This window comes from Protopterus annectens, chromosome 6.part0, assembly GCF_019279795.1.
Source record: "Protopterus annectens isolate FY-2018-M chromosome 6.part0, PAN1.0, whole genome shotgun sequence".
NCBI lineage: Eukaryota > Metazoa > Chordata > Ceratodontiformes > Protopteridae > Protopterus > Protopterus annectens.
This window is the reverse complement of record NC_056737.1, coordinates 1,748,953,093-1,749,025,181: the sequence shown is the minus strand read 5'-3', so window position 1 is coordinate 1,749,025,181 and position 72,089 is coordinate 1,748,953,093.

Below are 72,089 nucleotides of genomic sequence, written 5' to 3'. Positions count from 1 at the left end.
ATTACATCATTAGATTGTTCATCAGCTGACAATTTGAAATTATATAAGGAAATGACATCATTGCTGCTGTTTGTCTGAAGAAGTTTGACATAGATCAAACGAAAAGCGCTTCACAGTTTATTTGATTTGAGCTTTTGTCTTCAATAAAATATCTTTTTGGCTTTTGCATCGTGGTTTGGTGGCTACTCCTGGATATAGGCATATTATTTGCAAATGATGTAATGACATACAATAGATAGAGTTGTACAGCTGTGTTAACAGTTCCACTGTGTGTCATGTGATGCATACCCAAGGTTTTATTTTGAGGTGTTGTCACAAATCTTTTTTTTTATTTTTTAAGTAAATGCAAAATCTTAAGGGGAACACACAGCTATGCATATAGATTGTTGTTTGTAGATGGCACCACCAATACTCAACTGAAGCCAATAGACAACCTGCATGCTCACAGATTTAGATCAAACTTCACCCCCCCCCGTCCCCGCTAGTTGTCACCCAAAGTATACCTGCAAACATTGTTCAGAATATTTTTTCAAGAAAGCAGCTCATCTGCACACTATCTAAGCCTACAAACATGGCATCAATGTGCCCTGACAACAAGTGCAGGCCACCTTATCAGTAAATTAACACATGACCTAGCAGACACAGTTGGATCCCATAATGTCCAGGCTGATTATTTTCTGACAGAATGATGGAGAGTCGAGGCAGGCTATTTTCTGACAGAATGATTGAGAGTAACAGTCATCTGTCTGAACAAGGGAGACCATCACCTGATACAGGGAATTATAGACCCACAGGCTTGACTAGACTTATCTGTAAGCCAACGGAAAGAATCATCATGGACCTTTTCAAGAACATAGGTAATCTCCTGACTGTGTAACCAACCCATTTTATATTTGTTAAGGCTAGATAATGTCTGTTAAATCTGGTAAACTTCTTCAAGAAAGTCAACAAGACCATGGATGAGGGAAGGAATGTGCATCCCACCGAACTTTACCTGGCTAATCAGTTATTAAATGGAAACTGTCTCAACTGGCCATAACCACTACATCACCAAGTGGGTAGCCCAATGGATCGCCAACAGGGCATATACTGTCAAAGTGTTTGAATTCATCTCTAGCAAGAGGCTACTGACCAGTGCAATGCCACAGGATTCTGTACCAGGCCCCTTCCTTTTTGCTATTTAATTCACACAAGTCAAGACAAATTCAGACAACCTTTGTCCAACCAGCTTTACAGATGACTGCAAATTGTGGACAATCCTTGAATCCAGTGACAATATTGATATGCTGCAAAAAGTATTGGCACACACAAAGAAATGGTGCCAGAGCTGTGGAGACACACTAAATGTCCATAAAGCATAATTATTTCCTTTTGTAAATCAAATACCCAAACTAATTACAATATAGACACCATACACCAATGAGTAGACCCAACTTGATCCGGGTACTTGGGTAGATAGTAATTTTAAGTTCAATCACTATGTATCCACAGTGGTGAAAAATCCCTTCTGTGTGGCACAACTCATAAGTATGGGCATGTTATCCAGCTCAAACAATATTATAATTCCATTGTACATAGCCCTCAACACAACAGTAATTGAGAACAATGTACCCTTTTGCATGTAATTCACCACACATCTGCCACAGCTGGCGCAACAACAGAGGTACTGCACAAGGATGATGGATTGTGTAAAAAGCAAGTCCTATCTAGAAAGAATGGAACTCATATCACTGTATTCTGTCCCCTACAGACTTCTAAGGGCTGATTTGTGTCTGGCCTACAGGTCAATCTACAATCTGGCCCTAATGGAAATGTTGCACATAGGTAAAGCAAACTGCATGAGTGTCACTCATTCTAAGGATGTTAACCTAGCCTTTGACATAATAAATCATGTTGGAGAGAAAGAAACATCTTTCAGAGACTAACTCTTCTCTGGAGTAAGCTTCCCATTCACATAATACAAAGGCCTTTCCTGACCCTATTTAAGTACAACCTACATCAATGGATGGTTAATGGTAATTGTACCCCTGGTGTTACACCCCTCTCCCTCATGCATAGAGGTAGTTGGTCTTAGATAACCTAACACAGGCTTATAACTTTGTGAACTTTTTTCACATAGCTATTTAAAATTGTGAAACTCGTGTTAAATATTGGTAAGCTTTTATGTCATCTTGGAACACTAGCCTAGTACTCTGCTATGAACCTATGAAACTATGAACTCTAATTGTATCATAGGTACAGCTATAGTGTGACTTTACAGCATCACCGATGTAACACTTCATCACATCAGTATTACTGTCTGCTGTATGAAATCCACTCATAACAGTGTGTTATTTGTAAGTGTTGTTAACCTCACTGCAGATACCTATGTCAGCCAGGGATGGTTCAGTCAAGTGTATTAAATATGGCACAGTGAGCTTGTTCACATCTTGTCCCCCATATGGAACTATTTTTTGGTATGTATACCTATTAGCAATTGACAGTGCAGATTTTCCTTCAAGGTATTTTGCAAGATGTATGTGCTATATGTCTTTCTGTGCTCCACCCAATAAATAGAGGTCACTGACAACATTGATGGCTTGGGTTTGATTCTTGCTCATGTAGCCTGTGGCTTATCAGTCATACAGACCTCTAAAATGGCCAGGATTGTCCCCTGAATTCAACTCCAGGTTTAACACTGTCCTGCTTAAACCCCCCCAAAGACAGATTATTTTTTGGAAAAGGGGTGGTGAATTCCCCTCATAGAATACTGGCAATCATTATAGTGGTGCAGATCTGTTCCTGCAGAACATGTATAATAACTTAAACTGAAATATTCAAGGTCACAGATTAATGTTGTTAATATTTTTTACATTGCTTCTTATTGTGCCTGCTTCCATTAGCAGTTGTCCATGAGTCTGTTGTTATGTCTCCATGACTGATTGTGAGGTATGCTGACATTTCATTCATATTCAAGCAAGCCATTTTGAAGATCTTCACAGCATGCACATACCCCTATTGTATATACCATCCTTACTAAATGTCCCTTCCAGTGAGCATGTCAGTGATGTTTATATCACAACCATTCATCTATATTGACATGTAACCTTCATGATAATCACATACATACTACAGTATCACTCAGAAGTGCGAAATTCAAAATCACGACTTCTATACAACCCACACACCACACAAATACACATACACATACACACACCTTCCTCCCCACAAACAAACACACAAACCCACCCCCACACCCTTCCCACTTAAATATACTAACTCCAAGGTCGCACTACATACACAAACACAAGAAACACCACAACACAAGCTACACCCCCACACACACACACACACACCACAGTAACAAAACGCACTAACACACACACACACTACAGCCAGTACCCAAAACCCTTAAAACATAAACACTTACCTGAATCCATGAACACAGCGCAACACCATAACCACTAATTCAACATCTCTGAAATGTGCGATTTTGAATTTCGCGCTTCTGAGTGTTTGGTGTTTTAGGTTTCCTCTTTATGGGCTCAAGATTCTGAAATTAGAGATTTCAGGACTTTGAGCATATAAAGTGAATCTATATATATATATATATATATATATATATATATATATATATATATATATATATATATACACACACACACACACACACACACACACACACACACACACACACACACACACACACGTATATATATATATATATATATATATATATATATATATATATATATATATATGTATATGTACTGGCACAGGATGTTTAAACAGCCGTACATACTGTGCTATCTACATATGTGCTTAATTGTATGCTACTTGCTACTAACTTGTCTTGTAAGAGTACATACATTGACATATCCTATACTGGCTACATCGCCATATTGTACATAGCCCCTTTCTCTATCTTCATTCCTATCATTTATGTCTGTGACCATTTTAATTAGCACACTTTCCATGCAAGGTGTATGTATATCGCATTATATTTGCCATTGCTGATCACCCCAACATGTATTATTTCAGTTTGCAAATACTTGTAGTGTACACTGCAATGAGTACACTTTTCTGTAATGTGTTAATACTGCAATTGTTGCATTTTCACCCCTGGTAATCACTGCGACTGTTTGAGCAATCTTGCAGAGCAGGTTTGCCCATAGGCAAAATTTTATGCATCTTCTTTATGTTTTCATGCTGTACTGCATGGTTTCCTGGCTGGCAACACTGTTGATGGCCAATAAATGTCGCTTGTATTCATGTGAGCAGGATGAGCAGCATAAATAATAGTCACTTTGCAGCCAAGTAAAAGATTATGTTGCACTCTTCCTATTTTTAGAAGTCTGAAAAACAGCACTTAATACATTATCTGTCAATTTAGAAACTGACTTTCGTATGAACTATGTCCTTGTTTTGCACTAAACATTGGTAGAGTATAAAAATATTGTGCTGTATTTTTTGTTTTGCAAAGTAAAGTGTATTTAATTTGAAACATATGCCTTCAGTAATAAAGGGACTTGTGAGGACATGTCACAGCATTGCATTACAACAGTCTTCTGTTGCCCTGAGCACATATGTTGTCACCACTATTCTCTGAAGTAGAGAAAAATATTTGTGTCAAAACTAGTTGAAACAGAAAAAGAATCGGCTTCTGTTTCACTTTAATTAGTATGACAAAATGTATATGTTAGGATCTAGGTAAGGGGGCACTCAACATTTCACTCACCTTAGTTTGTGTAATGCTCACAGAAAAATCAGAGTGACATTACTTAGTCGGTTAGTGTAAGTATTGCTTATTCCACACTATTGATGTAAAAACATTTGATCCCCAGATGTGCAGTGACTGTGAAAACATATGACCATCAGATGTGCAGTGACTATATGCATTCCAACTGTTTTACATATTTTGATAAAACAGAGTTAATATGTATCCCTCTTTTTTTTTTTGCAGGACAAATCTAATCTTGGAAGATGTGTCTTGAGAAAGACAACATGAAATTTAAATTGTAATGACATGCAAACTATTTTCTAACTTTAAACCTGTAAAATGGTAAAATACATAATATTGAAACACTTCTAAGAGTACTCAGATCAAAAGAAACAATATAAATTATGTATCAAATCCTTATTTTGGTAATTAACTAAAGAAATCTGTGCCTTGGCTGCTTCAGTGATAAATCAACCACTTTGGCCATCTGAAAAGCTGGCAACTCTTAACTCTATTAAGTACTACACTGGTCTTTCCTGACAGATTTATTTATTTACTTGCTTGCTGTCGTTTTTCATTTATCCATTATTTCATCATTTTGTTTGCTAAGTAAGTGTGCTGGTCTAGTGACCTTTTTTCAGCCATGACCTGGCCCATAGGCTATACATATATGTTTAACAGTACTAAGTAAATTAATTTTCTAAATTCTGCATTCAATCCTTAATTTATACATCCACATTTAGTATATACTAAGATTATTGGTTACACACAGATTTTATATTATTATGCACAGAGTATGGCTACTTACAGATCTTGATCATAGAATGCACACAAATACAGACCCCATAGAATTTTTACATTGATTTATACAGTCAAATGTATTGAACATTTTTAAGTTGTGCTTGTTTAGTAAATGCAGAATGACATGGGTGCCTGACAGATTTAAATGTGTGTGCTCTGGGATATAATTTTAAATTAAACAAATGAGACAACCTTTTGCAAAAGCATGTCTTTGCTTTTATTCAAGGTAGATGTAAATGACAATAATACTCAGGATGTTTGATGTTTGATGCTGAACAATAGTCAGAAAAAATCAACTAACATTTGTATAACATATTGAAACATTTTGCTGTGTTAATTCACATAGGTTCATAGGTAGGTACTAGGCTATTAGCCCTAGGGCCTATATAAGCCTAACCAAAAAGGTACCCTGGCTTTCGCCACCCAAGAAAATTATTTTCCTGTGCCGTTGTCGAGCAGAGCCACAGAAATGATCCCCGGGGTGAATTTCCTATCCCCCGTCCAATCATCAAGATTTTTCTTGAAGAGTGTTAATGAGGAGCTTTGTTTGGTATAGACAGGTAGTTTGTTCCAGAATATGGGAAGTCTCTGGGACAGGAATCTATCCCTCCAGCATGTTCTGTTTATTGTTGTGACAAGGTTTAGGTCCCTAAAGTGTGTAGCTTGGAGGGATTGGGATTTCTTTAAGTGGACCTTGTCCAACAGCTCTGGGTTTGACATAGCTTTGTATGTTAGGCAGAGATCATCTCTGAGTAGGCGATATGCAACGAGTAAAGCTGGAGTTTTTTGAGACGGTCTGCATAGGGCATCTGTTTGAGGCCAGTAATCCTCTTTGTGAGATATTTCTGCAGCCTTTCCAGTTGTTGTAGATGGCTTGTGAGGTACATACCAAAAGGGGCACTGTATTCTATAATGGGTCTAATGAGTGATGAGTAGAGGGAAACAATGGCCTCTTTTTTCTGGATAAGAAACTTTTTGTGATGAGGTGTGCCACATAGAAGGATTTCCTGACTACTGTAGCGATGTGATTATCAAAGGAGAGACTACTGTCCACCTGTGTCCCAAGGTCTCATATCACACTTTCAGTGTTAAGTAGACTACCGCCTATGTGGTAGTTCATGGGTACAGAGTTTTTACCAAAAGGGATGACAATGCACTTTTTGGCATTGAGCTTGAGGCCATGGCTTTGACACCAGGCATCTGTCTCAGTGAGGCCTTTTTATAGGATGTCCACATCGTTAGGAGTTTCAATTATGGCTCCTAGTTTGCAGTCATAAAGAGAATAGTTTTTTTGGTTTTGGAAAAGACTATTTCAAAAGAATTTATGCCATTTTAGTCAACTTGTCAATATATATATATAGATATATCTAGATGTCTCTCTCTCTCTCTCTCTCTCTCTCTCACAATGTATATATACAATTTCAAAATACCAAAATCTTGAGTTCAGAATTTCGAGATCTTGCCATCTCGAAATTGTGAACCCCCCCCCCGAAACATCACCCAACACATGACAAATGTGTATACAGGGGGGCAAGCCCCCCTCACCCCCCAGCATGGGGGGTCCCCAGAACTTAAATATACCAACTCTGAGATCGCACTACAGTGAGAACAAGGGAAATCTCCCAGCCCGCACTGTATGCCAATCTCCTTTCAGGATTTTGAAGTTTTAAAACTTCGAACATATGATCTTCGATCATATGAGATTCAAAGTTTTAAGCTTTGAAATTTTAAATGGGACTTATATATATATATATATATATATATATATATATATATATATATATATATATATATATATATATATATATATATATATTTTGGTCTACCTCGGTCGATCAAACTTTTATACTTTTATAAGCTTAAACCACATATGGCCGAGACTATATGTTCGAACTTGTAAAAGTTCAAAAGCCGAAGCAAAACCACAAAAAACAAAAAAACACAAAAGTAAATGTCTATAGCAGCACCCCCCACACCCCCTTTACTTAAATATACTAACTCTGAGATCGCACTACATTGCAAAAATGGGAGCTCTTCCCTTTCCGCTCTGTCCGGAGATCTCCATTCAGTCAGATCGGCCTTTTATAAGTTCAAACATATGGTCTCGGCCACTTATAAACATTCGATCGACTGAAGGGGACCTATATATATATATATATATATATATATATATATATATATATATATATATATAGATATGTGTTTTTAAGACCTGAACTGAGGCGTATTGTCCATTTTGTCCTGTTGGGAAAAGACCTGTATCTCACAAAATTATAACTATCTCTACAACCACTAAATCTCAGGGGAGACAATGTGGCAATGTCAAAAAAATATCAGTGAGTATAAACAGCCTTTACTATAAGGGATTTCCCTGTCTGTTCTTTTTCCTTATGTATGATTCCTATCAAAAAAGCATTAAAACTAAAAATCAGACCGAGTTGTTGTACATAATAAAACTCCAAATTTCAAAATTAAATGGTAACTGTTACAGTCCTAAATAAAATAGATGAGTGAGTGAGAATCAATTGTAATGACAGGCTGCCCAAGCTTCTAGAATGCTGATAAAATTATATCTCATGTTCTCATTTTCATTCGTTCCCCAACTGATGGGTCTCAGATCCAACTCAGATCTGACATGGTCACTTCTTTCAAATCCTTGGATCCAACCTCTCGAGCTCCTCCCTTTACCCATAACGCCCCACCATCCTGACGTACCTCAGATATGGTTTGTCACCATATGACTACAGATGTGGATCTTCTCAATCTTGAGCTACTGGTGTATTTTAAGTGAAAAACAGTGAGCCTTTTTCAAATTTTTACTTTGAATTATTTTCACCTTCTTCCCTTTATTCCAGCAATTTTGTTCCACTAATTGAGTCCTTCTTCTTCTGTGACTTTTACCTAGACCTTGGTATTTCCTTCCAGTACCATTTCTAGTACTTCAGCTTTGTTCTCCATGTCTCTTCCTACCCATTTTTAGGGTACTATTGATACCTTCATTGGTAGTTTTTCTTGCCTTTTCTTGTTTAAAAATATACTAATATATCATTTTTTCATAATCATAATTATTTTCAGTTTGGGCCTTTCCCTTTTTAGGATTAGCATGCAAGGATGGCTGACAAACCAACTGGTTTCAAGAAATGAATCTCCTGTGGGCACAAAAATACCTATTTAGATGGCCACAGGGAATATGTCTATTGCTTGGGTGTTGCCCAGTTAGATTCAGTATGCACTATTTGCGCTAACTTCAACACCAGGGCACTTAGTGACAGACACAGCAAACTACTTTTGAAGGGTCTTCTTCCTTCTTCTTCTTTTTCTTCTTCCTATATTCAAACTGGGGCTCAAACCGCTTCTAAGAAATCAAACAAAGGGAAGCCCAACTCAGCTGGCAAAGAAAAAGAGTCTAGGAAGAGCCCTCAAGATCTTTCAATATCTTTGGCTTCATACGCCAAACCATCTCCAAAAATGTTAAAAATATTAGATCCAACAAATACGGATCTTTCTGTTTCAAAAATGAAACAACCATGGATCTGGTCACCTCTTCATTCATAAGATCCAATACTTTCGCAACTTCCTTCCCCATTTTCAGGATTTGCTATATAAGCACTTGAGGCTACTATCCACTAGCTCTTCACTCAGGTCTTCCAGGAGTTTGTCTGAGGCTGAAGAGGATAGAATGATGAGGAAATTCCTCAGAGCTCAGATCCAGATGGGGGTAATTCTGTCTCCTTCTCCCATCGGATTCATGATCCTGACATGACTAGTCCTCCTTTAGTTTCTCCTTCTCCTTCTTTGATCCAGCCTGTGGTTTTGGAGACCTTGGATCCAAGATCTCTGGGGATTCATCATCAGATCCAAACACAACCCTTTCTTTGACTCCAGTCTCTTCCCTGTACATAAAAAATTAAATCTTCTACCATTCGATGGATGTATAAATTCAGTTAATGTAATTATGCTAGTACAACATGTACAATTATAGCAAGGATAGGTGCCTTTTTTATTATAAGATATGGAACCTATTTTACTGTAGTAGTTTGCAAAAGCACTTGTGCTATAAGGACCTTACTTTTAATATGGTAGAAGATTTAAATATTTATGTACAGCTACATGTAATACTACCAATGTGATTTATTTAGCATTATGCGAACAATGCCCGTGTTTCTATGTTGGAAAATCCACAAGAAGGCTAAGGGATAGGATTGTAGAACACAAGTCAGAGATAAGAAGGAAAGTTATTACTAACTCCCTAGCCCACAATATACAGGAAACTGATCAATCACACTATTTTTTGTTTTGTGTGATAGACATTTTATCTGTTAATATTAGACATGGAGATCTGATAAATAAGTTAGACACTAAAGAATATGAGTGGATTATCCACCTACAAGCGGATTCCTACCCTGGTTTGAATAAACAGGTCATACTAAAACCCATACTGAAAGGGAAGCAGCAGCAAATATACTAAAATCTTATATGTGTTGTAATAAGTTGTAAGGTGAAAATAGATGCCTTTAGCATATATATATATATATATATATATATATATATATATATATATATATATATATATATATATATATAAAATAAGCTTTTTTACAAACAAAGTATTAGATTTATTTAATATTGAAGTTTTCTTAAATGAATTATAGCTATGCATATTTGAAATGTGATATAAATATATGTTTTAAGAATGTGATACCTCTTTAAAGGCTCTTTGAAAAACACTGATTGATTAATTGATTGTTAATTCTTTGATAGGTAGGCTGTGTCATGTGTTTTGAATTTTTAAGTATAAAATGTTAGGTCTTATTATGAATTTTATTAACACTGAAGAAGGACATATTTGTCTGAAAGCTTTGTTTTATTAAAAGGTTTATGCAACTTTGTGGAACCTGCTTTTTTCTTGGTGCTTGGATATTTGTTTGCCAGTTGCACTTCATCATTTGATTCACCTTTTTGCCTTCTGGCATCCTGTTCCAAGGGAAGTTTGTGTTCCTGGAGGCTTTCAGGTTTGGCCTGTCTATGCCATGGGTGACCCTCCTCCCCCAGCTGATGAACTTATAGACGTCATCTCACAACAAGCATGTAAGGAATCATATATTGTGGAGGCCATCTCTAAACACCAAGACAAATTTTTAGCCCCTCCAAAGGTCAGATCACAGTGGAGTAAGGGGGTCCCAGTAGTTGCCATGGTTGTGGCAACAGCCACTAAGAAATAGCTTGTGGAGTAGAGCTCTTCTGTCCATCCCCCTAACATGGATTCTAGGGCCTTGGACAACTTCAGCAAGTCCATTTATGCTTCAGTGGCCTTTGCTCTACAGTCATTGAATTACTTGGAACATTTCACAAGATTGCAAAGAGATTTGGATAATGAGCACTGCAAATCTCGTTTTGAGTCCATGTCTGCGGAGGACCAAAGCAGAGTCTTTTTGCAACTGGCCACCCTTCTTTTTATAACTAGCACAGCCATGAGGTTGATTTCCCATTCCGCAGAAGGTACCTCATGGGAAACGGATACAGGCATAACCATTACCAGACATGCCTCTATGCACCTATGCAAATTTGTGGAGCCCTTCATGCCTTCTTTCATTGATGCGCTGATTGATGGATCTTCCTTTTTGGCCTGAAAGTAAAACAAACATTATCCAGAAGTGAGCAAGAAGGAAAGACCTTGTCTGCCATAGGGGTACATTTTTCCACTCCTCAAAGACCCTTTCTCTGGAATCAGTGAAGACGTAGATGGATGTGATTCTGAAAATTCCAGGGTCATTTCTAACACTGAAGAGTAGATGGTTTCCCAGAGGCAGAAGGGGGAACCCTAACAGAGGACACTGACCCAGCTGCAGAGGTGGCCCTCAGAACCAGGGTTTCTGGGATTCCTTCACAGATAAGCCCTACCAGTGCTTCGGAAAGGTGGCCCAGCTTTTTCCCTCTGAAGGTAGCTGGGGAGCTGGCATTTGTCTCTGCACCAAAAAGCCTAGGCATCCAACACAAAAGATTCATGGGTGAACAGAATTAGGTCCTGAAGTTATATCATACCATTTTCCCAAATTATCCCTGCAAGAATGAAAAGAATAAAAAAAAAACACAACCAACTGGCCACTGACAATAAATTATTAAAGTTGAATAACCAAAAGTAAAAAAACGTCTAGAGCCTTGGCTCAAAAAAGCCTTCAAGGAGTATATATATATATATATATATATATATATATATATATATATATATACATATATATATATATATATCACAAATATGTGTTAGGGGTATAGGTTAGGTTACTTCAGTAAGGAATGCATTAAAAAAAACTACTGTTGAGGGATGTAATATGGCCACCTTTTATTGTCTTCCTAAGATTCACAAGAATCTTTCTAATCTCACCAGATGCCCAATAGTATCTCCATCTAAATATTTTTTATACAATATTGGACTCAATTCCTGAATATTTATTTCCATTTGTAGCCAAGCTTCTTTCTAAACTTTCTGGTTTCCAGTGGACATCTGATACATATTGGTGGACTTTAGGTGTAAAGAGTATATATACTAAGATCAGGCATGTACATGGAATTCAAACTCTTCACTATTTTTGGGAAGATAGCCCTCTCACTAATTATGTTATTGAATTGTTTCAATTTTATTTAGTGAATAATTATTTTGAATTTGATAAAATTATATACCATCAAGGTATGGCAATGTGGACACCTTTTGCCTCCATATATGCCAACTTGCTAATTGGTCTGTTTGAAACTGAACATTTATACAAACGTGATTTTGTTAATAAATATGTTTTTCAGTATTATAGATATACTGATGATTTGATTTTTATTTGTTGTGATGGTTATGAACAGATTTTGAACTTTGTTGAGTATTTACAGAGGAATAGATCTGATTTACCTTTGAATGGATTGCAATAAGGGAAGAATATAGTTTATTTAGATATGGAATTTAAAAATTATGATACTGGGGAGATTAGAACTTCTGTACATAGAAAGTTTGATGATAGAGGTCAGTTTTTGCATGGTAAAATTTGTCACCTCCCCCCATTTGTTGTCTGGTTTGCCATATGGTGAACTTTTACATTTATATAGATTGTGCAGTAATGAAGATTATTTTTTTAGGGAGCCTTGAAGACATTTAATATGTTTTATCTATAGGATATGATAAATGTGATGTTGAGGAGTCTCTTTGCAAAGTTATAGGCAAAACTGGAGACGGTTGAGGATATGTTAGAAACTTAGTTAATGTTCCTACTAATACTAGGGGAGTTTCATGATTTGTCAATGAGACTGAGAAGAAAAGAATATATTTTGTTACCACCTATAGTGTGTTTAGTGATCAGATAGTGGATCTTGTTAAATGTTATTGTTTTTTTTTTACTACAATTTTGTGATTTTTCAACCTAACTTTGCAAATTTCCCCTAGTTTCCTATAACTGGAATAGGAGCATAAAAGACATGCTAGTACACAACAGTTTCCAGTCCCCTACTTTTTCAGTACATCGGGATTTTTTTGTTTGTGATACATTCACCTGTGGGAATTGCATAAGTTGTCAATACATAAAATGTTTTCCCTAGAATTAATGGTGTGTTGTTTAATCCTGTAAATAGGTACTCTTGTAGTACAGAAGGTGTTTTATGTTCTCTTAGATGTGCCTGTGATGATTTTTTATGTGGGGAAGAGTAAAAGAGCTTTTAAGATAAGATTACAGGAACACATTAAGGATATTAAAAAAATATAGATCGGAAACTTCTGTTGTGCTACATTTTCAGTCACACCATCAGAGGAATCCATTTGGATTACAGGCAACAATTCTTAAACAAGTAGTACCTAAATGTGGGGAAAATGTGTTAAAACATATACTTTTGCACAAAGAATCTATTTATATATTGAAGTATGGCACTTTAATGCATTCGGGCTTAAATGTTGAGTGTAACTAGAGATATTTAATTTGATAATTATGTAATTATTTAATTGTTTATTTAATCATGTGCTGTTAATTTGTTACATATATATATATATATATATATATATATATATATGTGTGTGTGTGTGTGTGTGTGTGTGTGTGTGTGTGTGTATAAATAAATATATAAATATATATATATATATATATATATATATATATATATATATATATGGGTCCCCTACACATGGTCGAAATGTCATAAAGTTGAAACCCATATGGCCGAAACCATATGTTCGACTTTTGGAATCCTGACCATCTTTAACGGACATCTCTGTGCAGTATGGAATGGAAATATTTCCATTTCTGCACTGTAGTGCGATCTCGGAGTTGGTATATTAAAGTTATGGGGGGGTGTAGGGGGCGTAGCCCCCCTGCTAACAATAAGAAAGTGTGTTAATGTTGTGTATTTTTTTTTTTACATGTTCAAAACTGCAGAAGTCGAACATATGGTCTCGGACATATGGGTTTGACTTCCTTCAATTTCAATCATGTATAGTAGACTCATATATATATATATATATATATATATATATATATATATATATATATATATATATATATAGATATATATATATATATATATATATATATATATATATATATATATATATATATATATATATATATATATATATATATACATGTACTGTTTTTTATGTGTTATACTCATTAAAGGCTGTTTGAGCTGAAGCACTACAGGTTTTTTTACTTTTGGTTATTAAACTTTAATAATTTATTGTTCGTGACCAGTTGGTTGTTTTTTTCTTGTTTTTTCTTCTGTGGTTGTTAAGAATGAAAAGAATCCATGATGTTCCACCCAGTCAGAGGGAGATGGCAAGATTAGAAATACAAAAGCTGAACAAAAAAATAGAGTCATCCAAGAGGTCCCCCCAAGACTAGACAGGATCCAGAACCTAATCAAGATTCTTCTTAGTGCCAAAGAAGACATGGGACTTGATGCCCATCCTGGATCTCAGCAGATTAAACCAATTAAGTGACATATTCAAGGTTTTGGATGGTCACAGTTCAGTCTATTTTGCCTCTTCTGTGAAAGGATGATTGAATATGCTTGGCAGATCTTCAGGATGCATACTATCATATCAAAATGGACAGGTGCTCCAGGAGATATCTGTGCTTGTAGCTGATATCCAGCCATTACCAATTCAGAGCACTGCCCTTTGGTCTCACCACAGCCCCCAGGATGTTCACCAAATGGATGGCAGTGGTAGCAGCTCACCTGAGACTGCTGGGATTCAGAGTGTTTCCATACCTTAAGAATTGGCTCCTAACTTCCTCATCTAAACATCTTCATCTAGGCATCACAGCAATTACAGCAAGTTTCAGCTCACAACTATGCAGAGTCTGGAGTTCATTTAGTGACAGCTGTTTTTGTCTGTGATAATAAGTGAAATAAATCTGCAAGATATTTTTATATATATTGCGTATGTATAGTACTGCCATTAGCATTTTACGATTATTATATAGTTTTTCTTTTTTAATTTATCAAAGTCAGTTGGGTTACTAATACTATAAATGGACCCAATTTCTATGTCAGGGCATGATTAAAGTTCATGAAATTAGTATTGTTTCAATCTTTGATGTTAGCCAAAAAGTGCTCTTTGCAGCACCCTTAATGTGCCCAGAAATGACTCCTTCTGTAATTCATATGGAGTTACATGTATTGGTATCATTTCACCGAAACGGGACATTTGCGAGTGGATTTACACAAAAGTGTGTTTTATCGAAAACGCACTTTCGCATAAATTAGTAGGTAAAACAAAAAATTTAATTATGTCAATAAAGAAAAAAACATGCAGTTTGCATGTTAACTTAGTTGTACATCAACGTTTAGTGTTGATGTCCAACTAAGTGGACTGTTGTTGAGATCGTAGAACAGTGGGGATGAGAGAACATTCCCTTTTCCCCACTGTAGTGCGATCTCGGAGTGAGAATATTTAAGTAGGAGGGGTGTGCATAAAAGTGTTTTCAGTGTTAGGTTTTTTTTTTGTTATGGATTTACATGATAGTGCGTTTTCGTTGAAAGGCACTTTCGTGTAAATGCATTTGCGGATTTACCTTTCAGTGAAATGCAAATTTGTTACAATGCAGTAGATCCATATATATATATATATATATATATATATATATATATATATATATATATATATATATGTATATATATATATATATATATATACACAACATATATAAATTCATTTTTTTTGAGAGTCATTGCTCCTTCTACTATTTGAACTCCCTGGAAATCCTTCCCCATTGCTCTGATTTCTGTCTGCATATCTTTCTATTTTATGACTTTGTGACTCTGAGTACATAAGACACCATAATTCCTGATTGTAGCAACTTCAATGATCAATGCTACTTTTGTTTTCTTTTTGTGGCCCACTATATCTGGTTTTCTTATATCTCTTTTCTGAACTGTGGGTAATGGATGATTTCATGAGATATAAACTCCATCTTTATCTATAATGCTTTGTAGCTCATTTTTCCAAAGCTTCTCATCTGCTTCAATATTGTAATGTTTGAACAATCCCCAATGAAACAATCTTTCCACATGATTGTTTCTTTCAGTGTACAAGCCATCTGCCATGAATGTATCTCACCTAGGAACAACATGTGTGACTGTTTTTAATTCTGTTTTACAAAACCTGCATTTGTCTATTTCTCCCTCAAGTTCACTGGACTTTGTAAACCAATGTGTATGCAGTCCACTATCCTGGGCCACCATTATTAACTTTTATCTTTTGCTATGAATTAAACATTCCTACATCAAATCCTGATCGACATGAAGTTGTTCCAGGAGATCTCTGCGCTCACCACAATATTTATACTTTTTCCACATGTATTTCCTTCTCATGGGATCTTCCTCCTTATATTCTTTCTTCTGTGGTTTGGTACATTCAGTTGCTATCTGATTTTTGTGTATTTCTGATTTGATTTCCAATCCCACTTGATACAGATATGCTTCTGCTAAACCAAGCAAGGAAGTCATCTTAGACGTCTCCTCCTCATCTTTTAAAATTTTCACTATGGTTGGATCTGGTAAGGTCAGCAGATATGTATGCAGTCTCATGACTGCAGATGTATACATGTGATCAGTTTCAAGGAGGCCCATACTTCCTTCAGAATGAGGAATGTACAAGCTTATATAACAATACAAGTCCAAGACAGAGTACCAACACTACCACAGATGAAGTAGATTTTTATTAATAACGAATGGATACGCACTTCTGGGTTGAAACCCTTCTTCAAATCAAACATCATTATCAAAACACCAAAACATTTAAATAAAATAATAACCAATCACTGTTAGCCATTTTGGCTCCAAAATCACAGGGCAATCATTTAAATTATGCTAAATAGGATTGAAAATTAACCAATAGTGAAAAATATATATTCAATAGCAAATAGAATGTATAACATCAAATCTGCAATATAGTAAGATAGTAAAAATAATGTTAAAATACTATAAAACACTGTAGTATCATTCCCAAAACATTTGAAACTATTAACATGATCATTTAAATCAATATGATACATTCCAAAGAAATTCATATGCCCTGATTCTTCATGTAAGTCTGATACTGAATGTTTATAGTGAGACATTGTAGGAATGTTTCCTTGTTTTCAGGATTCTACACTGTCATTTTTTAGTCTCGGTACCACTGAATACACCAGGATTTGATACTTTTTCATCCTGAGACTTCTGCACCCTGCTATCTTTTTTTATTTTTAACCTACCTCTGTCCATGATACGTGCTATCCACACAACTTCTTACTGTAAGAAGAACACTATGTACACTGGTATAACAGATAAGTGCTTTTGTTCCTTTTAATTGGTAAAACAGAACTTCATCAGATAAATTGACAATCTCAAGTTCAATCTTAAGAAAAGGATATACTAGCTTGTGTACTCTGTTAAGAAGAAAGATATTTCAAATGCCCTACACATGCATATAACAAAACATTGTAATTTTAAAAAGTTTGTATTTTGTTGTGTTGGAAAAAGTAGCTATGAATGATAAGGGTGGTAACTGGTCTTTTTTAGTATATAAAGACATTTTGGCAAGTGTTATTAAATGCTACTCATACCCCAGGAATTAATGATAAAATATCTTTTTTAAGAGCTTGTTAGCTTTAAAAGCAGACAAACAGTAGAATTTAATTTTTATTTTTGTTTATAAGTATGTTATAGGTTGCCAGTTCCAATTGTTATTGACAATTTAAGGTGTAGGTCTTTAGTTGAATGTTTTAACTCATATATTTATGTATTTAATTGTGCATAATTTTGACTAAGTATATCTTTAAATGGAAGTGAATGTTTTATTATTAACGTGAAGTGATTGGTTCATTTTGTATATAGAAGGATGAACTTGAGATTGTCAGTTTATCTGATAAAGTTCTGTTTTACCAATTAAAAGGAATGAAAGCACTTATCTGTTATATCAATGTCTGTAGTGTTCTTCTTACAGTATGAAGTTGTGCAGATTATATTTTAGTTTTGTGTGTTTTTGCTTTACATTATAGATGCTATATAAAACACAGTGTATATATCATTGTCATCTTGGTGAGATTTTGTGAAAACAGGGTCCATCAAGACTTGAGGATGAATTAAGTTCCAGCAGTACTACTTTCCTTTTTTTGCTGATTGCATCTCTCTATTTTGGCAGGTTTTGCCTTTTCAATAATGCATATACCTCATGGTGTGTTGCTGTCTCTCTAGCTATAGTCAGATTGTGCGAGATGCTTGAAGTCTTAACAGTTTTCACTGAGCTGCCATGTTATTTCAAATAGATTTGTTTCAAGACTCTGAAATAACCTAAGAGGCCATGATTAGGACTGTTCTTAAAAGGCTCTTTTTCTACAATGCATTATTTTGCAATTCAAAAACCCATTAGTCGCAATTAGGACATGTCTCTTTATTGGCTAATTTGCATGTTTCTGAATTACCATTAACTACTGTAAGTGAACATCAGCACTTTGTTTTTTTTAGATAACACTAGCGGCCCATGTATCTTGGTGGCACAGCTACCCCCTCCCATTCATTCAACCACATGCACACACACACACACACACACACACACACACACACACACACACACACACACACACACACACACACACACACACACACACCATACCCCTTACTTGTCCCTGAGTTGACATGTCTCCAGCATTTTTACTATCCTCATAAATCAATGGAAGACTACACTGAGTCAGTAATGCCAGACATTAGAATCACATATTTCATATCTTTCTGTAAATGTGTGGAACTGGAAAAGCTGTTATATCAAGTGTATAAAAGTAATACTTTTTTAAAACTTTATTTTATTTGTTTTTATAGACATAAAAATAAACAATTAAAATACACATTCAATAACCATTGTTTAAATACAGAAAATAGTGCTTAACATTAAAAAAAGGAAAATTTTCTGCTGCATCTGTCACCTAAAATAGCCTCATCTAAATTTACTTGGGTAATCTCCAAATATGAATAAGTTGCAGGCAAAAGATTATTCCTAGCCACATACAAGACTTGAGGCAGAGCCATTATCTGCACTGTCTTAGCTTTCTCCATCATGGCATGTAGGTAGATGGCTATTCACTTTGCCAATCAGTTGTCACCAATTTATTTCTGCAGTGTCCTGCATAAAATATCTAAGTCTCAACCCTGCATAAGTTACTTCCCTCCCATTTAAAATGACAGACTTGGTCATATTACACTGCAAACGCAAAGCCAGACTAAAGGAATTAAATGCATCCAACACACCTCCAACACCATCAGCAAGTTCATGCGTAGCAAAATACTGTCATCTGCAAACATATAAAAGATATTAACAGATTCACCCTTATGAGTTTGATCTTCCAATGCCAGTCTCACTTTGAAGGCCAACACTTCCATAAGCAGCAAAAACAAAGCTGGAGAGAGTGGACATCCTTGCCATGTGCTCTTGCTGAGAGCACCCAGGGTAGATAAACCTCCATTAATCAAAACTTTAAGTGACAGGGATGAATACAGGCTCCTGACACAAGTCATAAACTGATATCTGAATGAAGAAAAGTAATACATAAATCTGTTCCTGTTGTGTGTATTTCTCCCACCAGTAATGATGGATTTGTCCAGATGTCTTATGCTATGAGGTTGAGAAGTAAGCTTATAAGCTCCCTCTCCCTCTCACTCATAATTCATGAACTATTGCAGCCCTTGAACAATATCCTAGGTCATCACTATATGGTAAAAAATAAATAAATAAGCCTCTACAGTTAGTGCAATGACAGCGGGTTAATGCTGCTGTTTCCTGTGTCAAGCATACAGGGTTTGAAGTCTTTCCCCCACTCCTTTCTTATTTCATTTTTTCCCTAGTTGTATATTTTAAAACAAAGAGTTAGAAAGTCACACTGAAAAAACAATCAGAAAAAAAAAATAAATGAAAACTCCAGCCAAGCTAGAACTTCCAATGAGTGACCTCCCAAACATCCTGTAACAGAAGCACATGGGATATATGCAAATGATCCTTATGAATATCAGGCATTTCAGCTATATGGTGATTCTGATTGCCCATGACTTTTACATTTGAAGTCGTTTTAATGGACAATTTCAGGCCAATAAAGCCAAATCCCACTGGCTATGGATATGCATATTTCAGCCTTGTTATGATCGCTTCAGCATAGCATAAGCAGAGTGTTTGACTAAGCATAAGAAACACAGGTTTGTTATACCCAGCTGATTTCCATTTTCATTATGGTGACTGCAAAATATCTCAAATAACAAATTAAAACAAAGAGTTAGAAGGTCACACTGAAAAACCAATCAGAAAAAAACTAAAAAAACTAAATGAAAACTCCAGCCAAGCTAGAACTTCCAATGAGTGACATCCCAAACTTCCTGTACCAGAGGCACATGGAATATATGCAAATGACCCTTATGAACATCAGGTATTTCAGCTATATGGTGATTCTGATTGTTCATGACTTTTACATTTGAAGTCATTTTAATGGACAATTTCAGGCCAATAAAGCCAAATCCCACTAGCTATGGATATGAATATTTCGACCTTGTTATGACCTCTTCAGCATAGCATAAACAGAGTGTTTGACTAAGCATAAGAAACACAGGGTAGTTATACCCAGCTGATGTCCAGGATGTTACAGGATGTTTGGGTGGTCACTCACTGGAAGTTCTATCTTGGCTGGAGTTTTCATTTAGTTTTCTCCTCCTAATTGTTGTTAAGAATTCTCCCTTATGACTAGTTGCTCTCCTCAGTCCACATTGTCATTTTTTCTAATATAGGAGTCATTCCTGGTATTCAGTGGTTCCTCTTGTTCCTATGTGCTGTTAAGGCATGTAGTTAAAGAATTCTCCCTTATAACTAGTTGTTCTCCTCAGTCCACATTGTCATTTTTTTCTAAGTGCCCTTACAACATGCAGTATTGACATCCCTGGTGTCAAATGATTCCCCAACCCTTATGTGCTGATAAAATATCATGTTAAATGTATTCCATGGTAGCTAGCTGCAGGCAGCCCCCCAACCCATCCAAACACACACACACATACACACACACACACACACACACACACACACACACACACACACACACACACACACACACACACACACACACACACACACATTCAGTCCATACAAAAAATACACAATACACAAACACACACACACACACACACACACACACACCTATTCCTTCTCGACCCCAGTGCTGTCACCTCTGAGACAGACACACACACACACATAAATTCACATATACAGCCCCTCACATACACACATACACTCAAACCCCACAACATCACCTGTTTGTTAAGCTCCCTGGAACTTACCATTGCCACAGTGGATGAACATGAGCTTTTGTCTATGTTCATTATCATTTTTTCATCGTACCTTTAAGCATCTACTGCAAGACCACCAGTTATAGGAGAGCCCACATTCTGCCTCTCAGTAGTCATCTTGGGATAAGTGCTTCGGTTTACTCCTGGTGAGAGAAGGAGTTCAGTTACATTATTTCCTAGAGACTGTTGATCACCAGAAAGCTTAATAACTGCTTTTTTAGGTGACAGCTTGGAATCTGTTCTTATATTCTGATCCTGGTTAGAGTAGGAGCAGAGTGCATTGATTCCTGACTCTTTCTGGAGTCCCTGTGACTAGCACTTTCTATAAAACCTGCTAGAAAGCACTAGGAAGCCTTAAACTGATGCAAGCACTCAACTTGTTAATAAGGAGAAATTAATCATAGGCACTAAGCCTATAATTGCAAAGTACCTTGCCAAGGTAAGGGAAAACAGCACTTGTCCTTTACAAAAAAAAAAAAAAACAAAGCACCTAATCATCTGGGCATACTGTGGCAATGCAGCAATTGTCTCATGTACACAGACAACCCTCTCCTCCTACCACCCAACATTACAACCTGTGAGAGATGCGCTTACATAGCCAAACTGGAAGCAAATCTCTCTCCAGCCAAGATTGTGCTAGACAATCAAGAGGAGAAGGTTAACACCTGCACTACACCTCAAGCAACACATAGCCCTTCAAACCCCTTACTACACATAGCAACACTAAAACTGCATATGAGGAGGCCCTTAACATTAACCTGCCCAAGCAACAAGGACCTCCAAAGCTGAAACGCAAACAAACATCAATCACAACCAAAGTATCACATAGCTCACAACACCAGTGTGCTGCCCAACAACAGCCCCTAAGGCAAGACGACGTACCCAACACTTATGTCATAGGTGACTCTATAGTCAAGCACACTGATGCCCCACTCACCAGGCTGAACAAGGAGAAAATTACAGTCAGCTGCCTGTCAGGTGCCATGATCTGCCACATAACGCATGCACTCAAGTCACTCCATAAGTACAAATATGACTCTGTCGTTGTCCATGTTGGAGTGAATGACTTGAGACGTACCTCCCTAGACTACATAAAAAGAGACATGAAATAGCTCTTGGATCATGTGGCCCAGGCAGGTATGACCCTAGCCCTGAGTAGCATTCTGTCTTTACCCAGAATGATGCCACAGTATAAGGACAAAATGATTGACTTCAACAATTGGCTAAGCTTCTGGTGTCATTAAAAGGTGATCCAGTATCTGTCTGCCTGGGACGACATGATCGACAAACCAAGATGCTTTGCCAGAGATGGACTGCAGCTGTCACCCCTGGGGTTCAGGTTACTGGCTAAGGCTCTTGCCACCCCTATAGTGCCTTTTTTAGGCAACGCTCAAAGGACAGAACCATCACTGTAAAAGGTACAAGTATGCAAAATCTGAAGGTAATGCTACTCAATGCTAGAAGTCTAAACCTCAAAATTCACTCTCTTGAGGCACTCCTAAAAATGGAGAACATTGATATCTGTGCAGTAAGTGAGACCTGGTTCAAGGCTCCAGAGAGTAGCCACTGCACTACCAAGCTACAACTCTTACCGCACTTTTCGGCCACCAAACCAGGGCCGAAACCCTAAAGGTGGAGGAGTGTCCATATTCACTAAGGATATTCACATCTCCAGGCTAGTTGCCCAACACAATGCATCTGAAATTCTCCAGGTGCAGCTAACACTAGGTAAGACTGCAATCCAAATTGTAGCTTGCTACATATCCCCCACCATGCCCCAAGATTCTCACTATACCTTTCTAAACATACTGGAAAATATTAACATACAACCAAACAACCTAATGCTGGGTGATTTCAACTACCCTGCTATTAACTGGGAAAACTACTCATGTACCGACACCTTTGCCCAATGGTTCTTGGAATTCATAAATTCCAACGCCCTGGATCAACTAATCCATAGTCCCACCAGGGGCTCCAATATCCTGGACCTGGTCGTTACTAACATGGGAAATCGATGCTCCACACCAGTGGTCACCCCCTCATTAGTTAGGTCTGACCATAAACTAATCACCTTTGACATCCACATCTCACCCCCAGCCCCCAGTAAGGAAACTTCATGCTACTCAAGTCAAAAGTGACAAACTTCATGACACCCATGCAGACGGGAACTGAAAGTTTGACTGCCGAATCCTACACTAAAGCACTGTACGAGCACATCCACTCTTGCATGAATCATGCCATCACAAATAGAACCAAGATGCTCTCCTCCAAAAGAAGGATACCAATCTGGTGGTCCACTGTCATCAACAAACTATACAACAGAAGGAAGAAACTGTTGCAGAAAAGAGGAAAATCCCAGGATCCAAAAACCTCCCTTACCAGCCTCAGTAAGAAGAAGAGATCCCTCATAAAATCCTCCAAAGCTAGTTGTGAAAAGAAAATTGCCAAAGATTCCAAAGACAACCACAAGGCATTCTATAGCTATTTCAAGAATCTAAATGGCAATGCTCAAATCTGCTCTGAGCTACAACAGAATGGCATTAAATATATTGATCCCAAGGACATTGCCAATATCCTGGCAGATCGATTCAGTGCCAACTTCACCCCCTCTCGCTCCGTAAAGGGCCCATCTCAGTACCTAAAGATTGCCAAATTCCGGTAATCATGACCACATAGGTAAAAACTGCACTCTCCAAAGCTAAGAATACAGGATCCATGGGACCAGACGATATCCCATGCTGTGTACTACATGAATTCCAAAATGAACTGGCACCTCAACTAAGTGTCATGTTTAATTATAGCCTCACCTCAGGCATTGTGCCCACTGAGTGGTGCACAGCTACAGTTATCCCACTCAACAAGGGGGGGGGCACTTTGGATCCTGGGAACAGTCTGACGAGCCTGATCTGCAAGGCCATGGAATGTATTATCATGGAACTTATAAACAAAAGACATTGGGAACCTTCAAACACTGGACCCCACCCAGTTTGGGTTCGTGAAGGGCCGATCGTGTCTCCTGAATCTGATTGACTTCTTTGAATCAGTCTCCAGAGCCGTGGATGAGGGTAAGGCAGTCCACACAGCCTATTTGGACCTTGCCAAGGCCTTTGACACCATACCCCACTCTGGAATCATAGATAAACTTACTAAGCAGGGCATAAATCCCTACGTCACTCATTGGGTTGCCAACTAGCTTACTGACAGAACCCACACTGTAAAAGTAGCCAACTCTAAATCCAGCTGCAGACAAGTGACAATTGGAGTACCTCAGGGTTCAGTCCTGAGACCGCTCTTATTAGGCATCTACTTCTCTGAAGTACAGGCCAACACTAAGGGACTCTGGCTAACAAAGTTTGCAGATGACTGCAAACTGGGAGCCATTATTGAATCCCCAAATGATGAGGATATTCTACAAAAAAAAACTTACAGAAACAGATGCTTGGTGCCAGAGCCATGGGCTCAAGCTCAATACCAAGAAGTGTATAGTTATCCCCTTTGTGAAAAACCATGTACCAATGAATTACCACATAGGTGGCAGTGTACTAAATACCAAAAGTGTGATAAGAGACATAGGAACACAGGTATAATGTGGTCTCACCTTTGATAACCACAACACCACAACAGTCAGGAAATCCTTCTATGTGTCACACCTCATCACTAAGAGCTTTTCATCCAGATAAAAGGAGGTCATTGTCCAACTGTACTCATCCCTCATTAGACCTATCATAGAGTACAATGCCCCATTTGGTATGATTCTCACAAGACATTTGCAACAACTGGAAAGGCCGCAGAAACACGTCACTAAAAGAATCACAGGCCTAAAGCAGATGCCCTATGCTGACCAACTAAAAAAACTCCAGCTATACTCAGTCGCTTATCATATACTCAGGGGAGATCTCTGCTTAACATACAAGGCCATGTCAAACCCAGAGCTGTTGGACAAGCTACACTTAAAGATATCCCAATCTATCAGAGCCACATGCTCCAGGGACCTACACCTTGTCATCACAATGAACTAAACATGCTGGAGGGATAGGTTCCTAACCCAGAGACCCCCCACACTCGGGAATAGACTGACCATATATGTCAAGCAGAGTTCCTCCTTGTCCCTCTTCAGAGAAACCCTGACGACTGGATGGGAGATAGGAAATTTACCCCAAGGATCACATCAGTTGGCCTGCTAGACAGGGGTCCAGGGAAGTAAATATTGTGGGAAGAAATAGCCAGGCAATTGTTATGGCTAGGCTTGTATAGGCCCTAGGGCTGATAGCCTAGTACCAACCTATGAACCCATGAACCTATGAGTGGTCAGGACTGTCTGTGTTAACTCATGTGACTGAGCAATTTTCTGAGTTGCTGTGCTGTGTAAATGTCTTATAGCTGTCAGTTCCAAAAGGAAGCACATTGCAAATTAACATATGCCTCTCCCAGATTGCCTCATTCATATTTAGTATGGATGCAGAAACAGACCACCATGGTACAGTACTTCTTCATGCTAAAGCATTGTGAGAGTTCTGTCTATGAAACTAGAAAGTTTACCAGGAATGTACAACTCATGTATATCTCTTGGTAACCTTTCAGAATTCAGCCTTTTGTTACTATAACTTGTGGTGTATACTGTTGTTTTCAATACTAACAATGAATATCCTTGTTTGACCACTAGGTATCTATTCTCAGATTGTATCAGAACCAGATAATTTTTGATGAATTAAAGCCAATAAAATACTGCAAGGGTTACAAAACTGCACAGCATTGTCAAAAATGAATCTGCCAAGATCAGAGTTGAATATTTTATTAAAAAATGTCATTTTACCTCTCAAAGCTAAAGTTTAAACAAATTTTACCCATTCTTCTTAAAAAACAAATCTCTTTGATTATCACAAAATTTAACTCTACAGAACCAATTGACATCTCAAAACATTTTGACTAGCTTGCCTGGCGACAGAGATCCACATGATTTTGTGTGGTGACCTAATTATAAAAAGAAACAAATGAAATCAAGGTAAATGCTCTTCTCTATTCAATGGGAGTTGAAGTGGAGAAAATAGATAGCTCATTTTCAGTAACAGAGAGCCAGAGTATTGCATGCATATGAGATGGTGAATAGCAAACTCAATGATATATAATATCATACATGAAAGGTTATGCTACTACAGATATGGTCAAGAAAAGGGTGAAAGTGTTAAAACTTTTGTGAAACAATTGTATAAACTGGCAGAATGTAGTGAGTTTAATTGCACAAAATATAAAAAATATTATGACAAAACAGCACAAACAGCAGAGTGAGTGTACGCCAGTCAAATGGACAATGTGTGATTTATTACAAAAAGAACCCAGAACAACATGCAACAAGTGGCAGAAGGCATAAGACATATACAATACTGGGCCATTATGCTGCCTTTGTAAGACAAAGCAAATTAAAGTGGTTGTTGTAGAAAATAAAATGAAAAATAATGTGCAGAAAGTATTTTTTCTATGTTTACTCTTTACTCTGGTTGTTGAGAGGCAGACTGGCAAGTTAAATTTCCTATCGATAAAATGCCACTGAGTTTCAAGATTAATACAGGGGACAGTATTACGGTGATACACATACAGAACTTTCTTGAAGTGTTCACACAGTTACACGCAGTGCAGATCAAACTTTATAGATCTGCATGCAAGCTCAGGTGCATTGTTAGATTTCTTGCCAGGTGAATGAGGCACAAGATTGAGCTGAGTTTATGTGCTGGATGGTCTATAAATAAATAATTTGCTCAGCTGAGCAGTAGCATGTAATCATCATCATCATCATCATCATCATCAACCTCATTTTTCCCATTGTTTACATGAAGATGGGATATCATGTAAACTGCCGCCATCTGTCTCTCTCTCTCTCTTTTTCTCAATTCAGTGCCACTCTCCCAACTTCATCAACAGCCATGCCGTACTGTCCCAGATCTTTTCTTACACAATCCATACATCTCCTTGCTGGATGTCCTCATTTCCTCTTGCCTTCTTCCTATCTGACCCAAATCTTTTTTAACAGATTGTTTTCTGCTTTCCTACACAAATGTCCAAACAGCCATAATCAATTCTCTTTGAACTTCCCTACAATTGGAGCTGCTTGGGCTTCTGTTTTGATGTGTTCATTTCTGTATCTGCCTCATAGTGTGCGTTATACTAGCCATCTTAGGCACTTCATCTCCATGAACTCTAGCTTCCTCAACTGCTCTGCCTTCACTCTCTGGTTGCATTATTGTTTTGTACGTATGACTTTTCAGCTTCTTTTGCATTTTTCTGTCATGTACTACCCGTGACAGTGTAAGACAGCTGGCTGTAGATGTTTGATTCCAGCTTTGACATCCACATTCAGACTTCCCATCTCCTCAGTCACCTCTCCCAGATACTTAAAACTGTTAACCTGTTCCACTATTTCACTATTCTATCTCTGTTTTCATTTTCCTCTGATTCCCCTCATTTGCTGCAGGTTCAGAAGTCTTATCTGTACTCAGCTTTATGGTGTGTGTCTTTAGTTTTACATTCCATTCACCTATCATTTGCTGATGCTCATTTTCAGAGTCTTCCTGTAATGCCACATATTCTGCTTACAGCAGCTTTGTTGATCTGTGTCCTTCAAATCATTTTCTAATGTTGACCAACACCAGTATGAACAGCAGTATGGTCAGAGCTGATAATGATGCACACCCACTCCCACAGGGAATCCCCCTGTCAGTCTGAACATTGTTCATACTTGTCTCATTAGGTCTTTATACATATCTTGCACTAATTCTACCAACGTTTATAGGACACTGAACCATCCTAGAGCTGTATAATTTAGCTTTCTTGTCACCTTATAATATGCTTTCTCGAAGACTCAGAATGTCCAGTTGGAATTTTCCTCATTTCTAGGTTCTTCTCAGCTATCTGTCTCATTGCAAACATGAGGTCACTTGTGCTGCATCCTGATCTGAATCCACACTGCTCACCTGCCATCTTACTTTCTACTACTATGCATATGTGTTCAGTAATCACCCTCTCTAGAAGTTTTATACAGTGTGACAAGAGTCTGATACTTCTATACTGTCCACATTTGTTCATGTGTCCTTTGATCTTGTACACTGGCACTATCACACATAACCCTAGTCATCTGAGATACTCTTTTCTGTCCATACTGTAGTGAGTACCCTCTGGAGCCATTTCTCCCCATCTGACCCAACATCTTGATCATATCTGCCATGACTTCATCTGATGGTTTCTACTGACTTCATTTTCCATAGTGCTGTTCTTACATTTTGTTCTTACATTTTCTAGGGTTGGTTCTTGTTCTTCTTTCATCATAGCTGTGTATAGGGCAGTACAGTTTCAGAAGGCTTTTCTGCATTCAGAAGCTGCTGAAAGTACTCCTGCCATTTGCCATTGACATCCTTTGGACTGTCAAGCAGGTTCTTGCAGGCAACCCTCATGGAGAATGTTTGATGACTATCTTCTTTATATTTCTGTCTTTGCCTTAAACCTGATACAATTTCTTTGCGTCATCTGCTAAGTTACTTTCCAGAAGATGATAGAGTACTTGTGATATCTTGTTCTTTGCTATTGCAGACATACCTCTCAACTTCTTAGAGCAAGAAATCTGGACAAAACCATTAATAAAAGTAGGACAAAGGCCCAAAAATAGGGACAGTTTTTAAATATTGCTCTTACAAACTTAGAAAGTTGATAGAATAACATGTTTTGCATTAGCATGAATTTTCTGAAGGATATAAAGTCTGAAACTCAAATGCCTGTCATTATTTTCAAACTTCAGTCTTCAATGATTTGCCAATAATTTGGCAGAAAACCACAATTTTATGAAAAATGGACCAAAAATATGAGGCAAAAATCTAAACATTCTGGGAAAATCTGCAGAGCTGAGAGGTGTGCTTACAACTGCTCTTTTTGCCTCTTTGTTATGCAACCTGTATTCCTTCTTAGAATTTTCTCTTTTTTCGTTATCTCCCACTTTTTCCCACTCTCCTTCTTTTATTTGATGACTTTGTGAACTTCTACATTCCATTATTAGCTTTCATCATGTATATTGTTGCCATACCTGGCTCGGCTGCATATCTGTTCTACAGTCATCACCCATGCTGTTTTAAGATGCTATTCGTCTTCTTTAACTCCACCTATTTCCTCTTCTTCCCAAGGTGCTAGATCCCTGAGTAATTCCTTGAACTTTTGTGTTTTCTCTCACTGTTTAGTCTCTGTAGAGGGTCTATATTAAATCAGTGAATGCTTAAAATAGTGAACGCTGATTTATTGACCCTTTAAGAGCAAAAGCTGGCAACCATAAAGACACGGAACAGCAATTTTTTTCCCAGGGGAAAAAATCGCTGGGCCATTTTCGGGACTTTGCCATTTCCTCCACTATGGTGCGATTTCAGAGTTGGTATATTTAAGTAGGGGAGGTGTGGGTGCCACAGCTCCCCCCATATTGGGGGAGTGTGGGGGGTGAAGCCCCCCACTTTATATTGTGTTTTCTGAACTTTTTTTTTTTTGTGGAACAGCGACTTTTTTTCCTTGGGAAAAAAATTGCTGTTCCGTGTCTCCGAGATTGTCAGCTTTCACTGTTAAAGGGTTGGTAAATCAGCGTTCACTATTTTAAGCATTCGCTGATTTAACATAGACCCTCTGTAGACCTTAGTACTTTATCTGACCACTGCTTGCAGCTGATTGTGGCAAACAGTGGTTTATGCTGTGGGCCATCTGTTTTACTCGGCGTGACTTTGCAATCACTGATTCTACCCTATTGTCTTTTCATTACTAGACGGAAGTGTACCAGAGCTTGCATGTTGGCTTCTCTCAGAGGTAACCACAATTTCCTCACCATTTCTAGACTGTTCTTCTCCTGAATAATAGGTCTCTGGATCCCAAGGCAAATTACTTTTCTGCATTGCCCTTCCAACTTGTGTCCTAGATATAGAGGATGTCCAGCCTTCTCTTTACCATCATGTCAGCCATTTCCAAGTTGCATCCTGTCAATGAACTTATACTGAGTGTCACACATGGCACATGGTTTTGCGTCCGGCTTTCACTCAACTGAACTATCCCAGGAAATGCAGTCAGGGCAACTAGATACCAGACAACAAGAAGTTTATTGACCCATGGCTGCTGGGTTTTATGGCAGCCACCTCCTTTCCAATAGGGGTGCATAAACCCCTCCCATCATTACCGGGGTCCCTGGTATTTGTTGGGGCCTCAACATACCTATCAGTGGTAAATACCCTTGGCAGCATTATTCAACATTACCAGAATTTGTACACTACCAAGCAGCTAATCGTGACATGGCATGGAGTCTGTGATCTGTGTTCCCCATCTAGGGGATTCTGCATACCACAGTTGATGCCAAAACTTTGGTCTCTAGAAGTCTTCCACTGATAGGTACCATAGAGTGTGTGCTACTGCCCATATCTCTATTTTTGGTTGAGTCTGAAGAGAAATGACCCAGTATTTTTTGAGACAACGGGAGAGCATACAAACTCCAGACAAGCATTTGTTGGAAGTCAAGCTCAAACCTTGTATCTTGTGTATTGATGGCAAAGATATTAACCATTATGATAACTGTCATTTGTCAATTGAGTCAATTGTGGCTTGCAAGAATGACTTAATTTCCAGAATAATGAAGTCAGTGTAGATGTATTTTGTGGAACTGATCTGCTGGACCATGAAGCATACAAATCAAGTTAAAACCAGATGCTGTTCCGTATTCCTTAGCCACACCTAGGAAGATGTCATATCTTTTGTTGTCCAAAGTAAAGACAGACCTTTACGGGATGCAAAGCCTTAGGATAACAGAAAGTCCAACTGAAGGGACTGAGTGGTGCGCTTCCATAGTCTCATTGACAACAAGGAATCGCCCATTGTGAATGTGTATTGATTTTAAAAAATAGAAGAAAAGTACTAAAGTTTATTAATGCAAAAGTGTTTTCTATATTTTATTGGTTTCTAGAAAATAACTTTAGACAGAGAAAGTTAAAAGTTGGCAACCATTATTATTCCCATGAGAATGTTTTAAAAGGCTACCATTTGGCATAACAACAAAACCTGAAATCATTCCGTATTACATAACTGAGTTGCTGAAAAGGCTAGATAGTGTTGTCATTGTGGTTGGCAAACATCATAGCTTTTGGTCCAAATAAAGAAACAGAAGATTTGAGTTTACAGGCAGTGCTGCAGATTATCAAATATTCTGGTTTAAAATTAAATCAAGACAAGTGATGCTTTAATAAAACAGAACTCAAATACTTTGGGCGCTACAAAAAGTGATAGTGGAATCCAACCAGATACAGGCAAATTCAGAGCAGTATCTGGATAACAAAATCCTTCTTTCTTTTAATGTCTGAATTAAGACAAACCTTAGAAATAATCAACTATTTGGGCAAGTTTGTACCTGACCTGTTGACAGTGCTTCATCCTTTGATTGACTTGTTAACAAAAAACATACCCTGCTCATCGGGTTCTGCTCGAGCAAAACCATTAAACAAGGTAAAATAAATGCTTACTACAGCTTCCATTATAACTTACAATGATGTCTGTAAATTAAGAATAGTGATTATTGATGCTAGTTGTTATTGCCTAGATGCAGCTTTACTCCAAATTGCTACAAAAGGCTAATCAATGCTGAATGGGTACAGTGACATCTCGACAAGGATTGCTATTACTTCTGGATTCACGTTCTTAAGCAAAGAACTTGAGAGGTGTTTATACCTCTCTCTGAGGATGCAATTTTGCATCATGTATATTATACCAGCTAGGTCAGTAAGTGTAATTATTACTGGCATAATATAAATAATTTATCTCTGCAACTTCGGAAAGATGACTGAACATGAAACTAGACAACAGTCCTGCTTTCTGCTTTTCAAGAAAGCAGAAATGTCTTTTTGCAGTTCAGCTGTCTGCAGCTGTGGCCAGAGTGTATGAGGGTAATATTAACTTGCCTGAGACTTTTCATCTGCGATCTTACAATGGTATTCCATTCTAAACTGTAACACATTCACTAAAGATTCGTAGAGTCTCAAGGGGGAAGACTCATGGCCCTGGTCTGGAGTTTAAAGAGAAACTGCCATTGTTCAAGCTGTAAATAATCCGGATTTATATTTGGACATTTTTGCTTAAAGGGTGAAAAAATTGTATATGGACATTTTCAGTTGCTGAGACTTTGTTTTTTCAATGTATGCTATGCAACCTTGGATTAAACAACTTGTGAACTGAATAAAAACTATGTTTAAAGTTTTATTTGTGTTCAGTGTCATCATAATTTATCCCACCTCCTCTCTCTCTCTCTATATATATATGTATATATATATATATATATATATATATATGTGTGTGTGTGTGTGTGTGTGTGTGTGTGTGTGTGTATGTGTAGATACTGTAGATAACTATAAATATAAACACACATGCACGCACACACACACACACACACACACACACACACATATATATACATATATATATATATATATATATATATATATATATATATATATATATATATATATATATATATAAATATAACCCAGCCACTGGGGATACACAAGCCAGTGCATTTCTTTGTGCCAGTCCCCAGCCTGGATAAATGGGAAGGGTTGCGTGAAGTTATGGGAAAGAGGAGTGGAAGCTAGGTTAAGAAGGGAGGTGATGATTAGTGATCAGCAGTCATGCCAGGAAAGAGCACTACAGATGCGATGTTTGCTCTGAGAGTGTTGATGCAGAAGTACAGAGAAGGTCAGAAGGAGTTGCATTGTGTCTTTGTGGATTTAGAGAAAGCATATGACAGGGTGCCTACAGAGGAGTTGTGGTATTGTATGAGGAAGACGGGAGTGTCAGAGAAGTATGTAAGAGTGGTACAAGATATGTACGAGGGTAGTGTGACAGCGGTGAGGTCTGTGGTGGGAGTGATGGATGCGTTTAAGGTGGAGGTGGGATTACATCAAGGATCAGCTCTGAGCCCTTTCTTATTTGCAGTGGTGATGGACAGGTTGACAGACGAGATCAGACAGGAGTCCCCGTGGACTATGATGTTTGCAGATGACATTGTGATCTGTAGTGAGAGTAGGGAACAGGTGGAGGAGACCCTGGAGAGGTGGAGATATGCTCTAGAGAGAAGAGGAATGAAGGTCAGCAGGACTAAGACAGAATATATGTGTGTGAATGAGAAGAAGGATAGAGGAATGGTGAGGATGCAGGGAGTAGAGGTGGCAAAGGTGAATGAGTTTAAGTACTTGGGATCAACAGTTCAGAGTAATGGTGAGTGTGGAAGAGAGGTGAAGAAGAGAGTACAGGCAGGATGGAGTGGGTGGAGAAGAGTGTCAGGAGTAATTTGTGACAGATGAGTACCAGTAAGAGTGAAAGGGAAGGTCTACAAGAGGGTAGTGAGACCAGCTATGTTATACGGTTTGGAGACAGTGGCATTGACAAAATGGTAGGAGTCAGAGCTTGACGTGGCAGAGTTGAAGATGTTAAGATTTGCACTGGGTGTGACGAGGATGGACAGGATTAGGAATAAGTATATTAGAGGGTCAGCCCAGGTTGGAAGGTTTGGAGACAAAGCCAGAGAGGCAAGATTACATTGGTTTGGACATGTGCTGAGGAGGGATGCAGAGTATATTGGGAAAAAGATGCTAAGGATGAAGCTGCCAGGTAACAGGAAAAGAGGAAGGCCTAAGATAAGGTTTATGGATGTGGTGAGAGAGGATATGCAGGTGGTTGGTGTGACAGAGCAAGATGCAGAGGACAGGAGGAAATGGAAACAGTTGATCTGCTGTGGCGACCCCTATCGGGAGCAGCCGAAAGAAGAAGAAGAAGATATATATATATATATATATATATATATATATATATATATATATATATATATATATATATATATACATATACACATAGATATATCAGGCTTCACTACTCTTTGTCAAGTGCACAGTTTATCACTGAGAGATATAGGTGTCACTTACTGAAATCAGAAGTTGCTAGTTTCTGCTGTATTTAACTTGCCTGTCATCAGCTACAGCAATGTGTACAGCATTTCCTCTTTTGTCAAAGTTGTACAACAGTGAAGATACTGTGCATGCATACAGATATATATATCTATCTAGCTATCTAAATAGATAGATATAGATATGGATGTATATATGTGTCTGTGTGTGTGTTTGTGTGTTCATTTATATCTTCTAATTCAATACATATCAAAGTCTTGTTCTATTTGATGCTATTTATATATTATTGTTTTTACATTTTTATTCTGTAAATGTGTTAACACTCATTTTTTGTCAATTTTGTTTATAATTTCTGTTTCTTGTGATAATTTGTATGTAAGCTTAGACTGGAGCTTTTCTCCCCAAGCCTCCGCTGAAAATGGGCACTGTCCCAGTCGGACTATCCCAGTAAATAAATGTAAAATAAAATAAAAAAAATAAATAAACATAAATGAGATAAGGGGCATGAAGGTAAAACTGATAAGTCTCATGTTCCTTTAATCTGGTAGATGTGGCTGTTAACTTTCAATGCGTTGATTTTTATTGTAGGTCTGTAAGGGGTGCGCCTGTTTTTTCTACACATATTTTAGTGTTCTGTGTTTTTTTATGCTGGTATTCTTTTTTTCTGTAGACAGTTTCTTGTAATAATACCTGACTAACTGCATGTGTTTGTTATACTTTGAATTGAGATCAGTTGTTGTTTATTGCAGTTCACAGTTAATGGTTTTGCAAGCAATGATTTTCTATTAATGATGTATGTGTCAATGTTGTGTTTCTAGTAAAGATTAATATACTTTTATTTTGCCTATCTGTTTTTTCCAGCCATGTGCTTGTATCTCACACAGTAAGTCATGTGTACTTGTTATACCTTTTGCCTTTCCTTCAAGTTAGAAGAGTACATCCCATACTGCTCAGGCATCCACTAATGCCTCACCATCTACCCTCCTTTGTTCCTCATTTATGCTATGGTTACATGTATACCCTATACATCTTATACCTGCCTATCACATAGCTCTCAACTGTCCAGATTTTTGCAGAATGTTCAGATTTTATTTCATGTTTTTTGGTCTCTTCCTCATAAAATTTATTGTTTTCTGGCAAATCACTGGCCTGAGCTGAGGACTGAAGTCACTAAATAGTGACATACATTTGAGTTTCAAACTTCATATCCATCAGAAAATGCATTGTAATATAAATCCTCTTATTCTAACATATTTCTAAGTTTATTAGAACAATATTTAAGCTCTGTCCCTATTTTTAGGTCTTTGTCCCCCAATTATGTCAGGCTTTGTCCAGATTTTTTGCACTAAGAGGTTGAGAGGTATGATCACTATACCTGACTCATTTTCAACCTGCCTAGTGGTATAATAATTCACAGAGGATATATCCATTAAAAATGCAATGCCATATCAGATCAATGTAGCAGTGTGCATGACGTTCATTGATAGACTGTTATCTCCCTTCCATTACTCATTTGTTATACCCTACCTCTCACTGAAAACCTGCAATTACTTTTCATTATATCGCATTTTTTTGCCTGGCAATCTATCTGATATGCCTACAAAACAACTCAGCTGATTCAATGTGTTCTTGTCTTCTACTGTCCTAGATGACTGATATAACTCTCCACGCTATAACTATCTATGTTCCAGACGTGGTATATTTTTATAGGCCTTGTTTTATACAGATATCTGTCTCCTGCCATTGATTACCGACTGAAACATACTGACATTTATTTGTGTCAGTTTCACACACAACCCTCATATTTGCTGCATGATTCACACAATTGCAGCACAGCTGTGCCCTTTGATCTGGTCTTCAATATCCTACAACCAATACTGAAGTCTTTGTTTTAAAACGAACATCTGTTAAGTGGCATTTCCTCCACTACAGTTACTCAGGTTTCTACGGACTTGCTAATATCATCTTACTGAATTATCTCTCTATCATCAGTTCATGCAAAAACACCTCATTTGCTCACTATGCTTGAAAAAACAATGACTGGATTTAAATTTATGTAGCTCTCTATGTTACAATAATATGATGCATTTAGTATTTATGTGTATATAAGAATTTCACAAATGTAGCTGTAAAGGTAAATTTAGCTAAGCCTGATTGTTTATTTATTGAATTTCAGTTTGTTAACCTGCTAAATTTGTTCTGTATACACTTCACAGCTATAATGTGGTACTCAAGAGGACTGTCTGGGTTATTCATCCATCTCTGGGGTATTCATATGCAAAATATAAGGGCTAGAAATTACCATGGGAATGTAAGCTGTACTATTTAAGATCTTCACAGATCAGTAGCTTTGTAAGTACATATGAAACTTTATGGAGACTTTACTGTAGCCATTCAACCAGAATATTTTTAGTACATGGGAAGAAACTAGAGAAAATAAATGTAGACCCAGAGACAGTTCCAAAATATATTCCAAAATTACTAGTGTACTCTGGTGTTGACTGTGAGACTATGAACTGTTCTCAGAAAAATGCTTGGCAAAAAATGCAAATAAAAGTATCCTGTTTGGTGAAGCACCAATAGCCAGTGTTCTAACATACTACTTTGCTTTTTGTTCTCTGTATTGCAGTCTCTGTAAAGTAATGTGACCCTCTAAAATAGCCTCCTCCTCTATTAAAAATGCAAATAACTAGAATGTTTTGAATTAATACAATTTATAAGTTCATAGGTCTGTACTACGCTAATGGTTCTGGTGCCTTTACAAGCCTTGCTCATAGGATTATCCTGGCAACGTGCCACCCGACCGTAGTTCCCAGTGACTTTGTCGAGTAGAACCACTGGAGTGATCCCCAGAGTGAATTTTCTATTTTCCATCCACTCATCAAGATTTCTATTGAAGCGGCCCAGTGAGGTGCTCTGTTTGACATGTATAGGAAGTCTATTCCATAGCATGGGCAATCTCTGGGTTTTGAACCTGTCCCTCCAGCATGTTCTTTTGATTGCAGTAAGAGGTTGAGTTCTCTGGAGCATGTGATGTGGAGAGATTGGGATTTCTTTAGATGAAGCATTTTTAACAGTGCTGGCCCAAACATGGCTTTGTAAGTCAAGCAGAGATCACCTCTAAGTAGGTGATATGAGACATAGAATAGTTGGAGTTTTTTGAGTCTGTCCATATAGGACAAGTGTTTAAGGCTTAGCATCCTCTTTGTGAGGTACTTTTGCAGCCTCTCCAGTTGTTGCAGGTGTCTAGTGAGGCACATGCCAAATGGGGCATTGCACTCGATGATTAGCCTAATGAGGGAAGAGTAGAGGGAGACAATGACTTCTTTCTTCATGAACGCAAAACCCTTAGTAATGAGATGTGCCACATAGAAGGACTTTCTGACCACAGTGGCAATGTGGTGATCAAAAGAGAGGTTGCTGTCAGCCTGTGTTCCCAGATCTCTTATAATGCCTTCTGTGTTCAGTGGACTACCATCGATGTGGTAATTCATGGGAACCAGGTTTTTCCCAAAGGGGATGACGACACATTTTTTGGCATTGAGCTTAAGGGCATGGTTCTGACGTCAACATCACTTAGGGAGTTAATAATAGCTCCCAATTTGCAATTGCCTATGAAATTTGTCAGCCAGAGTCCCTTCGTGTTGGCCGGGACTTCAGAAAAGTAGATACCAAACAGGAGAGGATCCAGGACCGAACCCTGTGGGACTGCACTTGTGACAGGTTGACAGTGTGACTTGGAGTCAGCTAATTTCACACTGTGGTTTCTATCTATGAGCCAGTTTGCAACCCACCTACTGATATAGGGGTTGATGCCTAGATTAGGGAGATTTTCTATAATTCCTGAGTGGGGAATGGTATCAAAAGCCTTGGCCAGATCAAGATAGGCTGTATGAACCAGCTTGGCTTCATCCACAGCTCTGGTGACTGACTCAAAGAAGTCGACCAAGTTGAGCAGGCATGATCTACCCTTCACAAAACCAAACTGTGTGGGATTCAGAGTTTGGAGATTCCCTATATCCTTGTTTATTAGGTCCATGATGATGCATTCCATAGAGTTGCATATCAGACTCGTCAGGCTAATGGGGTGATAGTTCCCAGGGTCTGTAGTCACTCCTCCTTTGTGGAGAGGGATGACTGTAGCAGTGCACTATTTGGTAGGGACAAAGCCTGAGGTGAGGCTGTGATTGAACAAGGCACACAGGTGAGATGCCAGTTCACTGTGTAGTTCATGTAGAACACAGCCAGGGATATTGTCAGGTCCCATAGAAGCTGCATTCTTGGCCTTGGACAGTGCTGTTTTAACCTGTACAGCAGTAATATTGGGTGCCTGGCAATCTGCTGGGTATTGTGATTGGTCCTTTGTGGGGTAAAGTTGGCACTGAATCTGTCGGCCAGAATATTGGCAATATCTGTTGGCTTGGTATAGGAGATACCATTGTGCAGTAGCTCAGAACAAATCTGGGAATTGCCGTGGAGATTCTTTACATAACTATAGAAGTCCTTGTTATTGTCTTTACTATCTGCTGCAGTTCTGTTTTCATAGCTAGCTTTAGAGGATTTAATTAGGGATCTCAAGTTTTTGTTAAGGCTGATAAGGGAGTTTTTCCAGTCTTAGGAGTTCACTTTAGTCCGCATCAGTTTCCTCCTTCTGTTGTAGAGTTTGTTTATGGCATGGATCCACCAGATTGGCTTCCTTTTTTTGGAGGAGATTATCTTGGTTCTATTGGGTATGGTGAGATCCATGCATTTGTGTACGTGTTTGTACAGTGCATTGGTGTATGATTCAGCAGTCATGCAACTATTCTCTATTTGCATGGGAGATGTGAAGTTAGCCACCTCTGTTTTTAGGAGACCAAAGTTAATTTTGGAGAAGTTTTTTGTGATGGTTGCCTTTGCAGGGGGGGGGGGTGAGGGTGAGATGGATGTGAATTTCCAAGGTAATTACTTTATGGTCAGCTCTAACCAGGGAGGAGTTGATTACTGGTGTAGAGCAACAGTCACCCATGTTAGTAATGACCAAGTCAAGGATGTTGCTACCTCTAGTGGGGGTAAAAATGAGCTGGTCCAGGGCATTGGAATTAATGAATTCCAGGAAACTTTGGGCAAGTGTAGTTGTACATGAGTAGTTTTCCCAGTATGAGAGTGTTAAGTTGGACCCTAATATTGCTTAGTGCTTAGGAATGTGGAGTGTGAGTCTTGGGACATGGTTGGGGACCAATAGCAGGCTATGACCTGAATCGCTGTCTTATCCAATGTTAGCTGCGCGTGAAGTATCTCTGATGTGTTATGTTGAAGTCTGGAGGTGTGCACATCCTGTATGAATATGGAAACACTGCCACCTTTGGGGCTTTGGTCCAAGTTCTGGGGCCGAAAGGTGTGGAATGAGTTATAGCCTGGTAGTGCAGGGATGCTTTCTGCTGCCTTGAACCAGGTATCTGTTACAGCACAAATGTTGATGTTCTCCATTTTAAGGAGTGCTTTGAGTGCATTTTGAGATTTAGACTTCTACCATTGAGCAGCATGACCCTCAGATTGCATTTGTTTGTAGCTGTTACAGTGGTAATTTAGTCTTTGGATCACTGCCTAAAAATTGCACTATAGGTGTGGCAAGATCCATGGCCAGTATCTGGAAGCCCAGGGGTGACAGGTGCAGGCCATCTCTGGCAAAGCATCGAGGTCTGTCAGTCATGTCATCCCAGGCAGACAGATACTGGATCCCCTTTGAATGACACCAGAAACGTAGCCAAATGTTGAAATCAATCATTTTCTTCTTGTACTGCGGTATCATTCTGGGTGATGATAGAATGCTACTCAGGGCTAGGGACATACCTGCCTGGGGTACATATTCCAAGAGCTTCTCCATGTCTCTTTTCATGTAGTCCAGGGAGGTATGTCTCAGGTCATTCAAACCCACATGTACAATGACAGAGTCATATTTGTACCTGTTGTTGAGGGACCTGAGTGCATGCGTTGTGTGGCAGATTCTGGCACCTGACAGGCAGCTGACTGTTACTTTCTCCTTATTCAACCTAGTGAGTGGGACACCAGTGTGCCTCCCTATTCAGTCAACTATGACTAGTGTGTTGGGCATGCTGTTTTGCCTTTGGGGCTTTGGTTGAGTGGCACACTCTTTCAGAGAGTTATGTGTCTCATGATTAGTGTTCTGTTGTGCTGGTCAAGTCTGTTTCTGCCTTGGAAGTCTCTGCTGTTTAGGTAGACTTTTATTGAGATCCTCTGCGAAGGTGGGTGTGTGGTTTGTGTTTTTATGTGAAGGCAGTGCTGGTGTGTGTTCTGGAGGGCTATGTGTTCCATGTGGTGTGGTGCAAGTGGTGACCTTCTCCTCTTGACCAGCTATTCTAGTCTTGTCTGGAGAGTGCATGGTTTCCAGTTTAGATATATAAGTGCATCTCTCACAAGTCTGAGTGTTGGCAGGTAAGAGGGGAAAGTTGTTAGTGTACATGAGGCAGTTGCTACATTGCCTCAGGATGCCCAAGTTCATCAGATTAATAGGAGAAAGCACAGGGAACTGACCTTTAGACATGCATGGAGGGGAGGGGATTGATAATAAGTACTGGAGCTATTTCCTTGTAGAACATTTAGTGCTGGTAGCATTTTTGTGTGCTACAATAATTGCTACAAGAAGTCTGGTAAAGTGCTAGACAAATAAGCTAGTAAAAGTGCAGGAGAGGAGAGAACTAGCAGATCTAAGGGAAAAATTAAAGAGGAGACTTTGGCACCACTCAGAAGCTTATAATCAGTCCTGGATACAGCAAATATGTATCTGGACTAGACTAGTTACATGAAAGGCAGGAGACAAGTGCAAATGCAGGATTTTAAACCAGAAAGTTGAAAGAGATGGAAAAACTGTACAAACGGCCAATAAACTACAATTTCTGGGCCAGAAACCACTCCTCTTGTGGTAGATAGGCTACCTAGTGTTACCACTCATAATGATAAGCTAGAAAGCTTCCCTCCATAACAGAAAGTCTTAAGGGGGTTCAGAAGCTTACATACAGTCCTGGATACAGCAATTCTGTATCTGGACTAGACTAGTTACAGGAAAGGTGGAAAAAGCGCAGATGTGGGCTTTTAGACCAGAAAGTTGAAAGAGATGGAAAAACTGCCCAAACTGCCAATGAACTACAATTTCTGGGCCACAAACCACTCTTGTTGTGGTAGATAGGCTACCTAGTGCTTATCACTCCCACTGACAAGCTAGAAGGCTTCCCTCCAACACAGAAAGGCTTGGTTGGGTTCAGAAGCTTACAAACAGTCCTGGGTACAGCAAATCTGTATCTGGACTAGACTAGTTACAGGAAAAGTGGGAAACAAGTGCAAATGTCCATTTAGTTTCTGTACTAAGATATTATTGGAATACTGTAGCTCAAAAATCATTCTTCAGAGAATTGTATAACAATGAATAGTTACTTAACAGTCAGATTAATGTCATATGTACTGTCTTATACTATTATAGTCCTGTCTGTCTGTCTCTCTTTCTACCTATCCAATCAACTATTTAGTTATTGGAAGCTCACATACATTGTACATTACAGGGGAATTTTAATAAAGCCTACATGGTCTCATTTTCCATGTAGGCATTGTGCCATGCTGCTGACATGAAAGTAAGCAGGCTTTAGATTCAGTAAACACAGATGGACAGCACACATGCACGTGCCAACAAGGAAATATCTGTGGCATACAAATCACCTCATAAGGAAGTGAATCCCATACAAATCAGTCAGGTAGAGCAATCCAGCAAGCAGATAAGCAACTCTGCAAACCCTGTGTCAGTGTCCGTAGTGTACACAGAAAAAGGCCATGTACAGGAATGTATACAGACAAAAGGGGCTGTAAAAATGTAGGTAGATGGACAGAAATGGCATAGCACATACAGATATGAGAGAAACTATCCCACTGTGTGTTTGAAAAAATAAGAGAAATAAGTTAAAATAATTTTTATTTTTCAATAATCTGTGCATGTTTGTGTGGTGTGGTGCTTCACAGTGCACAAACATGCTTCATAAAAAAAAATGGAAAAACAAATGTAATACTATATGACAGAAACTTATTACAAGATCATGTGTGGAATATCTGCAATGGTTTATTAGTGCTGTTGCTATTGTAGGGCTTTGAACTGTATTGTTTCTAAGGTCTGAGCACTGATCCCTTTGCAAATGAGATGGAGTTTCTCAATAACGCAAATGGGTATCCGTGCCAGCATATCCCCCTCCATTTAGGCACAGAACTATGTTCATGTCCACGCAAGAGGTAGCTGACATCAAAGGAGGGCATGTCCAATAACTTCTAAGCTGATTTGAGTAGCTGTGCTTCTTTGCTGGGGTGCCCCCATGCTGAGCATGGTACTCTGAGGGGGGTGTATCCTAAGTGCTAAGCTTTGTTTACCTATGGGGCACTGGTTTCCACGTGTTTGTGCAGCTCACCACCATGCTGAGCCTGAAAGTAAGGGGATTTGTACACTAGGTGCTAAGCTCTGTTTACCTACGGAGCACACATTTTCATGGAACGCCACAGTGCTGAGTGTATCTAAAAGGCAATGACATATTAATCAGGTTTGAACCCTATTTAACTTAAACTAGGGGCATTAAATGATGTTAATGATATACTAGGCAGGTAGAACGCATCATAGATAGCCAATCATACAGTCAGCAACTATAGCAGGGCACTATAAAGTATGCGTACACCCTACAGTCTGATTTTCCCCCATACTCTACACCGTTGGAATACAGACTTGGAATTTTAACTGAAACAATGCTAGGAGCTGCTGCAGGTCTGCTACATGTGTATGTGCTAGATGCTGAAGTCAATGCTGCTCCTGCTGACAATAGGCCTATGCAGAGAAGGAGAAGAGTGTTCAGGCCCAGGGTAACCTTCCAGGAGCTACATGAGCTGGGGATTGTAGAGCACTACAGGGTGGACAGGGACATACTACAAGAACTCACTGAGCTCTGCCACCCTCAACTCAGACCCAGAACCGACAGATGGTAACCCATCCCAGTGGGAACAAAGCTATGTGTAGCCCTTAGAATAGTAGCCACAGGTAGCTTCCAAATACCAAGTCAGGACATGATGGAGGTCTCACGGGCATCAGCATCCAGGGTACTACACCAATTTCTGGATGCCATGCTACCACATGCCAGTGAGCACATTTCTTTTTCCCTCACCCCTGAGGTGAGGGCCAGCAATATGCAACACTTCTGCCATGTAATTCATTACCCCAAGGTACTGGGTGCCATAGATTGCACTCATGTACACATGAAGGCACCATGCAGTGAGAAGGGTAAAATATACACCAACCTCAAGGGGTACCACTCCATCACCTGCCAGGATGTGTGCAATGCCCAGGGCATTATCATGAATGTGTGTGCTGGCAGCCCTGGCAATTATCATAACTCCCATATCTGGCATGCATCACAGCTGTAGCACATGTTTGCTGGGGGGGGGGGGTGGCATTCCACACAGTCATTTACTGGGAGATGCTGATCACACACTGGAGCCATGGATGATGACACCCATCAGAAATACACGCACACCCATGAAAGAATGCCATAATGAGGCACACTCACAAACTAGGAGCATCATTGAGCATGTGTTTGGGCCTCTGATGTCATGTTTCTGGTGTCTAGATATATCTGGTGGAGCCCTGCAGTACTCTCCAGCCACATGTGCATAGATATTCACAGTATGTGCCATGCTACACAATATGATCCTGCGGAAACAGCTGCGGCAAGATCAGCAAAGGGAAGGGATACACAGCTCCCCACCAGTGCCTAGGTCACCACAGCTACACTCACAGGAGGACTCAGATGCAGAACCCCCCCCCCGATGATGTCCGTGTAGGCAGACATAGGCATGCCCAGTATGCCATGGCTTTGGCTAAGAGATAAAATATACCACATGCACTGACAACCTAGGGCCCTAGGGGCTGACAACTTACTCCACCTCACATATATATATATATATATTAAAAATGATGTCAGGCAACCCCCAAAATCTGTACCTAACCATGTATTGACTGTGTACTGCATGCATCAGACAGAGTCAGCCCTGAACTACAGATGTTAAGTTGTCTATCTCGCCTTCATTCTTGCTGGATGGGTTTGGAGCCGATCCTCGGCTCCGACCTGAACTTCTACTAAAGCTCGAGAGCTGTTTACCGGCTCGAGGCTTCCCCATATCCCACAATGCTAGGCATCAGATACCCAGATCTCGTTTGCCGCTTCAGCTACGAGGTTGCGTTTTACCGGCTCCAGGTCGTATAAATCTTTTCTTGTGTTATTACCTTTAATATTTTCATATACTGTCTTGTATTTAGAAATCCTTCCCTCCTAGTTTTAATTAGATTGTGTCCCCTTTTGATATCCCACTCAGAACCTCATTTTTTGTTGTTAGAGAGTCCCCCCCCCCCACCCTCTAGGGTAGTGTTAGGCCTTGTTAGACAATTAGTTTTTTCTTGTATTTTTATATATATATATATATATATATATATATATATATATATATATATATATATATTTGTTAGTAGTAAGGTAGTTGTGTGGCTATAGTTTTATAGTTAGTTATCTAGTGCATGTGTGTGTGTGTTGTGTTTAAGCACTAGTTACTTTTTTCCCTTTGGTATCCCATTTTTTTTAATATGTCTAAAGATACAAAAGTTTCAGGTTTCAAGAAGTGTGACTCGTGCTGTCAGAAGACGTCTCTGACAGACGGTCACACTTCTTGTGCTTATTGCTTGGGTCCTCTACACCTGCATAGGAACAAGCTCATTTTGAGAGGCTTACTTAAACCAGAAGGATCCCCGGCTAAGCCTCCTTTGGGAAAATACTTAAAGCCCACCAAACCGTCGGCTCCCTGTTCGGAGCCGTCGCTGAGCGGACCTCCTGCCTCCTCATCGGTTCCGGCTGAAATGGATGTCTCGAGACCTCAATCGGCTCCGACCTTAGTGTCGGAACCTTCTCTGAGCCGAAAACTTTCAAGGTCCCCATCTATAGAGTCTGTCCATTCGGCTCTGAGGTCTCCTTTGCTTCAGTTGGAGCGAAGCCATAGGTCCCACTCCTCTCGGTCTTCCAGGCTATCTGATCATGACTTGGAGAAGGTGGTCAGTAGGCTCCTAAAGTCGCAGGCACTGGCCAAAATTTTGACCAGCCCTTCTCAACAGACTGTGGCTACCCCTGTGTCTTCTGCAGTTCCTCCTCCGACTCTTCCACTGTGTTCAGAGCCGGAGCTCATTGGGGCTCGATTCGTAGGTACGTCGGAGCCGATACCACATCTTTCGGCTCCCTCATCGGCTCCGATCTCTTCGTTGATTCCGTCCTTGGAGGGAGCCGGGTGCAGAGACTCCCTCGTCGGTTCCGAGGGGGTGAGTGGCATCGGACCCTTGTCCGACCCCGTTCTCCCTCCCGGGGCCTTGGCGCAGGTGAGCTCCGCCCTGACATCGGCCTCGGAGCCGTCCCTCTCGGTGCTGGGAGGGGTTCATGTCTCTTCGGAGTGGGGACCCTCTTCTCTGCCTGATAGGGGCACCTTCGAGGTCATGAGGAGTGTGCTGACTCCTGTGTCGGCTCCACGATCGGCCCCTTCGGCTCATCCCCTCATGGTGCCTGCATCGGTCTCTGTCCACCCTCCTGACCCCAAGCATGGAGAACAGGCACTCCAGATCGCCCCATTGGGCGTATCTTCCTCTTCCGAGGCCTCCTCTGATCATTCAGAGGAGCCCCCTCGGAAGAGAAAATGTAAGAGGAAACATGTTGACTCCCCCAAGTCAGTCACGTCTGATACCGATTTGGAGGATTTGGAAGGGTCCCCAAGGTCCCCCTCTGAGGATGTCTCCTTTTCAGACATCCTTGAGATCCTTAGGCAGAGGGGGAACTGGACTGCCCTTAACCCTTCTGAGGATGAGTCGGTGTACCTGGACCCATTTGGTTCTCGCCCTTCCACCTCCTGGGTGTCTCCACCTTTTGACCCACTCATGGAAGTGGTGGCTCGGAAGGCATGGACAGCCCCGGACATAGTGGAACCAACCCCCTGCAGGCCCACTAGGTTCAACATGGCCCCATCTGACAAACAATTTCTGACAAAAGGGGTCCCTGTTGATGCCATGGTGGTGGCAGCAGCCACTAAGAAGGAGTTGGCTGACCCTTCGGTACCTGTCCACCCACCTAATAAAGAATCTAGGACAATGGACAGGTACAGGAAGTGGATGTTTTCTTCAGCGACCTTTTCCATGCGGTCGCTGAATTATCTGTGCCATTTCACCCACCTTCAAAGGGATCTTCTCAAGGAACTTGGTGATACCCTTCAGGATCCATCAGCTGCGGGGTCTCAGGATAAGATTAACTCCCAGCTGGCGACCCTTAACTCTATAGTCAACTCCTCCATGCGGCTCATTTCTTATGCAGCCGATGGGGCGAGTTAGGGCTGCAGGTACAGGCGTGGCTTTGAGGAGACATGCCTGGATGCGGTTATGTAACTTTGCTGACCCCTTTAAGGCGTCCTTCACCAATACCCCCTTTGATGGTTTGGCTTTGTTTGGACCATAGGTGAAGGATACCCTTACCAGGTGTGAGCAGGAAGGCAAGACTCTCTCTGCCGTGGGAGTCCATTTTTCTACTCCCTCTAGACCATACCCTAAAGGTCATAAGAGTGGAAAAATGTGGTTTCGGAAACCCCAGGGAGTAGTGCCTGACACACGTGGCGAGTTTCCCTCCAGGGGCAGGGGAGGAAACAGTAATAGACACCGCCCCAGGGGCAGAGGGGGTCCGCAAAATCAGGGTAGCAGAGAATCCTTCTCTGACAAACCCTTTCATCACCCCTGAGGGGCTGCCTGACTGTCCACCTTCGGAGGCAGTCGGGGGAAGATTGTCACTGTACCCAGAAGCCTGGCGAATCCTCACACAAGACAAATGGGTACAGTCTATCATATCCGAGGGTTACAAAATCCCCTTTGTCCACACCCCTACACAAACAAACAGGTCCCTTCCAGATGTTCCACCCGGTCTAAGGGAACAAGCAGTACTAGAAATTTTAAAACTGCTAAAAAAAAGGGCCATCCAGCCAGTCCCAGCAGATCAGCAAGGATCCGGGATTTACTCCAATTTCTTTTTGGTACCAAAAAAGACCGGGGACTGGAGACCCATTTTGGATCTCAACAGGTTAAACAAATCTGTTCAAAGAATGAAGTTCCGGATGGTCACGCTTCAGTCCATTCTACCCTTTTTGGGTCAGGACAATTGGAAGTGCTCCATAGACCTTCAGGATGCGTACTACCATATCAAAATGGACAGGCGCTCCAGGAGGTTTCTCCGCTTCCGGCTGGGAGCCAGTCACTATTAATTCAGAGCCCTGCCCTTTGGTCTCACCACAGCCCCCAGGGTGTTCACCAAATGCATGACAGTGGTTACAGCTCACCTGAGACTGCGAGGATTCCAGGTATTTCCATATCTAAATGACTAGCTCCTAACTGCTTCCACCAGGCATCAGCTACTGCGAGCCAGGGATTATACCATCCAAACTTGCTCCGAGCTAGGTGTCTCTATAAACTTCGAAAAGTCTGCATTGTCGCCTTGTCAATCTATAACCTTTATAGGTGCAAGATTAAATACAAAAGAGCTGTTGGCAAAACTTCCCTTAGAAAGAGTATCAGACATTCGCCGACATGTCCAGACCTTACTACAGTGCAAGAGAATTCAGGTCAGATTTGTACTGAAAACCTTAGGTCTCATGGCAGCAGCAATCACATTACTTCCCCTGGCTCATTTTCACATGTGGATCCTTCAATGGATGCTTTCTACCCAATGGTCGTTTCAGCAGCTTCCAATGTCTCACAACATAGTAATCACCCAATCGTGCAAAGACCACCTTTCTTGGTGGATGGTCTCCTCTCAACTACTTCAGGGCAAACCATTTGTTCTTCCTCCTCCTGTTGCCACAGTGACAACGGATGCCTCCCTGATTGGGTGGGGGGGGCATTTTCAGGGCAGGACTGTCCAGGGCACTTGGCAACCTCTAGAGTACCACCTGCACATAAACTTCTTGGAGATGAGAGCGGTACTTTTAGCGTTGCAAGCTCTTCAGGACTCTCTACCCACCGGGACTATTGCAATTCAGATGGACAATATGTCTGTAGGGTGGTACATCAACAAGCAGGGTGGAACCAGGTCCTATCCCTTATGTCGAGAAGCACTCAGACTCTGGCAGTGGGTGATCTCCTCTCAATGGTTTCTGATAGCAATGCATATCCCTGGGAAGTCCAACGTCATAGCGGACAGGCTAAGCAGAGCTATTCTCATGCCTCACGAGTGGTCTCTCAATCAGTCAGTAACGGACAAAATTTTCCGCAGATGGGGTCAACCTTGCTGCGACCTTTTCACAACCCCTCTCAACAGCAAGTGCGACGACTTCTTCACTCTCTTCTCCCTCCCTGGCCACTCCCCCAGAGATGCTCTAGTTCACAATTGGCCCCGGGGTCTTCTGTATGCATTCCCACCTTTTCCCTTAATTCTGAAACTAATTCAGAAAGTGACTGCATTGGGATCCAGGATGATCCTCATTGCCCCTTACTGGCCTCGACAAATTTGGTTCCCATTCCTGCATCGTCACCTGCTGGAGCAGCCTTGGAATCTGGACCCAGTGCCAGACCTCTTGGTCCATCAGTCGGGAGGGCTGCACCAATCCCTTCAGTCTCTCAACCTCACAGCTTGGTTGCTCCACTTCCAACCTTAGCCAAGCTTCCACATATTTCTCAGCCAGTGCGTGAAATCATCCTTTTTTCGCACAAATCTACTACCAGGAAGACTTATGGTAGTAAGTGGAAACATTTCTCTTTCTGGGCGGAGGCTATAAATATAGATCCCTTTACAGCCCCTGTCCATCACGTTCTAGATTTTTTGTCAGAACTTTTTCAAGCAGGTTCCTCATCTGCCACCATTAGGATCCAGTTGGCTGCTATCGCTAATTTCCACACTGGCCTGTCAGAAACCAGCATCATGTCCCACAAACTTTGTAAAGCCTTTCTTAAAGGGACTATTTTACTTAGGCCCCCAGTTAAAGATCCCCCGCCTCCGTGGGATTTAAACCTGATATTAACTTCCTTGATTCTACCTCCTTTTGAACCTGTGGCCTCCTGTTCCTTAAAATTACTCTCCTGGAAGACTCTCTTCTTAGTAGCCATCACCTCAGCTAGAAGAGTGTCGGAGCTTCAAGCCTTCTGTATTCATCCTCCTTATCTTGTTTTCCACAAGGATAGACTTTAACTCAGGACTAATTCTTCCTTTCTACCCAAAATACCTTCTGAGACAAACCTGAATCAGGCTATTGATCTTCCTGTCTTTTTTCCTAACTATTCAAACAGAGCTGAACAAAAGTTGCACCAATTGGACGTTCACAGGAAATTACGTTTTTATTTGGATAGGACTAAACAAACAAGAAAATCGGACCAACTCTTCCTGTCCTATGCTGAGGGCAAGCAGGGCCTGCCAGTTTCTAAAGTAACCTTATCTAGGTGGTTGGCCTCTATTATTACTTTGATTTATCAATTCAGACATAAGGAACTCCCCACAAAACCAAAAGCTCATTCCACCAGAGCATTAGCTACGTAGGTAGCTTTTCAAGCAAGACTACCAATGGAATCTATTTGTGCTGCAGCAACATGGGCCACTCCTCATACTTTCATTTCACATTATAAGTTGGATATGGCCTCTAGGAGTCGAGCTGATTTTGGTTCCACTGTGCTCAAGAGTCTGTTCCGATGAGCCACCCAGGACTAAGGTGCTAGGGACGCTGTCCCATCCAGCAAGAATGAAGGCGAGATAGACAACTTAACATTAAGAAGTTATGTACCTACCATAACGTTCCATGTTAGTTGTCGTCTTCTCGCCTTCTTTCTTGCGTCCCACCCTCCATCCCCCTAGTCTGGACAGACCGAGAAGAATCCCTTTTGAGGCCTTCTTCCTCAAGTTGACCTTTTTCTAGGTTACATCCTCCTCTGCCTTTAGCACTGTAGGTAACCCTTGTAGTTTGGACAGGTGTCTCCAAGAAAATTGTTTTTCGATGGTGTTAGCTCTGCCAAACGAGATCTGGGTATCTGATGCCTAGCATTGTGGGATATGGGGAGGTCTCGAGCTGGTAAATAGCTCTCGAACTTTAGTAGAAGGCCGAGTCGGATCCGAGGATCGGATCCAAACCCATCCAGCAAGAAAGAAGGCGAGAAGAAGACAACTAACATGGAACGTTATGGTAGGTACATAACTTCTTATTCTGTCAACTCCTGCATTCGCAAGATAAGTCACTCACCTACACACCACTTGTAAGGAGTACTATAATATTGTATCATATGTATGGACCTACTTCATGTATGCAAGGGAATATGGTGGTATATTTGGAGAGATGTAACATCCACATGGGACTACAGATACCCAGTCCAATAGTATGTGTTCTGTAATACTCACTAGGCCTCATGGTTGGAATATTCACTAGAGCAGTCAAGGGAGATATTAAACAGTGGGGTCACATGATATTTGCACTACTATCTATGCCAGCAGATCATGTGTTGTTCTTCTCCCACCCCAACACATCAGTGTTCCCATACACACATACAAATGCTGTAACAGTAAGTCAGCAATGGTATATCAGCAGACCAGGCAATCTCAGGACTGTGACATAGAACCCGATCACACAGTGTATGTCTCACATAAAGCAGGGATAACAAGGTACATATGTATGCTGTTGATTGTGTGATGAAAGACACATTTTTATCTGGTAGCCTGTGTGACTCAGTGGACTAGGGATGTTAGTATGAGTAATGGTGTTGATGGCTCGAATTTGGAAGTATGCACAATTTTTGCATGTGAGGAGTTAGTATGCTGGTATTTCCACAGACTGTCATACCTCTCAATCTGTTACTGCAAGAAATCTGGACCAAGCCAGGAAGAATGGGGGAACAAAGGCCCAAAAATAGAGACAGACTGTACAGATTGTTCTGATTAACCTAGAAAGTCGTTAGTATGACATTGAGTTGCATTATAACAGAATATCTGAAGGATATAAAGTCCAACACTCAAACATTTGTCTGTAGTTAGTATTATTCAGTAACTTCAATATTCAATAATTTACCAGTGACTTCAATATATAATAATTTACAAAAGGACCACAAATGTATGAGGAACAGACCAGAAATATTAGGCAAAATTCTGGTCATTCTATGAAAATCTGTACAGTTGAGAGGTATGCAGACTGTCAGTCTGTGTGTGGAGTAACAATATGAACCTCAGTCACATATTAAGTACAGCAGACAGGTGGGGAATGCCATGGACAATTTGAGGAAAGTGCAGTATTGTAAAAACAATGTCTGCTACATACAAAATCCCGGAATGGAGTACAGGTTGGTCTGGCCTGGAGTCACCTTGTATGTACCGACAGTCTCACTGGGCATGCTCCTACTCTTAGTTAAAATTAGTGCAATTCTGCTGTTTCATCATCAAAATGACCTGCATTGTGTAAATACATCTCTACATACAGGCATATACGTATATATAGCCATCTGTCCCTATCTCTCTCTCTCTCACATGATTAGTATATGTATTGCTATGTACTGTCAAAGAGATATATGCTGATATATATAGCTATATATATTACAATGATGCGTAGACTCCCCACATATATCTGCTTAACACATATACATATCATACACACACACAGCTACAGTTATAGAGTCATCCCTGTTATAGACAGACATATGTTTGGATGTATGTACAGTATTGTCCTACATACCTTAATAATGGTCAGTAAATCTGCACTCACACATCCATACAGTTGCTCAAAGGAACCAAACTAAGGGCACAACAGTACATAATCTATTCACCTACAGACCGCTGTGCCTGCTGGATGTCACCATATAGAGAGACCCAGGTGAGCAGGTGGTGTAATGTATAATGTGGTTAACCCATGCATGGACAGGACACATTGTTCCTGCACACAGGTTTGCCTAACTGCAAGCAGCCACATATGGCCATACTGGTAACTGTGCACACACATAGCTAGGATAATAACAGTTATCCCACTGCTAGGATACTAGATGCAGATAACAGTATGAAGCAATATCACTCTGCAGGCCACACATGCTGTTCAACACAAGCCTAGTTTGTGTAACGCACAAGTATTTTGCCTGCAATTGCATTTACAGCAAACTCAACCTATGGTGCGTGCAATAAGTTCTATGTTCTATAGTGAATAAGCCTAGATAGATAGTGGTTATAATCTCATTACAGGTTATGTGGTATGTGTGTGCAGAACAACTATCATGCTTTCATGGGCTATCCACCAGCAATGGTTATGCAATTTTTGGAATTGTAATCCTCTGCTGGCATCCAAACTGCCTTCTTCTACAAGGCCTGATGATGTTATCCACCTTAAGACTACCAGTTGACAGTGCTATATCAATCTTATGTCATGGCGCATGTGATAAATACTATGATCTATTGTGTGTAAGACTGCATAGGTAGGGGTTCTAATCTCACTCTAGTTTATTTGGTGTGTGTGTTTATCCAGATGGCATAAATATGACCACCTTGGTAACTTAGAAATAGAGTTTTCCAGTATTTTATTTGAAGCATGTGATGTGGCCCCCTAAAGGACTGACCACAACAAGGCCTGCTGATGTCATCAAGCATAATATGTCCTGAACTGATAGTACTAGCAGACATGAGGTGTGTTGTGGGCATCATGTACTGTGATCCGGAGTGTGTACCATTTCATAGGAAAGTGCTATTATCTACATATAGCCAACTACACTATGCATGTGCCTTGGTGTGTCCTGTACGCAGTGATTGGAAGAGGTGCTAGCCTCAATGTAGCCATGTTTGTGTGTGAGCGTGTTAAAGCATTTGACATCATGTCATGGAACCACAAGATAACTGAACTTCACTAGCATAATGGCCATGCAGACCTCACAATCTTAGATGTATTTATACCTGTAGTTACAGGATCAGCACATGTTGTCTCAATCCAAGAGGGACACAGCCAAATGCCCTGTGTTGAGATGACTGTCAGTCAGCCAATGATATGGATGGCATGTGGTGAGATGCACTGAGGTGCTCTGTATGCCATTAGGCAGGGTTCTGTTTCAAGGGTGTGTGTACGTCTGCTAGACAAATCTCTGCCACAAGCATGTAGTACTAATGTCACATAGGAAGTTACTGTCTTTACAGTGAGTTATCCATCTACTATGCCACCTACAGACTGGCAGCATATGCAATCAAACAGGGTCACACATTGCCTCACACCACAAGTTCCAGGCCAGATGAATTCACTAAGTTTAGTACACAGACTGATTTATTAAAATAAAAAAATGGGTCACACATTGCCCCATATGCTAGGCACAGATCACCTCTGAGTAGTCTATATGCCAAGGTGACAATGACACTCATTAAAATGATCCCCATTGAACACATACTGAATACATGAAGTGTCCTTGTGAGGGACCATATTGTTATGTTCAATTGCCAGTACTGCTTGGAAAGGTACATCACCAAATGGGCATTACACCAGATATTGGCATGCTGAGAGAAGAGTACTTGGATGTTATGAGTATGTCACTTACAGATGACTGTGGTTTCAGCTATGCCATATGATTCCTGCCCACTGTAGAGACATGGTGACCTGAGGCACATTAGGTGTAAACCTGTGTAGCCAAGTCTGTGTGCCCAGTTCATTCACCCCTGAGTATGCACATCACATGTTGTGACTGATGTGCTACTTACCAGGTACTTAGGCCTAACTGATGGAATTATACTACATATATATTTGCATGGAGTTTATGGCCATTAGTATGTCAACAGGCATGTGTTTGCAATACCCTTTTGCAGGATAGTGACATACCACAGAGACTGTATGAGTGCTCACAGTTTGCAGGCATCAGCCAACTTAGTTAGTCACCCTCAGTCAGTAGTCATGTGTATTGTGGTTGAATGGATTCCAAGCAGTAGAGGACCCAGGACTGCACCCTGTTGAACACTGCTGATTACAGAATAACTATTGGAGGTGGATGTCCCTATGTTGTGTATGTGTGTCAACAAAGGTCCACTTAGTAACCACTACAAAAACAGTATTATGGATGCCTAAGTGGGTGCTTTGTAAATGTTGCCTGAGCGGGGATATAGTCAGATGGCTTGGCTCAGTCTTGGGGATTGTATGCCCTGATGTCCCCTCACCCAGATCCATGGTAACTACCTCGAAAATGTCCACCATGTGTAACAGTTATGCTCCCCCTGTCACACATCCAAACTGTGTACAGCCCACTGTGTGTACAACACATATATCTGTGCTGATCAGCTCCATGATGATCACTCCTATGGGCATACAGATATGGATACTCAGACAAAGAGGTGTATAGTTATGCTGGTCAGTGGATGCACCACCTCTGTGAAGGGTATAACAGTTGCTGTTGTCAACTCAGCTGGTGTGCAGCAAGTAGTATGATTGCAAGGCTTTCCCAATGGTGCTAATCATCCTTGTCAGATCACATGTGCGATGCAGCCTGGAATGTTAGCATTTGCAATAGATGCTGTGTATCTTCCAATGAGAGGCCAGTTACGAACTGCTTTGTAAATATGGAAGTTATGGGACAGGTTATAGGAATGCCATGTGTCACATGTGGTGGGGACAAGGGAATGTAGTTGATGCAGACAGTGTGGGTATACAGGTTAGGTATGACTACAGACCCGTCATATGTGGCATTATGACGTATGTGTTCACTGACAATCTGAGCCTGTCCTTTGTGGTCACACATGTAACTACACTGTACATTGTGGTTCTGCTTTATGTGGGTGGTACTTTTATCACTTACCATGTATACACAACATCACAACAACTCTATGTGCTTCTTTTAGCTGAGGAGGAAGTGTCTCCATGTTAGAGGAGGACAATCTCACCCCAACTGTCACACAGCACTGTCAACCTGTTATTATAAACCCTGCTAATGGCAGTTGTCCACCAGTCAGGTTTGCTGAGCCATGATGAGCCTGTCTCCCTCCTGTCATGTACAGCTGAGTTCATGCAGTTGTAATGCTACTGACATAAAGCATGGGTGTAGAGCTCTGCATACCTGCCTATCCTATCTGAAGGGGGAGGTGCAATAACACTATGTTAGCCACCCCATAGCAGGTAATAAATGGCTACTTTGACATATATATCTGTATTGTCTGCAAGGGGGTATGTGCCAGTAGTTCTAAGGAAACTGATCTGTGGCCAGATCCCACCAGGAAGGACCTCATGGGGGGGGCTGTACTGGTCACCCATATTGGTAAACACATAATGCACTACATTGGTTCCCCAAGTGGGGAAGTCACAGCACTGCTGCAGGGCATTGTAGGTAAGGACCTGGACCATCTGTTGGGCAAGTGAGCCATGGCATGACTAAGCAACACCGTGTTTACATGTTACACTTCCCTAACATGTTTGTCTATGCTCTGTATAGACAACTAGTATTACCCTCTTCTTGCAACACACTGGAAGTAACTGCAATACTTACTTGTGCACTGGACAACTAGCATGTAGTGTCAAGCGGTGTCCACAGATCTCTGTGTCATGTTACCTGAAATGCCATGGTAAAAGTTAGCATGGATACAAGCAGTGACACTGTCATACACCTACTGACACTGTACTAAACACTGTTACTTTTGCTCAAGGCCAGACCGTGCCTACCAGCTGTAACCAGAGGAGACCATTGACATTTACACTGTGCAATGGATGTCGGACATATCTCTCACTCCACCAACCATGGCCTGACAAGGTGTATGACAATATTAGGCCAGCAGGCTTTCCTGGTAACTGTGTACATCATGTATAGAGTTTTATGTCAGCTGGTGGATAGGCAAGTGTCTGACAGTCATACTCTGGGAAGATAGCTTTGGGAGACCTACACTGCAATGACGCCAGTCACCAGTGGACTTCACTATCCTCCATTGTTGGCGTACCCATCTACCAATTCCCTCTACAGTCACTGTCAGTGACCTCTGACTGAGTACATTAGCAGGTGATTGCATATTGGAGCTGTCTCAGAATCCCACACAGAACTAATAGTTATGCAGGCTGGCCTAAGACACAATCTTGTAATCTGAGCCACTGACAAAGACTAACTGCCAATGACTGCTCAATATTGTCCTGTGGGAAATCATCCACACCTGCAAAATATTGTAGTGTCTGCACACCACACACATTTGAGCCGATACACATGGAGTTATGGACACAGAGAGTAATGTAGCCTTTTACTCTCACTGGTCAGTAAGATGTGGGGATGCATTCACTGTTGTACAGCCTATACAGACAGATTTGGACTGTCACTGATATACTGAATGTGGCAGTCAGCACACCTATCATTGTGTGGAATGGCACCCTTGCTATATCACTAAACAGGCATATCATACAACTGTAGCAGCCACAGAGGTTCCATGGTACACCAATACAAAGTGTAGATAACATGTCCTATGGAGTCCATGCCACAACTGTACATGTGTAGTCTGTCTCCTAAAAGATTTGTTGGGGGTGTGTATAGCTCCATACAGGGAGGTGTCAGATCTCGCTGTATACCTCCAGTGTATCCATGACAGGACTAATACGTCTCACCTGTTCTACATGCCTACAACATCACTGGGGCATACATAATACATGCTGGAGAGACAGGTATGTAGCACAGACAATACGCCCTACATGAAACAGGCCCCCCATGCATGTGAACACATCTGTTGTGACACAGCTTGTGGAGGTTACAAAATGGGATTCAGAACGACTATCATAACTGGTGTTGGGCAACTTCCTGTACTGGACAGAGGATATTTGTAGATGGATCATCTCTGTCATCACAGCTTGTAGATGTGTGAGTTCACAAAACCCAGGTGGCACTTATCAAGGATAGCAGACCTGTTAACAGATTAGGGATGCACAAGTATGCTGAATGCCACCATTGTCCTTGTTAGCCTATTATGCACATATGAACCTATGGAGCCATGCACTTATAGTGCTGCACCTTGCTGAAGACATACTTCTACTGTGCTGACATGCCATCTTGTGTTGCTTTATTGCTGCTGTGTATCCATAGGTTATCCCAACAGACTCCTGAAACAGAAACAGGTCCGTGAAACACCTGCCATTGTGTAAGTATGCAGCCATTACAACATCAGACATCATAAGGTATACAAGTATGTGGCGTACTCATGACAAATGCCAGCATACAGTATATGTCATTAAATACTACAAGTGGCATGGCAAAACAACACTGCATTACACAAGTACAAGTTAACTAATATAGTCATCCCATGCATCAGACACATAGCTTCATTTCCCTGCATTGATCGCAAGAATGACGTGGATGTGGCACAGGTATCATTACTTGCATAGGGTGTTGTGTGGGGGTGTATGAGCCCTTGGCTGACCCAAATGGTTGACAGCATGTGTGTGAGTTAGGAAGGGAAGCAGGTAAGATTGACCATGAAAAGGTGCCATGTGTGTCTGTAGCTGACCTACATTTGATAGTGGTGAGTGAATGTGTGTGTGTGTACTGAGTCAAGCTCAGTGCTAGCCCTACATGTGTGTGTGTTGGACAGATTTGGACCATACATTGTAGAGTTGACAGTTCACTACCTCCAGTCCTGAACATGGGAACTGGCACCTCCATGCCAAAAGTCAGAAGTGGTGCTAGTGCCTGACAGTGACTGCTGTCTGCTGGGAGACAGGAATGTCCAGAAGCACAAGCCCATGGCCTGCCACATCATGGTGTGAACAGGACACTTCCCTCTGTAGCTCTGTATATACTGCCACTACGGGATTGTGATTGCGCATGGCTAAGTGGACTCTCAGTAGATGGGGTTGCTGACCTACGTCCACAAATCTGATGCTCAACTCCAACCACACATTCCAGCACAATGTGCAGTCCAAGGCAGATAATGACCTAGCCCACCTTCTGTCTACTGCATCAGTGAACCAATCCAGGGTGTCCCCAATGCAGTGGAGGCAGTCATGGATGTCAGACTGTGCTGCATCCATAACCCTAAGCATGCATCTGGTGTTCCATTCAGAATGTGCCTATGCCTCCATGATGGCCCAAAACATGCATCGAGTGACCCATGATGTGACACCTGCAAAAGGTGGTGAATAGATGGCACGCCTCCTACAAGTACCCCTATCAGTCCACCTGTGTGGGCCATCACCAGCTCTCTGGCTATGGCCAGTGGCTACACTTACTGGAGTCATAGTTGTCACACTTTCTTGTTCAATGTCCCCACCCTCTGACTGTCCAATATCTGTGGCCTCTGGGGACTGGGTATGTTTGGCCATACTGACTGTATGTGGTGACAATGGAGGCAGAAGAGGCATGTCTACCTCTGGGACAGAATCAGCACACCACCACCTGTGCGTCATTATGGCCACCATCTTCATCAGAGTCCAAAGAGACACTGACATCAGGTTGTGTAGGGTACAGACACCAACTCCTCCAGTCACCTGTGATAAGAAAGAAAAAAGCGGTACATGAATACCTGCAATGTCTTATACAAAAAATCCAGCAGTACACATAATAACAAAGACCCACAACTGGATTAATGGTCAAACATTTTTCTTCCAAAAAAGCCTTTCTCAGAACAAAATACACATTCTGCTCAAGACCTTTATAACAATCACTTCAAGTAAATCAAGTAAAATTTGATCAGTAAAATTAATCAATTAATCAATATGAAACTATTCTTGATAAAACAACACATAAAAACCCAGTACATCTATCTTAACAAATATATTGAAATACACGTTTCACTCCCTAATTTATTTTCCTTTCAACCTTTTGTTTTTTAATTGTATTTCACAGTAATTGTCTCATTTAAACCAGGAGGCTTATCTGCTCTTAACTCTCACAGCCAATGTGTTTCTTTTTGTTCAACTATACTCCTGTGATTACCCCCTCTAAGATCCTTAGGTACCTGTTCCAGAATGGAAAATAAAAACATTCTAAAATTATGTTTAAATAGGGCATTATTCTGGCCCTTAACTTTAATAGAAGTTAAATGTTCCTTAACAAATCAGTGTCATGTTTACAAGGAACAGGACCACAGCCTTGGCCAATACCTGATAGACTTGTGAAAAGTTGAGGGTGAGGTAATGTCAGTACCAATACATGTTGCAACACAACAAGGTTATACATCCATATATCTCACATTTACAGTAGCTACTGTACTACATGTTGTATTGGTCATATTCTGAGTATGGGAGTACAACTGAGGTTACCTCCCCCATGAACAAAGACCTGACACCCACATAAAAGTGTGTACAGCCTGACACACTGACTGCTACAGTATTACAATGCTGATCACAGTAAGCCTACCTGCACACTCTTCTGCTGTGGAAACTGTGGCACCCACCTCCACAAGGTATGTTGTGATGGATGCCTGGGAGCTGTCGTGTGTGCCTAGGTTCACCAGGAATTCCTCAGTGGCCGAGAGTAGTTGTTCTGCTGAAGGCCATCCACTGGTGATGGCACAATCCCTAGCTACATCTGCTGCCCTTCATCATGCAGCATTTATCATGTCCGTTGTGCAGTTTCAAACTTGCTCATATGTCCTGCTTTGCTGGCCCGTGGCTTTCACATCACGGGTAAGGTCTGCCCACAATGCAGCTCACTGTTCCCTGTTTTGCCTCCCCTTGAACAATAGAATGTGATGATGTTGCCTTAGTCCTTCAGGTATAATTTCATTTTCTGCATCAGAGAAGGGTGCATGGCATCTAGGGTACATGACTCCTGAAAGACAACAAAAGGGGAACACATTTCAGGATAACATACATGGAAGTACACAATGTAGAGGTACAGCAAGGACAAAATGGCTGGCACTATGCATTGCTTGTTCACACATGTCGTACTTCACAGTGTGCAAACATACTAAGTGTGTGGATACAACTGAGATAGTAGCAACAGTCAGGTATCTCCATCTGTGCTAAGACAGATACTGCTGTATGATCAGACACCCAACACTCCAGTCTACTGTGGTGTGTCCCTGTTGGACAAACCCCAATAATATGTCATAACAACAGTGCCACACATATAGCAGTATGCTATTACAGCCACTATAAAGAGACAGTCCAAGACCAGTGTGCCACAATGACAAAAGACAATGCATCCTTGGTGTATTGTACATCCTTTGAAGGGGTAAGACAGCAGGAGCTCAATGACATTTCATTATTACAAGTCTAAGACAGGCTTGATATTGTAATCCCTATTCCCCATAAGTCTATTCATCCATCTGCATCCTGTTGTACACAAAAGCAGTTACATACCTGATGGAGTGCAGTATGCCTCTGTTGATATGTGATGACAGTAAAGTCTTCACAAAGGCTAGCTCTGTGTGAGGAAAGTCTCATACAGAATGGTTCCCCATATCCAGCTGCTTGCCTTTTAAACATGCTTCTCATCAGCTGGTGTTTGCCTTTAAAGAAATGTGTGGGTCTGAAATGCTAATTGCAGCCAACACAGCTGATTTGCACTCTCATCAGCCAATGACATGCAACCACTATACAATATATAAGGCCTTCATGTAGATTAGACCCCCTTTCTGATATGTTGTGCTGGGCATTACTGGGTTGAGGAGATGACATTGTCACAGACGGTAGGTCTGTAGCAAAAACCTTTACATAGAATAGTGTGTGCTACAGGCTGCAGCTGCTGCTGCAGGTAATAGACATAGGCAGAGAGTGTGAACACTTTGGAGGACAACAAGCTGCAGGAGTAACTATAAGAGCTGTGTCAGCCTTGTTGTAGAGACAGAGCGAGAGTGAGGCTATTCTTCCCACTCAAATAAAGGCATGTGTTTAAGGTAAGTATGTTAAGCAACGCTGTCAATAACAGAGTACTAGGCAACATGTTTGGTGTGTCCTTGAGTAAGATGAGGTATAAATATAGGAATATGTCCACCATTTGGGCAACTGTCAGGCCATGTGTTACATTCTGATAGTAATTTGCAGCATGTATGAGGGCAGGCCTTGTTACAAGCAGGGACTTCCAATGTTTATGTTAGCTGTGCAGCTGTGCTAATATGCACAGTGACTTTGGAAGACTGTGTGGTGCCCTCTGGTATTAGTGGCCCTCATTAGCAGTACTTGCATTGACATTGTTTGTGAATGCATATTAATGCATAATGTGACACTTTATGCACATATAAGTTTGCTATAGGGATATGAAAAGTGTGTTTCTACCTGCAAGCCTGTGACTTCCATCAATGGAAAATAGACATGTCATTTGAAATGCATTGTTTGTATAAAGACTGCATGACCCGGTCATTAATTGCTGCCTTCACAATACTGTACATTAATTTCTACACACCACTGGATTTGAGCCCAGGACTGTGTGTGGCAAAATTTTCTTTATGCAAAGCAGTTAATAGACTGAGCTACTGAGTCACTGTTACAGCTGGTGTATTTTCAAGATATGTGTGTACAAATACAGACTGTGACATACATTTTCTACAGCCATCAGTATGTGCATGGCTTTATATAGATATATGTGTGCACCAAGGTCCCAGTTGAACATGTATTTTGCCATTAATGCCTTAGCAGGTGCCTTTCTACATGTTGCTGCTGAAGGGCATATTTACTTGCTATCACAGGCCTCACTTACATCCATTATTATGTCTTTCACTTTCTAGTGGTGTAGTATTGCACCAGAGTCCAAGTAACACTACAATTTTTTCCATTACTTTTTAATCAAGTTTGTGCAATGCGGTGCAGAGTGCAGCTCTGCTTAAACATGCTTAATGACTGTAACTTGCAATTACTATGTTTTGTTTAAACCACCTGTTTTAATTAAGAGTTGTGTGGTCTGGTAGGTTAATGCAATAGTTTTCACAAGCGATGGTTTGGGGTTCAAAACATGGGACAGGTGTTTATTTTGTAAGTGTGTATTACAAGTTTAGAAACACATACAGTCAATATAGCTCTATTTATCTGAGCTTAGGGAAGCTGCATGATGTGGCAGGCCATATAGTGTCACGCTAAAAAATATAAAGAAAACAAAAATGGGGAGATAGGAAAGTGGTGAAATGGGTGCAAGCAGGGGGAAACATAGTGAAAAGCAGGTAGGGATATGCAGGAAAGGTGTAGCAAAGAACCATAGCTATCCATTTCTTGTACAGCAACAACTGTGCACTTTGACAGAATTTATACATGATTTTGAAATCTCAACCCTAGATAGAGGGGTGAGGACAACATTACTGCACTGAAAGGCCAATTGGACCAAATTATGCGTGTGCAGTGGACACATGCACGAAACTGAGAGCTATGTATGGGAAGATATATTTTTTGGGACAGGTGCCCATTGTTCTTTTTTAAGGTGAGAGTGGAATGTTGAGGAAGGGACATAGATACATGTGTATAAGTGAGAACACATTTGCACACAGACAAGACAGACATGACAGCAGAAAGGGGCAGAGTGTGACACATGAAGGTGGTGAACACCTTGGATAGGGAGGGTGTTGTGGAATCCAAGTCCCATGTGCCTCCAGATGGCAGCAATGTGACTCACATCCCCACCCATGGGACTTTCAGCATTCCTGCTTCACTGCCCCAGGAGTGGCAGTGCTGGAGGTAGGGCCACAGGGTGAGGCTGCTCCACCAGGTCGGCCAGCATGCCCTCAATCCAGCACAGGTGGCAGTAAAAACCATGGTAGACTATCCTGCACACCAAGACCGGCAGCTCAGCCTGGATGAAAGTCATCCTCCACCACCGGTCCCGGAGGGGGACCCATCACCATCCCTTGGGGGTAGTACTACCCAATGCCACAGATAGTACAGGGGCAGTAGAAGTGGCACCACCAGTCTGGGTCCCGGATGTGCTGGGACCTGGTGCCACAACCAGTTGAGGCAAGGTAGGCGGATCAGCCGGAACCAGCTTACCTTGATGTGCTGTGGTCAATGAGGTATAGCAATAAGTTAAGGTTTGTAATAAACAAACCATTGTTAGCTTTAACAGAATGGAACATCATTTTAATTAATCCAAATACATATTAATGTAAATTATGTGTAACACAACAGTAAATAACATAACAGTCAGTGTGTTAAGATCCCAGTAAGAATTAAAGCATAAGGCCAACAAAACAGTTTAACAAAATATGTTAATATTGAATCATAATAACACACAACAATAATACATCACATTTTCCTAAAATATAGTTAAACAAAAATAGATTAATATTAAATCATAATAATAAAAAAATAATAAATAAATGAAGATAAGGTATGGGGAGAGAGAGAAAGTGTAACTATCCATTACTGACACTGCAGACTATATCCCTGAAAACACTGATAATAAATACTCTACAGGAGTGGTGTCAGTTTTGAGTACAGTGACTACAATTCTCCTATAGCTGATGTAGCACATATATACCTCTCTGTCTATTAGCATGGATCAGTATGGGCCAAGCAATGACAAATGCAGGTACACATGTACACAGAATGCTTTCACATAATGTGGACTTCTATAACTACCAAGATGTTCTGTAAATGGATTTGGTAATAAATTGCCTTCTAGGTAATCATTTTTCTGGTATTCCTGTGACAGAAGGATTAGGCAGTTTTAATTGCATTACAAGAAATCATGACACTCGAGAGGCATGTTTGTGTACAGTACATAAACTAGACATCCATCATGCCTTAATTGGCAGGCATGGGAATAGAACCCAATAGCTGTAACTGCAAGAGACATCTGCAAAACATGTAACATCAATTGCAACAGCTTAGTACAGACATGCAAGGAATACAGTCATTCAGGGAATATGTAGACAGATGTATTTAGGAATCAACAATGCTTCTTAACACTTTATTGGTATTGCTCATAAGTGTATTGAAATATTAGCACAATCATACCTGCTCATAACATGGGCTCCCTCACCCATATACCATTTGTTACTGTAGTGGGAGAAAAAGAGAGCATTATGTGACTGAATTCATTTTGCATTCTAGAACTATTACAGTGCTATACTTGACTGCAGTGACAGTAGAACACATGCATGGCATACAGTCATACTGCATTTATTAAAACAGATTTCTGTAGGAATCAACAATGCTGCTTAACACTTTATTGGTATTGCTGATAAATTTCTGTGAAGTCCATGCATTATCTGCCCACAGAATGGGCTACCTCACCCATATACCTTTATTACCTGAAATAGGGAGGAACAGAGAACATTATGTAACTGATATTGGCCTGGAGACAGCCTTGGACCATACTATATATAGTTAAACAATACAGTCTGTATGTCATTCATTTTGCATTCTACAGCTATTACACTGTTACTCTTGACTACAGCAGCTTTACCATAGACAAGTAACGTATACAGCTCTACTGCAATGGTTATGACAATGTAGTCCTGCTGTACACCATTTGGCATACTGTTATTCCTCTTCTTTATTGCAATATGGTTGTTATTGTTCATTTATTGCACTACAGCTCTAATTGCCCATTTATTGCACTACAGTTTTTTTATTGTGTATACTTTATTGCAAAAAATGCTTTACTCTTTCTTGTTTATTGCTCTACAGTTAACATAATAAATCCATACATACCACACTCACAGTGCAACTTGACAGGCACCCGACATGCGAGCCATCTCACTTGCAGCTGCTGGGAGAGAAGCACACCATTATGCATACCAATTTTGGAGACATTCAGCTTGCATATAGTAAAACAGTGAAAAACATACTTACATATTTGTGGGGCATTTCTAGCTCTGGCTTCTTGGACCCAGGTGTCCATGGTTCCCCTCTTTCTCCTCTTCGGGTCATCATAATGGTGATGACACTGCTCACCTGTGCAGTGGATACACTGATGAGTTCCCAGGCCAAATGGTCCCAGGCCTCCACCTTACACTCTGAGCACTGGAAACCACCCTGCAGCAGCTTGGGTTCATGATTTTTTACCAGGAGCCAAAGACCATAGACTCATGAACATCCCATTTCTGTGCCTGAAAGCAGACACCTTCACCAACACTGCCACCATATCACCAGTTGATTAGACTCCAAAGACTGTTGCTGATTTCCCACCTATTGTGCCTAATATAGGCTGTTTTTCCACCCTTATACATCATTGAGCAACATTCAAAAAAGCGCCATGTCACTTAGCAGTGTGCAAACCAGCTAAGCAGAGCTACACTGAGTGAAAACTCATGCAACTGGGGTTTTAGCTAAGCTTAGCACCATGCAAACAGAAGTAGCCATTACCATGTTTAAGCAGTTTTCAGCACAGTGCAGCAGTGCTAAATTTCACAAATGTGTTTTTAAAATTAAGCCTATATAATAAATTAAATTACAGACATCTTATCATTGCTATGGACTCAAACCCAGGACCTACCAAGCATTAGGCTGTATCTCTATCCATTTAGATACTTGGATATTATGAAAACTAGTATACCTTCACATAAACTACTGGGCTACCTGTTAGCACTGTGAAGCACTGTGGCATACCACGCAAACATGCTTAAATAAACCTGGACATAAATAATTAATTACACCTGATTTTTAGTTTTAGATATCAAGCAACTGTCAGCTATATATGTGAGAGCACCACTTGGCTCTGCGGTGCTCTGCACCACACTGCACAAAGAGTAATTAAAAAAAAAACAGGAAAGAAATTAAAATAAGAAAAATAAGTAAATATGATAATTAATGACATCCGGTTTCTATTTTTAGATATCTGGCAGGTGTCAGCTGTCTATATGTGAGCACAGCTTGGCATTGCTGCACTCCACTCCTCAACTTGCAAACATACAAAAAAAAAGGAAAAAAAATTAAAATAAATATTACATATTTTAACCTATTTGTAGGATTTCAACAGTAGCGGGTAGAAGTACAGGGAGTCTCACCCTGTACGCATGCACAACCATGAGTAGACTCTACACTTCACCCTACACCAATTCAATATCACTGTTCCTATTCTATCCCTCAGCAGTGCACCATCATTAATATGCATGGTGCGCTGCTGAGGGCGGATTGTGGCCATGTACATGGATACATTCCATGTAGGCTCTACATAGTGCCTTCACAGATTTTATTACATACTAGGGATTATTTCTTTAGTAAAAATTCTGCTGAGAAATTACAAAGATCACTAATAAATGAAACAGTTGTGTATATTACTGCAGTATAATGTCCCTTAACAATTACTGCTGGATGTGTAAAGCTGCAGTGCACAGGCAAACTCAGAGGAGGAAAAATCCATGCACTTGCCCAGAATGGAGGGGGCCTCACCCACTTCCTATAAATGGAAGAGCTATGAAGAGTAAGTGTGCGAGAGAAAGAAAGAGTGAGAGAGAGAGAGAGAAAGAGGAAGGACAATGTACAGAAGACTTTTGACAAGTACATAGCCATTATAAGAGAAAGATCATCTACTGTGTTTAAAAAGACACATTCACCTCTCAATTGGGAGAGGAACTGATAGCAGGAATGGACATACCTCTGAAATGTCCAGATTTATGCCTCATATTTTAGGTCTGTTCCTCATAAAATTTGTGGTTTTCTGGCAAATCACTAACAAATGAAGTCAGTAAATAATGACATACATTTAAGTTACATACTTCACATCCTTTGAAAATGCATGCTAATACAAATACTGTTATTCTAGCAACTTTCTTTATGAGTAATATTTAAAATCTGTCCTAAATTTTTTACCTTTGAACCCCCTTATTTTAGGCTCTGTCAAGATTTCTTGTACTAAGAGGTTGAGTGGTATGGGAGTGAATAAATTGGATGACATGGCTGTGGATGAACTCTATGAAGCAACTGGAGGTTGCCAGGAATTTCCTGTATAGTCTAGAGTTATTAATAGCATAAACAGGTTATTGGGATCTGCAGCATCGTGGACATTTCTGAGAGTCTGTAATGTGAACTGAACAGTGTGCGATTTGGATCCATTGAGTTTTGATATTTTTTTGCAAAAAGTAAATTGTGATTACCATAGGTACATGACAGCTTATTGAATAATGGCATGCTGAAAAAAATAATTCTAAATGTAAAATTCTGAAAAGTAAAAATTGCTGAAACTTTAGAATGTTTAACTCAAAATACATGCTAATAACATGTGTGCACTACATATGTAAATTGTGCTTGCACACAGCCAATCAACAAACAATATTTTTTATTTATTTTACATTTGTTGACCGGGCTAGTCTAACTGGATATATGTCCATTTTCAGTAGAAGCCCGGAGAGATAAGCTCCAAGACATAAACAAAGAGATGCAACTATAACAATAACAAATAGGACAAAAATATGTATACAACAGTAACATATGTAGTACAGCATACAGGTTAGCATAGGATATTCAATGCGGGCAAGAACGATAACAATGTATTTCACAGGTTCCATGCATTATACCGGTAAAGTCAATAGTAAAAAGAAGTTAATTTTGTAGTGATATTGATGAAGTATTTACTAAAAAACAGTATCCACAGAGCATAGAAGTAATGTAATATAGAGAGAGATTATAAAAAATAGTAATAGGAAGGTATAACAGTAGGTGAGAAGTAATGGATAGGGAAAGGCCAGTTTGAAAAGACAGATGACTAGTCAGGTTTGGTACAAGGGCATAGCCAGTGTGTTTTAAGGTAAAGTTTAAGTCTATTTTTGAAGAGTGGTAAAGAGGAGAGTGAGGAGAGGTCACTGGGAAGAAGATTCCAGGATTTTCCAACAGCATTAGAGAAGAGAGAATCCCCAGCGCTATTGTTAGGTTTAGAGGTATGTACAAGCAGTTTGTCTGCTGATCTTTAGGACCTCAGATTTTTATAGGGGGTGATGAGGGTAGATAAAATTGGAGTATTGGAAGGGTTATAAAGAATGTTATAGGCAATGGTTAGTTGGTGGAATTTAATCAGGTTTTGTAGTTCCAGCCATCCTAGATGCTTTAAGTTTATGCAATGGTGGGTTCTATATGGGCTACCTGTGGCAAATCTGGCAATGTTATTGTATGACACTTTCAATTTACTGAAGTTATTCTTGGATAGATTGGTGAAAATGGGTGAGGCATAGAGGAGTGCAGAGATTAGATGAGTGTGAGCTATTGTAGTTTTAGCTGTAGGGGAAAGGAAGGGTTTAATCCTATAGAGAGTGCCAAGTTTTTTGTTGACAGCCTTTATAGCATTGTTGATATGGATGTCAAAGTTGAGATTCTTGTCGATGGTGATACCAAGTAATTTGGTTGTAGGATCAGGGGATATTATAGTACCATTGGTGAATGTCACAGAGAAATTAAGAGGAGATGACTTTTGAGTAGGATTGAAGAGGAGGAGTTTGTTTTTTTTGGGTTCAATAGAAGACAGCACTGTGTGAACCATTGCTCAACTGTGTTAAATACCTTCTGAGTAAAAGAGTGAAGGTCTTGGATGGAAGTAGCTGAGCATATCAGTGTGGAGTCATCAGCATACTATATGCATGTGGCTTGGAGATGGCAAGATGATGGTCATTAATAAATATGGAGAAGAGGAGAGGTACTAGTATTGACCCCTGAGGAACACCTAAGGTAACGGGTAGGTGGGTGGATAGAGTGTTATGCCATAATACTGCCTGCTGTTGTTTATCAAGGTAGGACAGAAACCATTTAATGGAAAGAGGGCCTAATGATAGAGATTGTAATATGTTTATGAGAATCTGGTGATTTACCATGTCAAATGCTTTAGACAGGTCGATAAATAGAGCAGAAGAAAGATAATTACGGTTGCGGTTACTGTTAATGCAATGTAAAGGAAAGGAGGGCAGTGGTAGTGCTGTGTGATAGTCTGAAGCCATGTTGACAGTTGGAAAGTAAGTTATTGTCAATTAAGTGGTTGAGTAATTGCCTGTGGATACATTTCTCCATGATCTTACCTAAAGGAGAAAGTAGGGCAATGGGGCGGTAGTTTGAGAGCTCAGTGGAGTGTCCACCTTTATGGAGGGGGATTATGTGGGAGACTTTCCATAAGGTAGGGATGTGACCTTCAGTAATGGTTCTATTGATCAGTATGGAAATGGGGTAGGCAGTAGCTCTGGCTGATAACTGTAGGTATTCAGAAGGCAGTTGATCTGCTGAGGGAAGGCATGGTTTCAGTTTATTTAAAAGGTTTAGAATAAATGTGGTTGTGACAGGTTTGAATTGAAAAGGAGGAGGTGGGGTTGAAGTAAAGGAAGGTAGAGTGAAGGTATTAGGTGATAGTTGACTAGCTAGTGTCTGGATAGCTTATGTAAAGAAGGTATTGAAGGTATTAGCTGTTTGGATGGGATTTTCCTGGTCAGTATTCTGAGGGTTGGGAGTAGTAGGTTGCCCTGGGATAAGTAGCTGGTTAATGCTTGCCCAGAATTTTTGTGGGTTGTTATGATTAGGTTGTTGGAATTGTAGGTAGTAGTTCTGTTTATCAGATAGTATAGCTTTCTTAGTGTCATTTCTTATAATTCTAAAGGTTTGTTGGTCTACTGGGTTTTTAGTCATTCTCCATTTGTTCCAATATTTATTTCTGAGATGAATTTTGTGTTTGGTTTCATTAGAAAGCCATGGGGCAGAATTGGTTTTAATTCTAATAGATCTGGTTGGAGCATGGTGGTTAAGAATGGCGAGGAAGGTAGAATTGAAGTAATTAATGGCATCATCTAAAGGGAGGTGTCTTAAGGGAACCCAGTTGCATGCTCTTAGTTCCATTTGGAATAGATCAGGGTTAATTTTTTTTTGGATCTGATATTTCTAATAGAGGGTGGGATGTGAGCATTGGTTTTATGTCTGATGATGTAGGTAAGTGAGTGGTCACTTATATCATCAGGGAGGGTTCCAGAATTATAGATGTGAGCATGATTGTTTGTAAGAATCCAGTCTAATATGCTTTCTTTCTTGTTAGTGTTATTTATTCTGGTAGGGGAGGTAATAGTTTGAGAAAAAACATATAGGTTAATGTGAGTGGTAGGGAAGCTGCTACAGCAGGAGTTGCAATCTATATTTACATCACCTAGGATTATGGTTTCTTGGGGTAGGTGTTGGGCTAGCCAGCAAAGGATCATTTCTAAGGTGTCTTTGTTGTTTCCAGGAGGTAGGTACATGCAGATAATATAGATCGATTTGGCATTGTTAAGTTCAAGTTTAGATATGAGAATCTCAGCATTGAAAGCTAGAGGTAAATTACAGTAATATGTGGTTAGCTTTAAGCCAGATTTAAATAGAATAGCAACCCCACCACCCTTCTTGGCAACTCGATCAATTCTTAGGATATTATATCCAGGTGGGATAATTTCATTGTCTTTGATAACAGGCTTTAGCCAATATTTCTCTGCTGTTAGTGAATCTAAGAAAGAAGCAGTAAGATGGATACTGCAAGTGTGGGGGCAAGTCCAGTGCTCTACACATGTAAGGGAGTGGGCATTTGTATTTCAACATTTTAATATTGTGCACTCCTTGTTATTGCTTTCAGTATATTGCTTTTCAATAAGTTGATATGGACATGACTATAATACCTAGTGTATTCTGTTTATTAGAACGGTGTTTGAGATAGAAAAGTTATACTTTCAAAAATTGTGCTATACAATCTTAATGTAAATAAACAAAAAATGAAAACTTAAAGAGTTTTTATTTATGTGGTTGTTTTTATTATTTGTTCTTTTCTCCTTGTAATTAAGATCAACATTGTAATGTTATAGTTAAAAACGTATATTGTACTATACTGGTGAGTTTGGCATGGGCAAAATTTGGTCAAAACTGTGCCCAGCTGAAACACTTAGAGCTCTTGCATTATAGGCTACAGCTGCTAATCCTCAGTAAGTTAGTTTTGCCAACTGTAAAACTGCTCACCCAGCATCAGAAAGAGGAAACTGCATATATATGTGCTGATAAACTGCTACCTTTTAGGAAACCTGTGATTTCTGTTATGAATAACTACAGCCAGAAGGACTTAGAGCAATATACTGCTGAGGCACTAAATGTGAGAAACAAAGACTTTACTCTTGAGACATTTTTGTTGGCTTTCAGTTAATATACCGTTTGTTGTCTGTAGATATATCTAAGTCACTGAGACGGACAAACAGAAGCCAAACTCTGAGAATGAAATTAATGAAATTATCCTTAAACCTTGTTTAAAGGATCAAATGAAAAATGATGGCAGAATGATAAGTACTGGTGAATGAACAAAACGATATGAGTCTTGCAAATGAATGCCTACTAGAGGAGTGCATAGTAAACTGCTTTAAAAGTTTTTCACCAAAGTGAATATACTGTCTTAGAAAATATATTTTGCAGTATGAAGCCTGGGCTCAAGAAATCATATAAGCAGGTAGTGAGTATAGCAAAAATGTGCTGAAATCCCCAAATGCATGCAGCGCCTTACTGCATTTTAAATATAGGAATAAAATGAATATCTGTGAAGCATTCTTGTTTCAAATTACTTGCCACTTTGGATAAGCTGTGGAGTTTCCAACCAAATATAAGAAAGTCTTGTTAGTATATATATATATAAAGTATGGAAAGGTACTGTGTTTAAAACTGTAAGTGATATAATGGTAGAAAAAACTGTTCCGCAATATAAAATATATAGTCAAAAATAATTGTGTATAATTGTATATGGCTATCACTGTAGTGTATTAAGACAGAATGCTTGCTTTTAAAACTGCAATCTAATCAATGTCAGAAATGCTAATGAAGCTGGAAGTTCAACAGTATTCTGTTTCTGAAACAGTTCAGAAGTAATGATGGATAAATAATAAATCCAGTAATATTTCAATATTGTTCTGTTTGTCCTGTGACTATGAAGAAAATTTTACTGGTGAAAGTTA